General features: G+C 50.2%; 3 protein-coding genes and 1 long non-coding RNA gene across 6 annotated transcripts in view; 1 reads left to right on the forward strand and 3 right to left on the reverse strand.

Annotated features, from left to right (window-relative positions):
• Positions 1 to 1,761: 1,761 nt before the first annotated feature.
• On the reverse strand, positions 1,762 to 6,931 carry LOC138828936 (ly6/PLAUR domain-containing protein 5-like). The gene is made up of 6 exons (XM_070024968.1): positions 6,866 to 6,931; positions 6,362 to 6,509; positions 4,584 to 4,712; positions 3,584 to 3,760; positions 3,163 to 3,309; positions 1,762 to 3,041 (listed from the first exon to the last, which is right to left on the reverse strand). The coding sequence occupies exons 1-6, from the start codon at positions 6,929 to 6,931 to the stop codon at positions 2,791 to 2,793; spliced, it is 918 nt and encodes a 305-aa protein (XP_069881069.1). The 3' UTR covers positions 1,762 to 2,790.
• Positions 6,932 to 11,960: 5,029 nt separating this feature from the next.
• Positions 11,961 to 13,365, reverse strand: LOC138828939 (uncharacterized). Its single transcript, XR_011372430.1, has 3 exons — positions 13,022 to 13,365; positions 12,457 to 12,624; positions 11,961 to 12,236 (listed from the first exon to the last, which is right to left on the reverse strand). It is a non-coding gene; the product is annotated as an uncharacterized lncRNA (long non-coding RNA).
• An 11,660-nt stretch (positions 13,366 to 25,025) lies between these two features.
• LOC138828938 (zinc finger protein 112-like) lies at positions 25,026 to 39,685 on the reverse strand. Its single transcript, XM_070024973.1, has 6 exons — positions 39,635 to 39,685; positions 35,470 to 35,558; positions 32,572 to 32,610; positions 31,838 to 31,979; positions 31,603 to 31,701; positions 25,026 to 29,533 (listed from the first exon to the last, which is right to left on the reverse strand). The coding sequence occupies exons 3-6, from the start codon at positions 32,584 to 32,586 to the stop codon at positions 27,717 to 27,719; spliced, it is 2,073 nt and encodes a 690-aa protein (XP_069881074.1). The 5' UTR covers positions 32,587 to 32,610; positions 35,470 to 35,558; positions 39,635 to 39,685; the 3' UTR covers positions 25,026 to 27,716.
• A 20,498-nt stretch (positions 39,686 to 60,183) lies between these two features.
• The window catches only part of LOC138828937 (poliovirus receptor homolog), an 11,257-nt gene continuing 2,726 nt past the window's right edge, over positions 60,184 to 68,714 (forward strand). The window contains exons 1-6 of one of the 3 annotated variants that reach the window (XM_070024969.1): positions 60,184 to 60,440; positions 62,439 to 62,792; positions 64,493 to 64,801; positions 65,188 to 65,305; positions 66,944 to 67,092; positions 68,653 to 68,714. The exon at positions 68,653 to 68,714 is cut by the window's right edge and continues 46 nt beyond it. In XM_070024969.1, coding sequence (XP_069881070.1) covers positions 60,242 to 60,440; positions 62,439 to 62,792; positions 64,493 to 64,801; positions 65,188 to 65,305; positions 66,944 to 67,092; positions 68,653 to 68,714 — 1,191 coding nt within the window. In that variant the 5' untranslated portion in view covers positions 60,184 to 60,241. Of the gene's footprint in view, positions 60,441 to 62,438; positions 62,793 to 64,492; positions 64,802 to 65,187; positions 65,306 to 66,943; positions 67,139 to 68,652 lie in introns of all 3 variants that reach the window. The other 2 variants (XM_070024971.1, XM_070024970.1) reach the window with 2 other exon arrangements.

The following is a 68,714-nucleotide window of genomic DNA, read 5'->3' on the forward strand; positions in this document are numbered from 1 at the left end:
AGTCATGGGGCTTGAACTCTGGGCCTGGGCGCTGTCCCTCAGCTCTTCAGCTCAAGGCTAGTGCTCTACCACTTGAGCCACAGCACCACTTCGGTCTTTTTCTGCTTATGTGGTGCTGAGGAATCGAACCCAGGGCCTCATGCATGCAAGGCAAGTGCTCTACCACTGAGCCACCTTCCCAGCTCCCAGTTTTTATTTATTTATTTATTTGGAGACAGGGGTCTCACAGATTTTTCTGCCTGGGCTGGCTTTGAACAGTGATCCTCAGATCTCAGCCTTCTGAGTAGCTAGGATGACAGGTGTGAGCCATTGGCACCTGGCTAATCATTTCTATTTTAAAGTTGCCTTCTAAATGTATTCTTCACATCTCCCTTCTTTTTCCTTTTTCTTCTTTTTGGCACCAAGAAAGATTTTTTTTTTTTTTTTTTGCCATGGGGTTTGAACTCTGGGCCTGAGCACTGTCCTTCAGCTCTTCAGCTCTAGGTGAGTGCTCTATTACTTGAGCCACAGCATGACTTCTGTGGTTTTGAGTGGTTTATTGGAGATAAGAGTCTCATGGACCGGGGCTGGGAAGTTGGCTCAGTGGTAGAGTGCTTGCCTTGCATGCATGAGGCCCTGGGTTCGATTCCCTAGCACCACATAAGCAAAAAGAAAAAAAGCCAGAAGTGGCGCTGTGGCTCAAGTGGTAGAGAGCTAGCCTTGAGCTAAAGAGCTGAGGGACAGCGCCCAGGCCCAGAGTTCAGGCTCCACGACCGGACCCCCCCCCCCCAGAAAAAAAGAGTCTCATGGACTTTCCTACCTGGGCTGGCTTTGAACAACGAATCTCAGATCTCAGCCTCCTGAGTAGCTATGATTATAGGCGTGAGCCACTGGTGCCCGATGGCACCAAGAAAACTTAAAAAAATCTCTTTGATTGAAAACACTGAACGTGTGTGTGAAAAAGGGCCAGTCATAAGTAAACATCACCAAGTTCTCAGACCAAGTAACTGTGTGTGAACCCCTAGAACCCCCTTCCCGCTTCTAGCCATCAGTCCCCAAGGATCATTTTTTTTTTTTTTTGGTCGGTCATGGGGCTTGAACTCTGGGCCTGGGCGCTGTCCCTCAGCTCTTCAGCTCAAGACGAGAGCTCTACCACTTGAGCTACAGTGCCACTTCCGGTTTTCTGGTGGTTTATTGGAGATAGGAGTCTCACGGTCTCTCTTGCCCAGGCTGGCTTTGAACCACGATCCTCAGATCTCAGCCTCCTGAGTAGCTAGGATTACAGGCGTGAGCCACCAGCGCCCGGCTTCCAAGGATCATTTTTATGGAGATGACCCATGCCTCCTCCCACAGACCAGGCCTCCATGCCTCTTCTCTCAGACTAGAGTCATCTCCTTTTCCTTCCTCCCTCCCTCCCTTCTTCATACTTTAGTTGTAAAGAGGGGGTTCACTGTGACACTTCCACACACATACACATGCATTCCCCATCTCCTCTTTTTTTTTTTGTTTTTTTTTGGGTCCGGTCGTGGGGCCTGAACTCTGGGCCTGGGCGCTGTCCCTCAGCTCTTCAGCTCAAGGCTAGTGCTCTACCACTTGAGCCACAGCGCCACTTCCGGCTTTTTTCTTTTTGCTTATGTGGTGCTGAGGAATCGAACCCAGGGCCTCAGGCATGCAAGGCAAGCACTCTACCACCGAGCCACCTTCCCAGCCCTGACATTATTTTTTTTTTTGTGGTACTAGGACTTGAACTCAGATCTTTCCCACCAGCCAGGTGGTCGTTCTACCATTTGAGCCATGTCACCAGTCCTTTTTGCTTTAGTTTATTTTTCATACTTTTTTTTTTTTCAAACAGGGACCAGCCTCAGACCTCAGTCTTCCTACTTCCACCCACCAGGTAATTGTGCCAACCCAACCTAGCTTATTCTTTGAGTTAGGGTCTCACTATCCTTTTCTTTCTTTCTTTCTTTCTTTCTTTCTTTCTTTCTTTCTTTCTTTCTTTCTTTCTTTCTTTCTTTCTTTCTTTCTTTCTTTCTTTCTTTCTTTCTTTCTTTCTGTGCTGGCTTTGGCCCATTGTCCACCTATGTTTCTGCCTTCTGAATAGCTGGGATTATAGGTGTGCACCACCTCACCTGGCCCCACATTTCTGTCATTTTTGTACAAAAAACCTTTCATGCTTTGCTCAAGTGGATTAGTGTAACATGTTCTCCTGGGTGCCTGTTATTATCCTCAACCCTCTGTGCTGAGATTTGTCTGTGCTGTTGCATGTTGCTGTGGACGGCTCATTTTTGGTCGCTGTATACTATTCCATCAGGTGCGTGGGCCACAATCACTTTGCGTGTTTGATTGCTCATGGGGATAGATATAGGGTTGTTTCTACTTGGTGACTGTTATAGACGGTGGTCCTGCTAGGGACCCTGTATAGTCCATGTGTTTTGGGGGAATGGTGAGTTAGTTCCGGTAGGGTGTGGAATTGTTGGCTCCTAGGATGGGTGCAGGCTCTGCTGCAGGCTGATCCTGAAACTGAGGTGTTCACTGTGGCTGTTGTGGTTTGGATAAGAAAGAAGCGTCCCCACCCTGAAGCTCTTTTCTCTTGCTCCCCAGCTGGGGAGCTGGGGAGGGGGGGGCAGGGTGTGGCCCTTTCTCCCTCTCCCCGGCTTAAGCAGGGGACAGTGGGGAAGGAGGGGGAGGGGTGGGGGTCATGGCCACTCCTGGACCATTGCCCCCCCCCAGTGAGCAGATGATCGCAGCGAGGAGAAAGGGGGTGCGGGGGACTCTGCCCCCAGCACCCTGGTGTGTGTGTGGGGGAGCCGTCTAAACCATGAGCCGCAGGGGTCCCGCCATAGCGAGGGCCAGCAGGGGGGCGGCGAGGAGCAGGGCCAGGCCGTGGGGCGCCCGCGGCGGGGCGGCCGAGTGGAAGGGCTGGGCCACGGAGCCCGCGTTGCACAGACGCCCCTGGCAGCAGGAGCCCTGGAGGTCGATGGACGTCCAGGGGCTGGTGGTGCCCATGGTGGTGCAGGCGGGCCGGTGGCACGTCCGGATGTACACGGGCACCGAGAAGTTGCCTGCGGTGGGCAGGGCCGGGAGGGGTCAGGCCAGGACCAGGGCCCGGCCTCCCCCCGCCCGCACGCGGTGCTCCGCCCTCCGCCTGCCCTGCCCGCCCCGTCCACCCTTCCAGGCCCTCACCGATGTTCATCCGGCCGCTGCCCTGGAAGCAGGCGCTCTGGTCCTGGTGACACTGGACTCGTCGGGACTTTTCGGGGGAGCAGTCCTCGGGGTTCACCCCCACGCAGGCGTAGCACTCGGTGCCGCTGAGCCGGGGCGGGTCCGGCGCTGGCCAGAGGGCAGAGGCCCGTCAGGCCCGGGAGGCGCGCACTGAACGCCCCCGCCCGGAGCGGGAGGAAGGTGCTGGCGAGGCTCCGCCCACCGCGAGACCACGCCCACACAACGTGGGCACGCTCCGCCCACAACGGGCCCCGCCCATCACTCGCTCTCCGCGGGCCAATTCAGCTATCTCTAGGCCGCGCCTCTGCCGCCCCGCCCCGCCCCTCCTGCCCAGCCGGCCCCGCCCCCGCCCGCCGGCCACGCCCCCGCCGGCCACGCCCACCGTGGCTCAGGTTGGGGAGGCTGTCGTGGGTCCTGAGGTCCACGTTGCAGAAGTCGGTGGCGCAGCCGCGAACCACCGCGTAGTCCGGCGGCAGCGCGTTCTGGTTGGTCTGCATGGCGCCTGTGATGGGGCCCGTCCAGCAGCCTTTCCTCACCATGGTCACCGTTGCCCGGTACCCTGCGGTGGTAAGAAGGGAGGAGTGGAGGGGAGGAGGAGGAGGAGGTGGGAGGAAGAGGAGGACAGGCAGAGGGGAGGGAAGAGAGGACGAGGGGAGGAGGGGCAGAGGGGAGAGGAGGGAAGGAGAGGAAGAGGGGAGGGGGAGAGGAGAGGAGGGGGAGGATGGGAGAAGAGGAGGAGGGAAGGGGGAGGAGAGGAAGAGAGGAGGAGAGAAAGAGGGCAGGAAGAGAAGAGGGGAGGGGGGGAGCCTCTGTTGTCACCTCTCTTTTCTCCTCCCCTCTGCTGTCACCCACCTCTTCTCCCTCCCTCCTCCTCCAGCCCTCCACTCCAGGCCTGTCTCCCTCCCATCGGCTTTTCTGTCTTTCCTCCTCTTCCTCTTTCCCTCTCTCCTCTTTCCTTTCTCTTCCCCCTTCCCTCTCTCCTCCCTTATCCCTTCTGTCCTCCCATTCTCTCTATCCTTCCCTACCCTTCCTCTTATCCCCAATTTCTTTTCTTTTCTTTTCTTTTTTGTCAGGCATGGGGCTTGAACTCTGGGCCTGGGTGCTATCCCTCAGCTCTTCAGCTCAAGGTGAGCGCTCTACCACTTGAGCCACAGCGCCACTTCTGGTTTTCTGGTGGTTCATTGGAGGTAAGAGTCTCACAGACTTTCCTTGCTTGGGCTGGCTTGGAACCACGATTCTCAGATCTCAGTCTCCTGAGTAGCTAGGATTACAGGCATGAGCCACCAGTGCCCAACTCCTCCCCAGTTTCTCAGCCCTGGCTCTCTCCTCCCCTTCCCTTCCCCTCCCCTCCCCTCCCTCTTCTCACCCTCCCAACTCCTCACCAGTGTCCAGCGACAGCAGCACCTCGGAGCAGCCCTGGGCACAGGACACGTTGGGAAGACGCTTGGCGCTGAGGTCGAAGGGCCCAAAGTAGGTGTGCTCAAAGCTGTAGCATTGCAAAGCTTGGGACCCTAGGAAGGAGAAGGGCTGGGTCAGGGGAGCAGGGGAGAGCCTGGCCTAGGACTTCAGGGTGCCACGTGACCGGATCCTCTGCCCAGGGCCCGTGACTGTGGCCCATCCCAGCTGAGCCAGGGGCTGTGTCATGGTGGGGCTGCTTGTCCAGTTTTTCCCTCCTGACTGTTCCCAAACTCCTCCTCGTCCAGGTGATTTAGATAAAGAAGTGACTCACACATGTGCTTCCCACCCCTCCCCAGCTCCACGGAGGAGGCACACCTTTGGGAGACAGACACCCACCACAGCCTGCACACACAGCCGGGCCGGCCACACATGCGCACCACGCTTGAACACAGGGCCATGCACATCCCATCGGGAAAGACACAACTGAGCCTTGTGAACCCACATGGCTGTCCTGTGGACACCCAAGTGTGTGGCTACCACTGCGATTTGACATGGGTGACAGCAGTGACACACAGAGGGATCTGAAACACAGGAAACCCAGAGAAACGACACACATGAACCACTCGTGAACCACACACATCACAGTTTAGCGAGAACACATCATTGTTACAAAATCACCAAAATCCAAGCCATGATAGTTCAGTTTCAAATCATAGAGGACAGCCAGGCATGGGTGGCTCACGCCTGTCATCCTCGCTACTCGGGAGGCTGAGATGTGAAGATTGAGGTTCAAAGCCAGTCTGGGTAGGAAAGTCCATGAGACTGATTTCCAATGAACCACTGAAAAACCAGAAGTGGAGGTAATGCTCAAGTGGTAGAGCACCAACATTGAGAGAAAGAAAAAACAACAAAAACTATGGGACAGTGCCCAGGCCCTGAGTTCGAACCCCAGTACTGGTACACACACACACACACACACACACACACACACACACACACACACACACACACACACACACACACACCACACCATGAAAACACACACAAACTTAAATACAGGTCTCCATCTCATGAAACATAGACCAGTGGAACTGTGGACCCATCCATTTAGAGTTTCAAGATGAACAGACCCTCAAATTCACTTTTGAACTGGCCCTGATATGGAAACATGGCCCAGGGGCCCACAGAGCCCAAGCTGGCCACAGGTGAGCGCATGCACACAGTTCTCGCTCAGGAGCAGCCGCCTTGCCACTGCTCCAGGGCCCAGAGGCCTCTTCCACTGAGACCATGGAGGGGCTTGGGGGAGAGTGCGGGGGGGGGGGGGGGGGAGAGCTGGGAAGAAGGCAAACCCTGCCAGCTTGGAAAATGGCCCCTGATGGCTCCCAGAAATATCCTCAGGCAAGAGGAAGGAGGAGGCGGTGGCCAGAAAGAGTGACTGATGATAGAAGAATGGAGCAGGGGAAGAGAAAGGAGGTGGACTGTCTCCACAACCTCCTCCCTCAGACCCAGAACTCCAGGCCCCAGACCTCCTCCCTCAGACCCAGAACTCCAGACCCCAGCCTCCTCCCTCAGACTCAGGGGTCCAGACAACAGCCTCCTCCCTCAGACCCAGAACTCCAGACCCCAGCCTCCTCCCTCAGACCCAGGAGTCCAGACCCCAGCCTCCTCCCTCAGACCCAGGGGTCCAGACACCAGCCTCCTCCCTCAGACCCAGGGGTCTAGGCCCTTCATCCTCTTCCTGTCAGACTAGAAGGTCAGGTACCTGGCAGGCAGAGGACAGTTCCTAAAAGGAAGAGCAGGATGTGTCCGGGGAGCCCCATGGCGATGAGTAGCACTGAGCTGCAACTCCCTCTCTGTCGGCAGCCCCTGAAGCTCTGGCTTGCTGTCTGGCTGGTTCTCCCTGAAGATCCCTAGGCATCCGGATTCCTCCGCCCCGCCCTGGCCCGGGTGGGTTGGTCCCCTCCTAGGTAATTGGGATGAGGCCCCGTGAGTTTTGGGCCTGGAAGGAGGAGGGCGTGGGGGCCTGCCCTCCCGGGGTGCAGACCTGTAACCCTTCATCTTGGTGACATTGTGTTTCCTGGCCTCTGTCCTTCACCCCACCTTCTGTTCTGGTGTCAAGTGGGCTTGTCTGTGTCTCTTCACCTTCTTCACCCCAACATACAGCACCCACATTAACACACACACACACAGAGCTCCCAATCTTGGGGCCATATCTCTAGACTGAGCCACCCATCAACCCCCTCCCATCCCCCCAGCCTTCCAGGACCAAGGACTCCTCATTCTGCAACTCATCTACAGCCTCAGAGACCTGCCTGTGTCCTCTTGGGGACATCCTAGAATGTCCCCAATGAATGGATGAACAAATGAGCCATGAGTAAATGGATAAATGGATGGGTGGTGGATGGATATATGAATGGGTAGATGGATGAATGAATGGGTAGATGAATAGATGAATGGATGGGTAGATGGGTGGATGAATGAATGCCTGAATAGATAGATGAATGAATAAGTTAACAGAGAGAGAGAAGGATGGATGCTGGTGGCTCACACCTGTAATCTTAACTACTTGGGAAGCCGAGATCTGAGGATCATGGTTCAAAGCCAGCCTTGGCAGAATAGTCCATGAGACTATCTCCAATAAACTACTCAGAAAAATCCAGAAGTGGTGCTGTGGCTCAAGTGGTAAGAGCGCTAGCCTTGAGCACAGAGAGGCTTAGGGACAGTGCCTAGGCCCTAAGTTCAAGCTCAGGACCAGCAAGAAGAGAGAGAGAGAGAGAGAGAGAGAGAGAGAGAGAGAGAGAGAGAGAGAGAGAGAGAGAGAGAGAGAGAGAGAGAGAGGACTACACATGATTGGATTTGTACAAACCAAGAGGGGAAGGGGGTCCTATGGTGGACAGGGATGCCCACACATCTTGTGAAAGTTCCTAAGTATTTATTAAGTAAACAAACTATTGCTTGCTGGATCTGTGCATAGATTTAACACTGATAAAGACTTGATAAAGTAAAGGCCCTGTGGTTGCTGTCTGAGGCAGAGAAGGATAGCTGACAGCTACAGTGGGGTTTCTAGGCGCTCCCAGCCCTTCACCGGTGCTTGAGACAGAGCCAAGGGTGGTAGGGTGCGCAGCGCTGCCATTTCTGGTTCTGCTCTGACAAGGTTGAGATGGCGGCTTGGGATGAGTTTGGAGCCATGCTTACTTATACAAAAGATCTTTCATTCATTTATTTATCAATGTATTTTGTTGGTTGTTGTGGGCTTGAACTCTGGGCCTGGGCGCTATCCCTCAGCTCTTCAGCTCAAGGCTAGCGCTCTACCACTTGAGCCACAGCGCCACTTCCGGTTTTCTGGTGGTTCATAGGAGATGAGTCTCATGCCCTTTCCTGCCAGGGCTGGCTTTGACCGGTGATACTCAGATCTCAGCCTCTTTTTTTTTTTTTTTTTTTTTTGCTGGTCATGGGGTCTGAACTCTGGGCCTGGGCACTGTCACTCAGCTAGCTAGCGCTCTACCAATTGAGCCACAGCGCCACTTCCAGCTTTTTCTGCTTATGTGGTGCTGAGGAATTGAACCCAGAGCCTCATGCATGCAAGGCAAGCACTCTACCACTGAGCTACCTGCCCAGCCCAGATCTCAGCCTCTTGAGTAGCTAGGATGACTGCTGTGAGCCATAAGCACCCAGCTCACACACAAAGAAAATCTTTAAAACGTTTTATAGACTGCTTACATGTAGGCAAACAGTCATATGTGAAATTATTATTATCATTATTTTGTGGTAGTAGGGATGGAATGCCGGGAACCCTCTGCTCTACCACCGAGCCACCCCACTCCACCCCTGTGTGCAATAGAATAAACAAAACATTGTGTTGTACACACGGGATGCAAAGAGGATGGCAGCAAATGTGGAGGAGAGGTAGGAGACAGGACAGACAGCTGGAGGAATCCCCCTGACCCTCCCTGACACATGCAGGTAGATCGGGGAGGCTCAGACTCTTGAGCTGGGTCATCTGCTGCTTGGAGTCAGACTCTCTCTCCTATTACAGGGCAGGAAGAGCCCTAAGCACGTGCCGAGATCTGGGGGTCATGACCCACACACCTGGGCAGGATGTAGTCATCATACCAGCCGAGACTAAGGGTCCTCTGAATTGGAATGTGTTTTGCACAGTTTTCTCCTTGATTGTAGGCCTCTTGGCCTCCAATTTCTCAGAGGACTGCTAGGGTTTGAACATGTCTCCCTCTCCCCCCAAAGTTCTTAATTTGGAAACATGACCTCCCCCCCCCATCAATATGTGGCTGGTCTTTAGAAGGTGACACCTTGGGAGGGTAATTAGGATGAGATGAGGTCCTCAGGATGGGGCCCACAGCATGGCTTTAGGAGAAGAAAGCTGAGCTAGAATACTTGCTTTGCCTCACCCCTGATGAACTCCACCATCTTTTTTTTTTTTTTGGTCAGTCGTGGGGCTGACTCTGGGCCTGGGCGCTGTCCCTGGTCCCTGAGCTCTTCAGCTCAAGGCTAGCACTCTACCATTTGAGCCATAGCGCCACTTCTGGTTTTCTGGTGGTTCATTGGAGATAAAGAGTCTCACAGACTTTCCTGCCCTGGCTGGCTTTGAACTGCAATCCTCAGATCGCAGCTTCCTGAGTAGCTAGGATGAGAGGAGTGAGCCACTGGCGCCTGGCTACACTCTGTCATCTTAAAGTGCCGCAGGAAGCTAGGCACAGTGGTACATGCCTGTGATCTGCGCACTTGGTATTACTTTCTTTTTTGGGGGGTCCGGTTGTGGGGCCTGAACTCTGGGCCTGGGCGCTGTCCCTCAGCTCTTCAGCTCAAGGCTAGTGCTCTACCACTTGAGCCACAGTGCCACTTCTGGCTTTTTTCTTCCGGATTTTATTCTTTTTGCTTATGTGGTGCTGAGGAATTGAACCCAGGGCCTCAGGCATGCAAGGCAAGCACTCTACCACTAAGCCAACTTCCCAGCCCCTGGCTTTTTTCTTATGTGGTGCTGAGGAATCGAACCCAGGGCCTCGAGCATGCAAGGCAAGTGCTGTACCACTGAACCACCTTCCCAGCCCCGATCCGTGCACTTGGGAGACTGAGGCAGGATGAACACAGAAAAGGTACAGCAAAGTCAGTGCCAGTGGCTCACACCAGTAATCTTCACTACTTGGGAGGCTGAGATTGGTGGAATCGTGGTTTGAGGCCAGCCTGAGCTTACATGTGAGTGCCATTCCCCTCTCCCCACTCTGCCCCCAACCCTCAGCTGGGTATAATAGTGCATGCCTGCCATCTTAGCTAAAAAAAAGAAAGCCTAAAATATAGGTGGATCACAGTCTATGCATGCACTAGGAAGTGAGAGCCTATCTCAAAATTAACCAGTCAAAGGAAGGCTAGAGCTCAGCACCAGTGTCTCACACCTAGCTACTCAGGAGGCTGAGTTCTGAGGACTGAAGTTTGAAGCCAGCCCAAGCAGAAAAGTCCGTGAGACTTTTTTTCCCCCCAGTGGTGGGAGCTTGAACTCAGGGCCTGGGCACTGTCTCTGAATCTCTCTGTGCTCAAGGTTAATGCTCTACCACTTGAACCATAGTACCACTTCGTGTTTTTTGTTTTTGTTGGTTGTGGGGCTTGAACCCTGGGCCTGGGCACTGTCCCTGAGTTCTTCAGCTCAAGGCTAGCGCTCTACCACTTGAGCCACAGCACCACTTCTGGTTTTGTGGTGGTTCATTGGAGATAAAGAGTCTCACGGACTTTCCTGCCCGGGCTGGCTTTGAACCATGATCCTCAGATCTCAGCCTCCTGAGTAGCTAGGATGACAGGCATGAGCCACTGGCACCCGGCTACATTTATTCTTTATAAATGATCTATATAATGACTATAGATTCAGTCACCATAACAGAACACAGACCCCTACAACCCTCATTTGAGAAAACTTGACTTTGTCCTTTCTTTCTCCACCCCTTGGAAATGGAGAGACTTATCTGAAGTCCTCTAGCTAGCTTTCTTTTCAACCTTTCTCCAGGACCAGGGAGCCAAGTCTTTGGTGATAGAATCGCCAGACATGGTGGGAGGTAACAGCTTAACTTGGATAAGCAAGCAGGAACTGACACAGTGGCCTTATCAGAGAGATAAACTTTAGCCTCTCAGGATACGTTTTGTGGGCCACCCTTTCCTATTACCCACCCCCTACCCCGTACTTTTCCACTAGTGAAAGACCCTCCTAAGGGTGGTTCCCAGGGAGTTGAGTTTAGTCTCCCTGTCTTATGACAATAATCTTGAATAGAATCTTCCTTACTTGTTTAACCTCGTCTGGTGCAATGGTTCTTAGACAAGAGGCATCCTCACCCTCTACTCTATCATCTGGCCCAAATCTCTGCCCCTCCCATCAGCTCTTACTTCCTGGAATAATCCCAGAACATGTTATGATCCAAATTACTCTTCCTGCTTCCATAGTTTCAGCTCAGGGCCTCTGAAGAATGGAGGTTTAGTTGTCATCTTTTCTTTCTTTCTCTCTTTCTTTCTATTTCTCTCTTTCTTTCTTTCTTTTTGTGAAAATACTATACAGAGGGGCTACAATTATATGGGCAAGATAATGAGTACATTTCTTTCTTTCTTTTTTTTTTTTGGGTCCGGTCGTGGGGCCTGAACTCTGGGCCTGGGCGCTGTCCCTCAGCTCTTCAGCTCAAGGCTAACGCTCTACCACTTGAGCCACAGCACCACTTCTGGCTTTTTTCTTTTTGCTTATGTGGTGCTGAGGAATCGAACCCAGGGCCTCAGGCATGCAAGGCAAGCGCTCTACCACTGAGCCACCTTCCCAGCCCTAATGAGTACATTGTCAAGCATTGTAGCCTCCTCCTTTGTTTCCCCTTCCCATCCTTTCCCATCCCCCTCCCCACCCTCTTTCTTTCTTTTCTTTTCTTTTTTTTTTTTGGTCTGGTTGTGGGGCCTGAACTCTGGGCCTGAGTGCTGTCCCTCAGCTCTTCATCTCAAGGCTAGCGCTCTACCACTTGAGCCACAGCGCCACTTCCGGCTTTTTTTCTTTTTGCTTATTGGTGCTGAGGATTGAACCCAGGGCCTCATGCATGCAAGGCAAGCGCTCTACCACTGAGCCACCTTCCCAGCCCCTCTTTCTTTCCTTCCTTCCTTCCTTCCATTCCTCTTCCTCCTGCTCCTCTTTCTCATTCTTCCTTCCTCTTCTTCTTCTTCCTCCTCCTCCTCCTCCTCCTCCTCCTCCTCCACATTGGGGGTTGAACTCAGGGCCTCATGCTTGCTAGGCATGCACTCTGTCATCTGAATCACACTTCCAGCCCCTGTTTTTCCTACTTGATAGATGTCTAATAGGGTTAGTACTTTATTTTATTATTTTAGCATCTTAACACATGTAGGTCACAAAGCCATTAGATCTTAATAACAGTTTTTCTTTTCAGTACTAAGAATTAAACCTATAGCCTTGTGCATGCTAGGCAAGCACTGTACCATGTGAGCCACACCTCCAGCCCTAGAAGTTTATTTTTACACTGATAAAATTTCTAAAGCAAGAACAAACAACCATGATAATATTATAACAAACTGATGATTGCATAATACTCCTTAACTTCTGCCCACTCAAATTCCATGGGCATTATTCATGGTCACTGGTGTTAGTTAACCTGTAATGAAAAGAGGTGTAGATGATTTAGATTTGGAATGCAGCAAACCCAGTCTGACACAGTAAACTACCATCTGAAAGGGTGAACCAAAATATGAAATATCAAAAGCAGCCAATGGGAAGATACTAACAGAGATATTTGTGTATGTACCAATACTAAGGTTTGAATTTAGGGTTTGGGTGCTGTCCCTCAGCATTTTTGCTGAAGACTAATACTCTACCACTAAGCCACAGCTCCACTTCCAGCTTTTTGGTAGTTCACTGAAGATAAGCATCTCATAGATTTTCCTGCCAGGGCTGGAAACCTTGAATCTTCCAACCTTGATCCTCAGATCTCAGCCTCCTGAGTAGCTAGAAGCACAATTGTGATCCACCAGTGTCCAGCACACCTGAAAAAAAAAAAAAAAAAAAAAGAAATGAGGATGGGCTGGGAAGGTGGCTCAGTGGTAGAGTGCTTGCCTTGCATACATGAGGCCCTGTGTTCAATTCCTCAGCACCACATAAACAGAAAAAGCCGGGAATGGTGCTATGGCTCAAGTGGTAGAGTGCTAGCCTTGAGCTGAAGAGCTGAGGGACAGCGCCCAAGCCCAGAGTTCAGACCCCACGACTGACAACAACAACAACAACAACAAAGAACCAAGACAAGCCAAAAAAAAAGAAAAGAAATGAGAATTTTGCTGTTTGTTTCACATTCTGCTGGGGTTGCATCTCCTTTTCACTTGTTCTTAGCCATAGGCAAATCTAGGCCCACATACTAAACCCACAATTTAGGCTGTCCTTCATTACTTTAGCGAATGTGACGTTCTTTCATACTCTCTCTTCATAAGTCTTTTACTTCCATATTTCCAACTTCTGACATGTGTAAAAATAAACAATAAAAAAAAAAGCAAAGTGAGAAAACAAGCATTTAGATTGCACCTGCTAATGCTACAGAGAAGAGCAGGCTGGAGGGAAGGCCTTACAGAGGGTCCTGGGAACCGTAGTCCCGCCTCTTCCGGTGGCTTGGAGCACTTCCGCCCCCGGAAAAGCTCGATTTGGGTACTTGCTACACTGGAAGAATTAATATAATGTATTTATATATAATATATTATAATTATACAATATAGTTATTATATTATATTAATAAAAGATACTGGCATCAGCAGTGTGAGGACAAGAATCCAAAGCCTGCTCTCCTAGGGGCTTCTGGGAAACCTGCCGTTGTCTGCCCTTCCGCCTGAAGGGGGGCGGAACAACGGGGGGTGGCGTGTGGAATTCTGGGAACTGTAGTTCCTTCCTCCCCTCGCCGCCCAGGCACTTCCTGGGATCCTTTCTGAGGGGTGAGCAGCCTCGGGGAACTCGCAGTTTCTTTGAATATTTAGGACCCGGTCGCGGGGTCAGCAAGGCTCTCGCAGTCGGGGTCACCGGTAGGCGATGACCTGGCCAGCGGTGGTGTGTGGGGTAGAAGGGCAGGGGCAGTCCCCAGCCCTCACACAGAAGGAACCTCTTTTTTGGGGGGTGGGGTGGGGAGGTGTGTGGTAAGGTCGGTGATCCAAGGAGCGAGGCTTTTATTTCGCGCCAAGCATCGAGAATCAAACTGACCAGTCAGGGCCATCTCTATGGAGAGAGCCACCCCGCCTAGTCTTACAGGCTAGTTTTTATAGGGCAAAACCACCAATCATAAACTAACTGTAAGCATGTAGCTAATCTTACTCTTATTGGTTAAAACAGAAGGGTTACATATGTGCTTTCTCCTGATTGGATGCCTCTGTTGTGCCCAGGTCGCAGGATCCCCACCAAGAAGACCATCCAGAGTCAGACTCTACAGCTGTTTTAAGGTTTTATTTAAACGGGCTGCAGCTCGGGCCTCGTCCTACACTCCGACACAGAGGAGCCTAGGAGGAGAGCCCCGAGCTAAACATTTTCAGGGTTTATAAAGGCACACAACCAACCAGGTGTTTGGATTACCACCACGTGTTGCTCTGCTACAAACAAGCAACAAAACCTTAACCCTTCACCTCCACCTGGCCTGTCCCGATCTTGCTTTTTGGCTTTATCTCTGGGAACTAGCCATTTTTTGGAATTCCACCCCCTTTTCTTTCTTACAGACAGGGTTTGCTTGCCCTTACTGCACAAACAACAGATGCAGGCAGGTCAGCTCATACTTATGCTTTACAAACTAAATGGCTGCTTGTACAAAATGGAGTTACTTTGACTAAACTGGTCCTAACTTTCCACCCTTATCTTTGAAACTGAGTCAATGCCTTGACTCTTCAGCCAATTTTTATGTCCTCCTGTTGTAAGGGGTTATACTGGGCCTGTAGGACTAACATTTTTACCGCTCCAAGTTTCTTTTGTACAAATGACATTAAGGTATTTATAATACAGAGGGCAAAAAGCAATATTAGTATTAATATGACCAGGAGTCCTGCTATTGCTGATATTAGGGATGTCATCCATGGGGACCAGCTGAATAAGCTTTTATACCATTCTTGAGAGTTTTTGCGCCATTGTTTGCATTTATCTAGTCTCTTTTTCATAGCTGCCAAACTGTTTTTGATGACCTCCATGTAACCCCCCCAAATTTCCCCCCAGGCCTACACAGAGCCCCCCTTTTTCTTTCTTTTTCTCTTTATTCTTTCTTTCTTTCTTTTTTTTTTTTTTTGTCAGTCATGGGGCTTGAACTCTGGGCCTGGGCACTGTCCCTCAGCTCTTCAGCTCAAGGCTAGCGCTCTACCACTTGAGCACCACTTCTGGTTTTCTGAGTGGTTTATTGGAGATAAGAGTCTCATGGAGTTGCTTTCCCCGGGCTGGCTTTGAACCACGATTCTCAGATCTCAGCCTCCTGAGTAGTTAGGATTACAGGCGTGAGCCACCAAGGCCCTGCAAGTCCCCCCTTTTCTAGAAACAATATATCAAGTCCTCTTCTGAATTGTAATACTACTCCAGCTAAAGAGCTCAAAGAATCAGTTACCTTATCTAAATTTTCATGCCTGTGGCGTAAGTCAGCATCTACCTGAGATCCAAGGACCTCAAAATCTTTTTCCTTTATTAAAGCTGCTGTTGGGGCTGGGAAGGTGGCTCAGTGGTAGAGCGCTTACTTTGCATGCTTGAGGCCCTGGGTTCAATTCCTCAGCACCACATAAGCAAAAAGAAAAAAAGCCGGAAGTGGCGCTGTGGCTCAAGTGGTAGAGCACTAGTCTTGAGCTGAAGAGCTGAGGGACAGCGCCCAGACCCAGAGTTCAGGCCCCACGACTGGACAAAAAAAAAGAAAAAAAAGCTGCTGTACCTACTGCTGTGAACCCTGCTATCCCCGCCACAACTAGCGCGGGGCTCAGGATGTGAATTGCAAGTTTTGTCCTTCCCATCCCAGCAGTAAGATGTTGGAATCCCTTGGGTCCTCCCTAATAATCTACTTGGGGAAGAATGTGGGCAGTTATACAGAGCTCATTCCAGGAAGAGTTTTTAAACAAAGCAAGGTTAAGGCATGGTGTAATTCCCGAGTTGCAAGCAAACCAAGTCCCTGTGTGGGCCTTAAGGAAGTGAGTTGGAACAGTAGGGACTATTATGGTGTGACATAGGTCTCGCTATGGGGAAGCTCATTTCCCGTCTGTGTTGTCAGGCAGAGCCCCTTTTCTTTTAGATCCCCTAAGGTTAGCCTGGGCACCTTTTCCCATTTACATGAGTCATAAGAACTCTCATTTTTAATTTGGCCTTTTTGAGTCTCTATGGTCAGGTTAGTTTCTATTTTAATATAATATAGAGGCTGAGGATTTAAGCATAACCACAGTCTCGAGTTATGTTGGGGTCTGAAACATTTAAAAAGCTAACATTGACTTTACCAATGGAAGTAGAACTTCAGTGGTGTGATTATCGCTGATACTGGACTTATCTGGGGCGAAGGTGGTGGGAGCCTGTGTTGGTTCTGATGACCTTGGGGAATTTTGGGCCGGATTTGGCCCTATAGGTCGGGGTGGTTTTGTAGTTTCAACGTTTGGATCGTGAACATCCCACCATTGTCTTTGCCACCTTTATAGTATCTGAGACCCCAAATTTTTGCCATATTTCCAAAGCAGGTCTCTGGGATTTGTTATTACAATGTTTAGTTTAGTACAAGAAGTGTCCGGCCTTACCCTCCAAGCAGAAGTTCGGCATGGCCCTTGGGGTACCCAAATATGGAGGTCAATGTGGGATGAGGTCCCGCCAGTAGCCATTGTTTTACAACCCTATTCCCGAGGCTAAATTTAAAGTCCTCTCAGTTGTCCATTGATGTCTTTCTGTGCCATTTGCCTCTCATACTCAGATCTTTTCTCCAGATAGTTTTGTTATAGGCTTTAGTAACGATGAAAATTGGACTCCCGTGTCCACTAAAAAGTCAATTGATTTTCCCTCCACCTCAATCTTTTTTTTGGGGGGGGGGTCCGGTCGTGGGCCTGAACTCTGGGCCTGGGCGCTGTCCCTTGGCTCTTCACTTCAAGGCTAGTGCTCTACCACTCGAGCCACAGCACCACTTCTGGCTTTTTTTCCCCTGCTTATGTGGTGCTGAGGAGTCGAACCTAGGGCCTCATGCATGCAAGGGAAGCACTCTACCACTGAGCCACCTTCCCAGCCCCTCTCCACCTCAATCTTAACCTGAGGTTCGGGGAGGGGCTCCGAACCATGGCCCCCTCAGTCTCTGTTGGCCAGTATTGTCATTTCCTTTTTAGGGCACTCCTTGGCCCAGGGTCCCTTTTCCTTGCAGAAAGCACACTGATCTGAATCTAAGTCCTCCCGCTTGTTCTTTCTGCCCTTAGGCTTTTCCCTCCACTATCCACCTTCTATCTGCCTTTTTCCTTTAGACTGACCTCTTTTTCCCTGATTCTTTCCCACCTCATGTAATGCCAGAGCCTTTCAATCCTTTTATTCTGTCTCTTATCCTCTTGTACATTCCTGTTGTTGAACACCTTTTTTGCTATGCCCACTGACTCAGTTTTTTTTTTTTCCTTCAAACCCCTCAATCTTCTGAAGATTCCTCCTTATGTCTGGGGCCGACTGGCTAGTTAAGGCAAGGTTAATAGTTCTCAGATTTTCGGGGGCCTCAGGGTTGATCGGGCTGTACATTTTATAGGCCTCCAGGAGCCTCTCCAGAAAAGCTCCCTTCCCCCGGGGGACTCATCCTTACCTTGAGTCACCGTGCTAATCTTAGATTTATGGGCCTCCTTGCAGCCTCACGGAGTCCCACCAACAGAGTCTGGCAGTAGACATGGAGGCTCTCCTTACCTTCATTGGTGTTTGGGCCCCAGTCAGGGGGTTCTTTGGGGCAGTAGACTTCCATTCTCTGGGGCACTTGTCCTAACCTCTCAGCTATCACCTTATGTGTTTCCCTCATAATGCGATCCCTCTTCTCCGTGTTAAAGAGGGCCATAAGAAGCTGTTGGATGTCCACCCAGGTGGGCTGGTGGGTAAGGAAGACAGTTTCCAAGAGACCAATCAAGTCCTGGGGGTGGGCAGAGAAAGACTTAATGCTAGGCTTTCCAATTATAGATGTCAGAAAAAGAGAAAAGAATATGATTAGGTGAGGGTGCCCCCTGCTGTCCGGTGGAGCAACCTAGCAAAGAGGCAGCAATAAGCGCTGTTGGAAACGAAGGGGGAGAAGGTGGCAGAGGAGGATAGAGGGAAGAAGGGGAAGGAGAGGGACCGGGGTGTGGGGTAGGAAAAGGAGAGGGTGAGAGACCGGGGCAAGGGGAATCCTCGCGATTGGCAGCCCCATGTGCAAATCCTGAGCGAGTATGGGGTGAGCTAGTAAGAGGAGTACAGGGTTGGGGGCTGAGTCTAGAGGAAGAGTAAGGTGGGGGGTCCAGATCCTCTATGTTGATAGGGGTAGAACAGTCTTTTAGATTTTTCTTCTTGTTCTGATTTTCTTTTCTTTTCTTTTCTTTTTTTTTTTTGTTGGTCATGGGGCCTGAATTCTGGGCCTAGGTGCTGTCCCTCAGCTATTCAGAATAAGGCTAGCACTTTACCACTTGAGAGACAATGCCACTTGCAGCTTTTTCTGCTTATGTGGTGCTGAGGAATCGAACCCAGGGCCTCATGCATGCAAGGCAAGCACTCTACCACTGAGCCACCTTCCCAGCCCGTTTTGTTCTGATTTTGGAGATCTGACCTGCTTCAGAGGGAGAGAAACAGTCTCGTTAGCAGGAGGAAGGTGAGGCTTTAACCATGATGGTGGCTCTTCCACAAGGTATCGCCAGGCCACGATGTATGGTATCTGGTCCCAATGGAAGTCAAAGACTTCCAGAGTAAACTTTGGGTAGAGTAGATTTGGGCCAAGACAAATGTTCCTTCTGGTGGTCATCCTGTAAAGAAAGTGGGCCACTCCAACTGGCTCAGTCCTCCTCATTTGATCCCGGACGAGCCCCCATCTGATAAAGTCTGTGATCAAAGGAACGAGGCTGACACAAAGCAAAAGTTAAGCAAAGCTTTTATTTTGAGCCAAGCATCAAGAATCAAACTGACCAGTCAGGGCCATCTCTATGGAGAGAGCCACCCCGCCTAGTCTTACAGGCTAGCTTTTATAGGGCAAAACCACAAATCATAAACTAACTGTAAGCATGTAGCTAATCTTACTCTTATTGGTTAAAACAGAAGGGTTACATATGTGCTTTCTCCTGATTGGACGCCTCCATCTGGCCTGTCCCGACCTTGATTTTTGGCTTGGTCTCTGGGAACTGGCTGATTTTTGGAAATTTTTTCTTCCTTTTTTTCTTACAGACAGGGTTGGCTTGCCCTTACTGCACAAACAACAGATGCAGGCAAGGTCAGCTCATAAGCATAAGGCTTTACAAAATAAATGACTGCTTGTACCAAATGGAGTTACTTTGGCTAAACTGGTCCTAACATGGGGGAGCTTGTCTGGTGAGTCCCCAAGGGGACCTCACAGGCTCCCTGCTACCCAGCCTGTTGCCCCCCCCCATCTTTCTCATGCCCTGTCAACTCTCCATTTTTGTGGTTGAAAGTATTGAGTCTTGGGGGGGCACTGAGGCAAGTGAGTCCTGAGTTCGAGGCTGGCCTGGACTACATAGTGCCTTTAAAAAGAAGAGGAGTGAGAGAGAAGGAAAGAAGGAGGGGGAAAGAGGAAGGAAGAAAGTAAAAGAGGGAATGAATGAGGGAAGGGTTGGAAGGAAGGAGGGGGAAAGAAGTGAAGCTGGGTAGGCTAGGCTAGGCTAGGGAAAAATGAGGAATGGTAAGCTTACAGCAAATACAGGAGGTATTCATTGCCTTAAGATGACCAGAGGCGCCAGGCGCTGGTGGCTCATGCCTGTAATCCTAGCTACTCAGGAGGCTGAGATCTGAGGATCGTGGTTCAAAGCCACCCCGGGCAGGAGAGACCGTGAGACTCCTATCTCCAATAAACCACCAGAAAACCGGAAGTGGCACTGTAGCTCAAGTGGTAGAGCGCTCGCCTTGAGCTGAAGAGCTGAGGGACAGCACCCAGGCCCAGAGTTCAAGCCCCACGACCGACAAAAAAAAAAAAAAAAAAAAAAAAAAAGATGACCAGAGGCTGGGAAGGTGGCTTAGTGGTAGAGTGCTTGCCTAACATGCCTAACCTGCAAGTCTTGGGTTTGATTCCTCAGTACTACAGAAAAAACTGGAAGTGGCACTGTGGCTCAAGTGGTAGAGTGCTAGACTTGAACAAAAGAAGCACAGGGACAGTGCCCAGGCCCTGAATTTAAGCCCCAAGACTGGCAAAAGAAAAAAGAAAGAAAGAAAAAAAGATTAAGGGACCGAAGTCATTTAGGGGGAAATAAGGCAGTATAATTTGAGGAAAATGAGGCCTGGTGAAGGCAACTCAAGAACATGGTATTTAGAAACATAGAAGTGCCATCTTTGCTTCTAAGAGAGACAACAGGATACATTGTTTCCTAACAGGATGTATGTCACCCTGAGAAAACTGCTTCCCCCAAACTTAAGCCATCTCCCACTTGAAATGCAGGGTGCCTTATCTCAAGGATAGGATCTGTTTTATAAGATGCATTCTTACCTGGAAGAGATGCCCCAACCATCCAGAAACTCAGAAAGTAGCACCAGGAGTGATCAGAGCAAAGCTGAAACCCCTGTCAGACCTCCTACCCTTTCCATATGAATACCCTAACAGCCAAAGAGCTGTGGGTCTATCTCCCTGTGAGAGTACCCACACTCTTTTTTTTTTTTTTTGGTCCGGTTGTGGGGACTGAACTCTGGCCCTGAGCACTGTTCCTCAGCTTTTCAGCTCAAGGCTAGTGCCCTACCACTTGAGCCACAGTGCCACTTCCGGCTTTTTTCTTTTTGCTTATATGGTGCTGAGGAATCGAACCCAGGGCCTCAGGCATGCAAGGCAAGTGCTCTACCACTGAGCCAACTTCCCAGCCCACTCACACTCTTTAAGAGTGTGCCCCTGCCCTTCTGCTTATCTGTCTGCTTGCCTCCTTGCATATTTGCTCAATAAAGCACTGCCAAATTGTCTTATCCATCGCGACTAGTCTAGAAATTCTTATTCTGCAGTCAAAGTCAAGGACCCTAAGCGAAGAGTTCCTACACTTAAAGGGAAACTTCACAAACCCTTACCTGCATCAGGTGATACAAGGAAGTAGTGGAGGGCCAGGTAACAGTGTCTCATGCCTATCATCCTAGTTACTCAGGAGGCTGAGATCTGAGGATGACGGTTTGAAGCCAGGCTAAGCAGGAAAGTCTGTGAGAATCTTATCGCCAATAAACTACTCAGAAAAAAGCTGGAAGTGGCGCTGTGGCTCAAGTGGTAGAGCACTAGCCTTGAGCTGAAGAGCTGAGGGACAGTGCCCAGGCCCAGAGTTCAGGTCCCACGACTGACAAAAAAAAATAAAAACACATAAGAAGAAAGTCTCGAGTTCTGCCATTTCTCCTATGAAAACCTGTTTTCTTTTGTCCCCTTGTCATATGCCATCCCAATGATCTATTTGTAGCCATTGTGGGGAAGATAGCCTGGATTATAGGTATGTGCCACCATGCCTATCTTACACCATACATCTCTTTTTATTCTTTTTTCTTTGTGCTGCTACATGGGTTTGAACTCAGGGCCTGAGTCCTGACCCTTAGCTTTTTCTGCTCAAGGCTGGTTCTCTACCACTTGAACTACACCTCCAATTCCTGCTTTTTTGGTGGTTATTTGAAGAGTCTCCTGGACTTTCCTGCCCGAGCTGGCTATGCACTGTGATTCTCAGAGATCAGCCTTCTGAGTAGCTAGGATTACAGGTGTGAGCCACTGGAGCCCGGCTAATGTGCATCATCTTGAGGTTGCATACTCATTACCATTGCAATTTTCATTGTCTACGTGGACAGTTGTTAGATAAGTGGAGTCACCTGTGTAGCAGGTGACAGGAAAGTTGAGTGTCCTCTCTCAGCACCAGGAAGGGCTGACCACACATTCTTTCCCAGTGGCCATTGCATGTGACCCAGGCATGTGTTTGCGGTAGCAGGAGGTGATGACATCAGGGACATAGATGTGGTCTTCAGCAAAGAGGAGCTGTGGTGGCTGGCTGCTGCCTGGATAAAGTCCTTGAGTTTCATCCCCAGCACTGGGGTTAAAAAATAAAACTAAGGGCTGGGAAGGTGGCTCAGTGGTAGAATGCTTGCCTTGCATGCATGAGGCCCTGGGTTCAATTCCTCAGCACCACATAAGCAAAAAGGAAAAAGCCGGAAGTGGTGCGTGGCTTAAGTGGTAGAGCGCTAGCCTTGAGCTGAAGAGCTGAGGGACAGCGCCCAGGCCCAGAATTCAGGCCCCAGACTGGCCCCCCTCCCCCGAAAAAAAAGTAAAAGACAGGCGCCGGTGGCTCACGCCTGTCATCCTAGCTACTCAGGAGGCTGAGATCTGAGGATCACGGTTCAAAGCCAGCCTGCGCAGGAAAGACCGTGAAACTCCTATCTCCAATAAACCACTAGAAAACTGGAAGTGGTGCTGTGGCTCAAGTGGTAGAGCGCTCACCTTGAGCTAAAGAGCTGAGGGACAGCGCCCAGGCCCAGAGTTCAAGCCCCATGACCGACAAAAAATAAAAAAATAAAAAATAAAAACCACACCATACTGAATCAAAAGATTTTATTAGTGATGTGGCTCTGTGGCAGAGGGCTTTTCTTGGGTTTGAAACTCAGGACTAACCCCCTCCCCCCCACAATTCATTATGAGATGATCTAACTGACATTTCTCTGACCTTTCTCTCCAGGCTAACAATGCCTATTTTGTAAATGAACTGAAGATAGTAGTTGCCTTCCCTCCCCTTAGTGGGCATTTTCTGGGTCTTCATGTAAAACCCCTTTTGTCTGCTGGGTCTGGATTAGAAGTTAGGGTTTGACATGGTGGAGGTGTGTGTGGGGGGGGATGGCGGCTGGTGGTGCTCTGCATTGATCTGTTGGCTTTCTCAGGGCATCCGGCCACTGGCCAGGGTGGTTTTCCTGTGTAAGAGGGGAGCCTGGCTGTGGGTGGGGAAGATGGCCACCTAGGGCTTCTCAGGGGAGAATTGGGAGGCTGAGGCTGTCCTGCTTCTGGTCACCACACGGTTTTGGCTTTGGTCCCCACCCCACGGTGTTATTTTATTTTTCCAGTCCTGGGGCTCGAACTCAGGGCCTAGGCACTGTCCCTGAGCTTCTTTTTGCTTAAGGCTAGCACTCTCCCACTTTGAACCACAGAGCCACTTCTGGCATTTTCTGTGTATGTGGTACTGAGGACTTGAACCCAGATCTTCATGCGTGCTAGGTAAGCACTCTACCACATTCCCAGCCCCAAGATGCTCTTTTAATGGTGCATGGATTTGAACTCAGAGCCTCCTGCTTGCAAGGCAGGCTCTCCACACATCTACATTTGTTATTTTTTAAATAAGTTCTCAGTTTCTGCCCAAACTGGACTGTGATCATACTATTTGTGTATTTCATTGTGGCTGGAATGGCTGGTGTATGCCACTGTGCCTTGTCATTGGTCAAGAGGACATCTTGTGGGCTAGTCTTAAACTTTGACCTTCTGATCTCCCCCTCCTTCCATCCCTTCTTTTCCTTTCGTTTAAGAATTTTTTTTTTTTTTTGGTACCAGTCGTAGGGCTTGAACTCAGGGCTTAAGTTCTGTCCCTAAGCTTCTTGACCCAAGGCTAGCACTCTACCATTTTAGCCACAGCTCCACTTCTGGCTTTTTGATGGTTAATTAGAATTAAAAGTCTCACACGGGGGCTGGGAAGGTGGCTCAGTGGTAGAGCACTTGCCTTGCATGCATGAGGCCCTGGGTTTGATTCCTCAGCACCACATAAGCAAAAAGAAAAAAGCTGGAAGTGGTGCTGTGGCTCAAGTGGTAGAGCGCTAGCCTTGAGCTGAAGAGCTGAGGGACAGCGCTCAGGCCCAGAGTTCAGGCCCCACGACCGGACCCAAAAATAAATAGATAAATAAAAGTCTCACAAGTTATCCTTTTCCAGCTGGCTTTCAGCAGGGATCTCTGGCTCAGCCTCCTGAGGTGCTAGGATGACAGGTGTGAGCCACCAGTGCCCAGCTTGAGAGATTTGGTTTGAAATGAGTTTTTTCCTGTGTACTGGACCTGGTATTTGAACTCAGGGCCTGGATGTTGTCCCTGAGCTTTTTGGGCCTCACGGCTAGAGTGCTACCACTTGAGCCCCAGCTCTGCTGCAATCTCCAAATTCTCCTTATTTTAGGAGACGAGGACCTCAGGGAGATGGAGGTTGTCCAGGAGGTGGGATGAAGGCCCCTACCACATGAAGATCTTTTCTGCTCCCCAGGCTGGGCAGCAGGTGATGCGGGAGCTAGCTGGGTTCTGCAGTTCTGTGGGAAAGACTCGCGTGGCTGGCTTTCCACTGAGAAACGGCAATGGCGCCCCCCAGCCTCCAGGTCACATGTGGTAGGAGACCCCACGGAGCTGGGCAGTGTGCGCCACATGGGCCCCTCGTGTTCAGCTAGGTTCCCCGGGGGGAGCCCCAGTAGGAGAGGAAGCCCACAGACGTGAGAGATGCTACAATCAATTCTGTGGCTTCTCTAGTCATCACGTCCACTAGCGGGTCCACGGCGATGGGGTCCCACAGACCCCATGATGTGAGTGGGCTCTGGTGGCCTTCAGCGAGTCCCCACTATAGAGAATGCACGAGCATGACTGGGGGGCACAGGGACACCCCAGGAGAGACGGTATACATCTCAGCTGCATCTCCTCTGCTAGACTCATGCTTCCACGCCCACCTGAGGGATCCACAGCAAAAAGCAGCCTCACACGTGCCCCGGGTGGGCAGGGTCCCCGCGTGGGGTCTCACCCGCAGGCTTATCAGATGAGCCACAGCGGGGCATGCGGAGTGCAGGAAAGGCTTCAACCAGAGCTCCAGTCTCACCACCTGCCCGCACATCCACGCCCACAGTGAGGCCCAGGCCTGCATTCCATATCGCAGGAGTCACACAGCAAATAAACACAGGAGCCCCACGCCGGCGGCCTCTGTCTGCCATCCTAGCAGCTCAGGCTGAGATCTGAGGATCGCAGTTGGAAGCTAGTATGGGCAGGAAGGTCCATGAGTGTCTTATCTCTAATTAGCCAGCAAAAAGGCAGAACTGGAACCGTGGCTCGAGTGGTACAGTGCCAGCCTTGAGTGCAAAAGCTCAGGGATGCCAGATGGACACCATGTCCATCCGTGCAGTGTGCGCATGCGCTCCCTCCGGGCCCTGGGATGGTCCTGGATGTCACATTGTTGGCCAGGAGACAAGTCATAAATAATTCCCCGGGTGCTATCAGGGCCCAATGGAAAAAAGTGGAACAAGAGTAAAAGAAACCAGAGAAATCACACAGACACACGGCTTCCGAACAGCTTTCAATCAGTTAGCCAGGGAGGAAAATTTGAAGTTTAAATGAGAACACAACACAACGGGACCTGTCAGGTAGGGCTGGGCTGCAGCTGAGATAGTTCTAAGAGGGAAGTTTCTAGCTGAGAGAGCCCACACTGGAAGAAAAAACAAAAAAAAGACAGTGCAGGTGGCTCATACCTGTAATCCTAGTTACTCAGGAGGCTGAGATCTGAAGATCATGGTTCAAAGCCAGCCCAGGCAAAGTCCATGAGACTTTTTCCTTTCTTTTTCTTCTTCTTCTTCTTCTTTTTTTTTTTTTGTTGGTAGTGGGGCCTGAACTCTGGGCCTGGGCACTGTCCCTCAGCTCTTCAGCTCAAGGCGAGCGCTCTACCACTTGAGCCACAGCACCACTTCCGGCTTTTTCTGCTTAGATGGTGCTGAGGAATCAAACCCAGGGCCTCATGCATGCAAGGCAAGCGCTCTACCACTGAGCCTCCTTCCCAGCCCCTCGTGAGAACATGAGAATGGAAATAGACCAACCCACAATGAGCAGTCACAGCTAAACAGAAATGCTCTCCCCCGACCTGACCCATGACCCCGCCATTCCACATCCAAGAGTCGACAGTGGGGCGTGGGGGGAAGGGCATAGCTGCACAGACACCACTTTGTTCATATACGAGTGCCGTGGACTGTCACACAGCTATACAAAGTGCAATCGTGCATGGACTCTGAACATATTGAGACAAGCTGAGCTCCGAAAAGAAAATGCCTGCTTCTGCTCATATGTGGAAGCTAGATGAATAGACAAATTCATGGATAAGTACGTACCTATATATGTCTCTATATGTATCAATTTGTATATACACATTTGCATATATAATATATATTTTTTACAAAACTTGGTTTTTTTGGGTCAGTCATGGGGCTTGAACTCTGGACCTGGGTGCTGTCCCTCAGCTCTTCAGCTCAAGACTAGTACTCTACCACTTGAGCCACAGCATCACTTCCGGTTTTCTGGTGGTTTATTGGAGATAAAGAGTCTTAAGGACTTTTCTGCCCGGACTGGCTTTGAACCTCAATCCTCAGATCTCAACCTCCTGAGTAGCTAGAATTACAGGCGTGAGCCACCGGCACCTGACTTACAGAACATGATTCTAACTATGGAATTATATCCAGAAAGATAAAGGAAAGGAGAAGAAAAGGAAGATGGTGAATAATTTGAAATTCATTGCAACTATAGGATACAGCATAAAGGGTGTTCATGAAAGCTGGTGAAATGAAGGAAAGCAGCAATGAAAAATGTTGCAAGTAAAACATAACATATGCAGTGAAACCCTGTGGTGCAATGAACACACACACACACACACACACACACACACACACACACACACACACACACACACAGAACCAGGTACTGGTGGCTCACACCTGTAACCCCAGCTACTCAAGAGGCTGAGCTATGAGGATCCCAGTTTGAAATGGGCCTGGGCAGGAAAGTCTGTGAGGCTCTTTTCTCCAGTTAGCCAGCAAAAGGAAGTGGAGCTGTGGCTCAAAGTGGTAGAGTGCTTAGGGCTGGGAATGTGGCTCAGTGGTAAAGTGCTCGCCCAGAATGCATGAAGCCCTGGGTTCGATTCCTCAGTACCACATACACAGAAAAAGCTGAAAGTGGCACTGTGGTTCAAGTGGTAGAGCGCTAGCTTTGAGCACAGAGAGGCTCAGGGACAGTGCCCAGGCCCTGAGTTCAAACCCCAGAACTGGCAAAAAAAAGTGATAGGGCGCTAGCCTTGAGCAGAAAACTCATGGACACTACTCAGGCCCTAGGTTCAAGCCTCAGCTCTTTCTCTCTTACACACACGGGCGCGCGCGCGCACACACACACACACACACGTTTTGCTGAGTGTGGCTCATGCCTATAATCTTAGCTACTCAGGAGGCTGAGATCTAAGGATTGTGGTTCAAAGCCAGCCTGGGCAGGAAAGTCCGTGACCAATGAACCACCAGAAAACCGGAAGTGGCGCTGTGGCTCAAGTGGTAGAGCTCTAGCTTTGAGGTGAAGATGAGGGACAGTGCCCAGGCCGAGTTCAAGCCAGGACTGGTATCAACACACACACACACACACACACACACACACACACACACACACACACACACACACACACACACCCAAAAACCCTATTTTTGCTCCAGAAAGTTTTCCACTGTCCCCTTACACACCTTCGTTCACGTAGCAGGAAGTACAGGACAGGGCAGCTGCTGTGAGCAGGGGAAGCCCGTGGAGCTCGGGCGTGGCCATGCGCCCAGGCCCAGCCCCAGCCGTAGGCAGAGCGCGTCCTTCCTGCTGGGGTTTTGCATCCTGGCTCGCTGCCCTGGCTTTGCGGCCTCTGTCCGGGCACCCTCTCCTGGCGTCCCGCTGTTGAAACGTTGGATGAGAACACCCCGTTTGCTTGTTTCTTGGCTATGTTGAGAGTGAACTCGGGGCCAGGCAGGCGCTGCGCCTCCCCAGCCACGCTCTCAGTCCCCCCTTTTTTGCTTTTTTCCTTTTTCAAATACAGTCTCCTGTGTTCGCATGGGCCGGCCTTTGACTATGATCCTCACGTTAATGCGTGCCTCCACGGCCGGCTCGTTGAGATGGGGTCTCCATGGCATTGTGCCTGGGCTGGCCCTGCGGACACGCGTGGATTTTTGAGAAAAATCTTTCTTATTTTGGCTCTGCTGGTGATGGACGAACTTCAGTTGGCACCTGAGGACCGTGGCTTGGGGGCCGGCTGTCCGGGGCTGGCAGCGGGCGGGGGTCCCCGCCGGCCTGGTCCCCGCGGTGGGCCCGCTGGTGGATGAGGAGCCCGGAGCCCCAGCGGAAGCCCTTTCCGCACGCGTCGCAGGTGTAGGGCGTCTCGCCGGTGTGCAGCCGCTGGTGCGCGCGCAGGTTGGACCTCTGGCTGAAGCCCCGGCCGCACACCGGGCAGGTGAACGGCCGCTCGCCCGTGTGCACGCGCAGGTGCGCGCGCAGCCCCGAGCCGCCGGCGAAGGCCTTGCCGCACTGCGCACACCTGTGGTCGCGGCCGTGCGCGGGGCCGCGCAGGTGGGCCTGCAGGCGCGCGCGCTCGGCGAAGGCCTTGGCGCAGAGCGGGCAGCGGTGCGGGGCCCCCGCGTGCGCCCGGCGGTGCGCCTCCAGCCGCGCGCCCTGGCTGAAGCCGCGCCCGCACAGCTCGCACGCGTACGGCCGCGCCCGCGCGTGCACGCGCTGGTGGCCCCGCAGGTGCGCGCGCTGGCCGAAGCCCTTCCCGCACAGCGCGCACACGTACGGCCGCGGCGCCGCGTGCACGCTCAGGTGGCTGCGCAGGTGCGCGCGCTGGCCGAAGCGCCGCCCGCACTGGCCGCACTGGTGCGGGCGCTCCCCGCTGTGCACGCGCGCGTGCGCCCGCAGCGCCGCCGCCTTGCTGAAGGCCTTCCCGCACTCCCCGCACGCGAACGGCCGCTCGCCGGTGTGCACGCGCCGGTGGATCTGCAGGTTGAAGCTCCAGCCGAAGCCCTTCCCGCACTCCCCGCACGTGAACGGCCGCTCCCCGGTGTGCACGCGCCGGTGGCCCTGCAGGTGCGCGCTCCGCCGGAAGCCCTTCCCGCACTCCCCGCACCGGAACGGCCGCTCGGCCGAGTGCACGCGCTGGTGGCCCTTCAGGTAGGAGCTGCGGCTGAAGGCCTTCCCGCACTCCCCGCACGCGAACGGCCGCTCCCCGGTGTGCACGCGCCGGTGGGCCCGGAGGTCGGAGCCGCGCGCGAAGCCCTTCCCGCACTCCGGGCAGCGGTGCGGCTTCTCCCCGGCGTGCGCACGCGCGTGCGCGCTCAGGGCCGAGCGGTGGCGGAAGCCTCGCCCGCACTCGGCGCAGCGGAGCGGCGCCTGGCCCACGTGCAGGCGCGGGGCCTCGGCCAGCTCCGAGCTGGGGTCCAGGCCACGCCCGCGCTCCGGGTGCGGGTTTTCCGCGGCGTGGGCCGTGGGCCGGTGGCCTGGGCTGCAGGCGTTCCCGCCGGGGCTGGTGCTGCAGGGGTCGGGCGTGGGCGGCTGCGCCCCCGGGGGGCCGCGCGGGGATTCCGATGCCGGCACCCGGCAGTCACCACCGGGACGGCCGCCGCCGTGGGCCGGGGCTGGCGCGGGGGGCCGCACGCCCGGGCTCGGGGGGCAGCGCCGGCCGCAGCCCTGGCGCGAACAAGGGTCCTGGTCCGCGCGCGGCGGGGACCCCTGCGCCCCGCCGTCCTCGTCCCTCCCAACCCCGGGGCCCGAGTGGGGCGTAGAGTTGTCCCCCGGTGCGGGGTGCGGCCGGGAGAGGCGCCGTGGAGCCGCGCCCTGGGGCTGCCGGGGCTCCTGCGTCTCCCCCAAGCTCTCCCGGGCACCGAGACCCGCGGTAACCGCGCGCGCGCCCGGGCCCCGTCGCCAGGCTTGGTAGAAGGAAATCTCTCCAGGAGAAAGAGGACGGAATCCCCGGCCCTCGGGCCTCGCCAGGCCACCTTCACTCCGGCTTCCTGGGGGGACAAAGACAAGCAGACAAGTCCGCAGTGAGGGCTTCGCAGAGACTACAGGATCCCGCCCGGGGCCTCCTTGCAAGTCTGTGAGCTGAGGCCCAGCCTCGCAGTAGGCACACCGCTTCCTAGGGCCAAATTCACCATTCGCCAGCTGCCAGGGATGTAAGAGAGTTTCTGACGGGTGGGTGTTTTAGTGCTGAAGAGTTAAAGGACAATCCCACCATATCATTTTATTTATTTTTTTGGAAAAAATGTTCTTTAAAAATAGTGACAATTGGGGCTGGGAAGGTGGCTCGGTGGCAGAGCGCTTGCCTTGCATGCCTGAGGCCCTGGGTTCGATTCCTCAGCACCACATAAGCAGAAAAAAGCCGGGAGTGGCACTGTGGCTCAAATGGTAGAGCGCTAGCCTTAAGCTGAAGAGCTGAGGGACAGCGCCCAGGCCCAGAGTTCAGGCCCCTCGACCAACAAAAAAGAAAGAAAGAAAAAGAATAGTGATGACTTTCTTTTTCTTTCTTTCTTCCCATCATTGGAAAAAAAGTTTGAGACAAAAAAGAATGCTAACATTTATAAACAAACATTTAATATTAGTTGAAGAAAAGCTGGAAAATATACTGAAATATGGTGATTCCAGAAAAATGGTCTTCTTTCTCTCTCTCTCTTTCTTTCTTTTCCTTTTCTTTCCTTCCTTCCTTGCTTCCTTCTTCCCTCCTTCCCTCCCTCCCTCTCTTCCTCCCCCCTGCCAGTCCTGGTACTTGAACTCTGGGCCTGGGCCTGAGCCTGGGCGCTGTCCCTCAGCTCTTCAGCTTAAGGCTAGAGCTCTACCTCTTGCGCCACAGAGTCACTTCCAGCTTTTTCTGTGATTAACTGGAGATAAGAGTCTCACAGACTTTCCTGTCTGGGCTGGCTTTGAACTGTGATCTTCAGATCTCAGCTTCCTAAGTAGCTAGGATGGGGGGGGGTGAGCCAGGTGCCCAGCTTTTAGTCTTTGTTCTTTCACCTGTCATGCGATTTTAGCATTTCCTATTTAATTTGCTTTGATGGAGCAATGGTGCTCCACCCTGTGCAGAATCCGGCCAGGTTCCTCAGGCCTCCCTTGCAGCCCGTCTCTGAGATTTCTGCTTTCTCTCTCACATAGGAAGAATGGTCACTTAGGCCAAGGAATCATCTATCATTCTGGAATATTCTCCAATTGCACTGATTTATCCTGTGCCTCTTAGCTGCCCCAAAGTGGACTGAAGACAGAGAAGGCCACACATGTATCAAGCACTTCATTCAGGCAGAGAAGAGCAAGGGATAGAACTGAGACAGAGCCCGCTGCTAGTGGAGAGGGGCAGCAGTACGGAGGGGCACCCAGGGAAAGAGACATGGAGAAAGGGAACACAGAGGCACAGCGGAAGCCTTGTTTTGTCTTTTTTTTTGTCCGGTTGTGGGGCCTGAACTCTGGGCCTGGGCGCTGTCCCTCAGCTCTTCAGCTCAAGGCAAGCGCTCTACCACTGAGCCACCTTCCCAGCCCCGGAAGCCTTGTTTTGCTGCCTGTGAATGGGGAACCTCTGTACAGCTCAAAGGAGAACTGGCACATTCTGTCTTGTGTTCTAGCAATGGTTCTCCAATGAGAGGCAGACAGAGGAAGACTGCAGTCTGGACAAAAAATGAGAATCCTAATTTAAAAAAAAAAAAAAAAACAACTAAAGCCAAAAAAGGACTAGGGGTGTGGCTCGGGTGGAAGAGCACCTACCTCAAAAGCTCAAGGCAATGAGTTCAAAACTCTGTACTAGCAAAAAGAAAAAGAAGCCAGGCACCGATGGCTCACACCTGTCATCCTAGCTACTCGGGAGGCTGAGATCAGAGGATTGCGGTTCAAAGCCAGCCTGGGCAAGAAAGTCTGTGAGACTCTCACTTCCAATAAACCAGCAGAAAAACTGGAAGTGGTGCTGTGGCTCAAGTGGTAGAGTGCTTGCCTTGAGCTGAAGAGCTGAAAGACAGCGCCCAGGCCCAGAGTTCAAGACCCATGACTGATAAAAAGAAAAAAGCCCCCACTCTGCGCTGTTGTGTCCCAGTGTGGCTGTCACCTGAGCACGTGTGGCTGTGGACTTGCGTGGCTGTTTTGGTCACGAGCGCATCTTCCCTCTCTAGCTGGGTAATCAGGTCAGGTTTGAAGGGCTGGTGTGCTGTCAGAAAGGCGAGGAGAGCAAAAATCTTTTATGTTTGATGGTGTCTACTTTGTGAAGAGTTGAGAGGTGGTACCTGGGCCACAGATGCAGCAGGGGAATGGGGGGCAGTTGGGCAACACAGGCCCATCCTCACCCACGGCCACAAGGTTCTGGAAGGTCTCCAGCATCACATGGCGGTGCAACAGCCTCTGGGCCTGGTCCAGCAGCTGCAGCTCCTCCTCGCTGAAGACCACAGCCACATCTGTGAACGTCACCTCCTCCTGCAACTGCGCAGACTACCCAGGAAGAGGGGGCACTGAGAATGTGGGGCCATGGAACTACCCCATTTCCCAGTGCCTTAGGGCACATGGAGTTTCACCATATTGATGCAGAATGTAATTCGAACACCTAACTGTAGTGTCACAGACCAGATCTCCTGCACTCCTGCCTCAACCTCTCCAGCAGAGCAGAGGGGACCGTGGGGAGTGAGGCCCAGCTCATTGAACAGAAAACTGCAGCCAGGCACGGGTCGCTCATGCTTGTCATCTTAGCCTCTCAGGTGGCTGAGATCTGAGGATCATAGTTCAAAGCCAGCCTGGGCAGGAAAGTCCATGACTCTTTACCTCCAATGAACCAGCAAAAAGCCAGAAGTGGAGCTGTGGGCCCAAATGATAAGAGTGCTAGCCTTGAGCCCAAAAAAGCTCAGAAACAGTACAAAGGCCCTGATGTCAAGCCCCAGGATTGGTACAAAACAAAAGAAAACAAAATACCAGTATCGAAGGTGTGGTGCTATTCTTTACATTCAGGAGGGAAAAAAAAATGTGTCTACAGGGGGTGGCCTCTGAGAAATGGGATAACAGATTAGAGGCAGAAGTGAGAATAACTCACCTGGAATTTGGTCATCTTCTTCCTGGGACAGGCAGAGGCCTGAGGGCAAAACAGAAAGAAGCCCTGACAAAGGCCTTCCAGAGGCTGAGCCCCACAGGCCCCACCCACTCAATGACGCACCACTTCTGACCACGCCCACCCACAACCCCGCCCATTCACAGCCCCTCCCACCCATTCCTCCCATCCTGGGTGATAGTCGATAGGGAGCTGGCATGGAGAAGCAGTGCAATGCACTTGTTTACTGTGGGCTTTGGGGACAAAATCCCCGTGTCCAGAACTGGCTTTGTTGTGCAGCTGCTGAGGGGCTGTGGCTGAGCTGCTTAACCTTTCTAGTGTTTCGATTCTGTCACCTGCAGGCCTGCAACAGAAGCTCTGACAGCAGTGCTGTTGGGTGGTATGGGGGGAGTATGTGTGTGTCAGGTGGTGTATGTGTGTGTCTGGAATATGTTCAGGTTGTGTGTGTGGTGTGTGTTTTGGGTTGTGTGGGTGGTGTGGGGGGGGTGGTAAGTGTTGGGTGGTATGTGTGTGTGGTGTATGTTTCAGGTTGTATGTCGGGTGGTGTGTGTGTCTGGTGTATGTTTTGGGTTGTATGGGTGGTGTGTTTGTGGGGTGGGGCATGTATTGGGTGGTGGTGGGGTGGTATGTGTGTTGGGTGGTATATGTGTGTGTCTGGTGTATGTTTCGGGTTGTGTGTGGGTGATGGTATGTGTGTTGGATCGTATGTGGGGAGGAATGTGTGTCTGGTATATGTTTCGGGTGGTGTGTGTGTTGGGTGGTATGGGGGTGGTATGTGTGTCGGGTGTCGGGTAGTGTATGTGTCTGTCTGGTGTATGTTTTGGGTTGTGGGGGTGGTGTGGGGGTGGGGGTGCATGTGTCAGGTGGTGTGTGTGTCTGGTGTATGTTTCAGGTTGTGTGGGTAGTAGGTGTGTGAGGGGGTGGTATGTGTGTCGGGTGGTGTATGTGTGTGTCTGGTGTATGTTTTGGGTGGTGTGGGGTGGTGTGTGTGTTGGGTGGTGTGTATGTGGTGGTGTATGTGTCTGGTGTATGTTTCGGATTGTGGGGGTGATGTAGGGGTGGTGGTGCATGTGTCGGGTGGTGTATGTGTCTGGTGTATGTTTTGGGTGGTGTGAGGTTGGGTTGTGTGTGTGTCAGGTGGTATGTGTGTCGGGTGATGTATGTGGGGGTTGGTATGTGTGGCAGGTGGTGTATATGTGTCTGGTGTATGTTTCAGGTTGTGTGGGGGTGGTATGTGTGTGGGGTGGTGCATGTGTCAGGTGGTGTGGGGGGTGGTATGTGTGTCAGATGGTGTGTGTGTCTGGTGAATGTTTCAGGTTGTGTAGGTGGTGTGTGTGGTGGTGTGTGAGGGGGTGGTATGTGTGTCGGGTGGTATATATGTGTGTCTAGTGTATGTTTTGGGTGGTGTGGTGTGGGGGTGGTGGTGCGTATGTCGGGTGGTGTATGTGGGTGTGTGGTGAATGTTTCAGGTTGTGTGGGTGGTGTGTGTGGTGGTGTGTGAGGGGGTGGTATGTGTGTCGAGTGGTATATATGTGTGTCTAGTGTTTGTTTTGGGTGGTGTGTGTGTCGGGTGGTATATGTGTGTGTCTGGTGTATGTTTTGGGTGGGGTGGTGTGGGGGTGGTGGTGCGTATGTCGGGTGGTGTATGTGGGTGTCTGGGGGTGTATGTGTCAGGTGTGATGTATGTGGGGGTTGGTATGTGTATCGGGTGGTGTGTGTGTATGTGTGTGTCTGGTGTATGTTTCAGGTTGTGTTGGGTGGTGTGTGTGTGTCTGGTGTATGTTTCAGGTTGTGTTGGGTGGTGTGTGTGTGTGTGTGTGTGTGTGTGTGAGGTGGGGGGGTGGTATGTGTGTTGGGTGGTGTATGTGTGTGTCTGGTGTGTGTGTCAGGTGGTATGTGTGTTAGGTGTGATGTATGTGGGGGGTGGTATGTGTATCGGGTGGTGTGTGTGTATGTGTGTGTCTGGTGTATGTTTCAGGTTGTGTTGGGTGGTGTGTGTGTGTCTGGTGTATGTTTCAGGTTGTGTTGGGTGGTGTGTGTGTGTGTCAGGTGGGGGGGTGGTATGTGTGTTGGGTGGTGTATGTGTGTGTCTGGTGTATGTTTTGGGTGGTGTGGGATGGTGTGTGTGTCGGGTGTGATGTATGTGGGGGGTGGTATGTGTATCGGGTGGTGTGTGTGTGTGTGTGTGTATGTGTGTGTGTGTCAGGTGGGGGGGTGGTATGTGTGTTGGGTGGTGTATGTGTGTGTCTGGTGTATGTTTTGGGTGGGGTGATGTGGTGTGTGTGTGTCTCGCTATCACAGGCCCTGGCCCCTGTGGCTGTGGGGAGTGGACACAACTCTGTGTCCCTACCGGGCCAAGCTCTGGCCAGGAAAAGCCACCCCAGGGTCTGGAAGGTCCACAAGGGTGAATACATGTCTTGAGACCGGAGGAGAATCCACAGGGCCTCCCTGGCCCCTTCAGTCCAACAACAACAACCCCACAAATGGTGAAACCTGTGAGGCTGTTGGTTTTTCACACTAAAAACCTGAGCCCCTTGGCCTCCATTTGACCAGACTGCTGAGAAAGGAACAGGTAAGTGCCCAGTTGTCTTGGGGGTTCGGCAAGCTAGTTGTGAATGAACAGAGGCCTTTTAGCTCCCCCTGAGGTCTGCTCCACCCCTTGCCACACCCTACTCATGCCAACCATCACTATGGAGTCTACAGACTTCATGCAACTCCAGAAACAGGCATTAACCCCACAGCACAGCCGGCAGTGACACATTTACCAATTACCCAGGGGACCCGTGTCCTCTGGGGGCATGGGTGGAGGCTTCAAACCCAGCCTTGAGGAAGGATGAGGGTGGATGGGCTCAGGGGAGAGTATTCTATTCTGCTCCATCTTACCCTTGGAGGACGGCTGAGTTCTATTTATCACTCCCAGGAAGGGACTCATCGGAACACCAAAACAGAATGCCACATGGTGTGGTTTTTGCCTGGAGCAAAAGAAGTAGAAAAGATGATGAGAACCAAGTCAAATCCTGTGTGGTAGAGGGTCTGTCTCTTTAACCCTCACAGGAACCCAGAAAGGGGGACAACGTGGACCTCCCTTCAGAGCTGAGAAGACTGAGACATCAAAATTTTTGTTGTTGTTGGTGGTGGGTATGGGTCTTGAACTCTGGGCCTGGCCACTGTCCCTCAGCTCTTCAGCTCAAGGCTAGTGCTCTACCACTTTGAGCCACAGCGCCACTTCTGGTTTTCTAGTGAGATTAGTTTTCTAGGAGATAAGAGTCTCATGACTTTCCTGCCCAGGCTGGCTTTCAACCACAATCCTTGGATCTCAGCCTCCTGAATAGCTAGGATTACAGGCGTGAGCCACCAGCATCCAGCTAACATCAAGATTTCTAAGAGGGATCAATGTGATACCCCTGAAATCCCAGCCACTCAGGAGGCTGGGGGAGGAGGATTGTGGTCTAAGGCCAACTCAGGCAAAAGCTTGAAAAAAATAAAAGCAAAATGACTGCATATGGTTTAGCAAGCTCAAGGCCCTAAATTCAATCTCCAGTACCGACAGAAAGGATTTCAAGGTTACTTGCTCCTAATTATTTAGCCAGGAGAACAGCCAGGATTATTAGCTCAGAGTTTCTCCAAAATTACCAGCAAAAAAAAAACCCCAAAACAAAGCAAGGTATGGCTCAAGTGGTAGAGTGCTAACTGAGTAAGCAAACTGAGCAAGTGTGAGGTCCTGAGTTAAGAATCTTAGTACTTGGCAAAAAAAAAAAAAAAAAAAAGTGGGCTGGGAATGTGGCTTAGTGGTAGAGTGCTTGCCTAGCTCACATGAAGCCCTGGGTTCGATTCCCCAGTACCACATACACAGAAAAAGCCAGAAATGATGCTGTTGCTCAAGTGGTAGAGTGCTTGCCTTGAGCAAAAGAAGCTCATGGACAGTGCCCAGGCCCTGAGTACAAACCCCAGGACTGGCAAAAAAAAAAAAAAAAAAAAAGTGCTAACTAAACAGCATTTCAAGTCTAAAAGCATCTTAATCTTTTCTTAACCAGTACATGGCAATCATGTGGAACTTAGGCAAGAAAAGAAAAGCAGGCTGCCATGCTCTGAGGCATGGGGAGGTGATGTGTGCCTCACTGACTGGCGGCAGGCAGTGACGTCATAGCTGTGCTAAAACAACAGCACCAAGGTCACACTGACAGAGTAAGTGTGATGCGCATCAAAGCCATCAGAGAAAAAGAGAAAAAGTAAAATAAATGAAATGTCTCATCAGAGTGAGGTTTGTTCACAGAAACAGAATCACATGCATTAAGCCACAATGAGATATTTCATTTCTATTTCTGACCCAAACCATTGCTGATTAACAGATTAAATCAGGTTGGCTCAAGGATGGCAGGAAATGTGAGCAGAGAGAATCAGTGTGCGGACGAGTAGTAAGACTGTGCAGAAGAACCAATGCCCTCCGAGTCGAGGACAATGGGACTATTTTCTTTTTTTTTTTGGTCCGGTCATGGGGCCTGAACTCTGGGCCTGGGCGCTGTCCCTCAGCTCTTCAGCTCAAGGCTAGCGCTCTACCACTTGAGCCACAGCGCCACTTCCAGCTTTTTTCTTTTTGCTTATGTGGTGCTGAGGAATCAAACCCAGGGCCTCATTCATGCAAGGCAAGCACTCTACCACTGAGTCACCTTCCCAGCCCGACAATGGGACTATTACACTGAGTAAAATACAAGGGAAATGAAAATGATTTTGACCCACATTGGTCTTGTGATGTACCCAAGATGTTACTGAGGTTACTTGGTGGCTGTTTATGCCAGGAATCCAGGCCAGACTCCAGTGAGCCCAGGCGGATGCTCCACATGACAACAAGGAAGTGGAGAAGACACTGAGATTCAGAATCTGCTCAAGTGGGATAAACTGGTACTGGATCAAATATGCCTGGATAGTAAATATTGTTTTAAGGCCCCCAATTTCTGAGTGCTCTACTTTGTCATTTGCATCATGTGCTCCAACACACTCCTTAGCTTTCCAAGAAGTCCAGGGGATGGGGGGGAGGGGAGAGGGTATCAGTTCTGTGGCTGTGGACAGTGAGAGGGGAGGGGACAGCCCTAGATGCTAGGATGAACACAGGAGCTGCTTTCTGGCAGGAGTTGTGTGTTTGTTGGGATGTCTGTCCTTTCCTTTTAAGTACTAGAGACTAAACTCAGAGTCTCCACCTTACTAGGCAGGTTGTTCTACCACTTGAGCCACACCTCCAGTCATATCTATATTTATCTCTATTTGGATGTATTGCCAGTACTTTATAGACAGACACAAAGACAGACATATAGATAGATAGATTTTTTTTTTTTTTGCCAGTCCTTGGGTTGAACTCAGGACCTAGATACTGTCCTTGAATATCTTTTGCTCAAAGCTAGCACTTTATCACTTGAGCCACAGGTACCATTTCCAGCTTTTTTGCTTATGTGGTACTGAGGAATTGAACCTATAGCTTCATGAATGCTAGGCAAGCACTCTACCACTAAGCCACATTCCCAGTCCAGTACTTTATATATTTTCTTAATCCTTTACAATTGCATTTCAAGTAAAGTACAATTAAACTACAGATGAGAGAAAGTGTATCATAAAAGAAGAAACCCAAGCTCATTTACATAGCTTTCCTAACCATCTAATTTTGGGCCTTGATCAGATACGGAATTTTAAAAACTGAGACATGAGACAATGGACTGAAACTACCCAGGTCCAAATCTCAGCTCAGCCTCCTCCTCTGTGATTTCAGTTCCCTCATCTTTTTTTTTTTTTTTTGGTTGGTCATGGGCTTGAACTCTGGGTTCGGGCTTGCTCAAGGGGAACACTCTACCGCTTGAGTCACAGCGCCATTTCCACCCTCATCTTTTAAATAGAACACAAAACTGGGCGTCTGTGGCTCATACCTGTAATCCTAGCTACCCAGGGGGCTGAGATCTGAGGATCACAGTTCAAAGCCAGTCCAGACAGGAAAGTCCATAAGACTCTTATCTCTAATAAACTATTCAGAAAAAGCCAAAAGTGGCACTATGGCTCAAGTAGTAGGGTGCTAGCCTTGAGCACAGAGGGGCTCAGGGTCAGAGTCCAGGCCCTGAGTTCAAGCCCCAGGCCCCAAATGGAACACAAATTTCTCATCCTATGGGCTCCATAAGAATTAAATATGTTTATTCACACAAAACTCCTACAGTCATAGATAACACATATTCTATACTGCCTTTATTGCTTATGCCCAAGTACTCCCCGGCCCTTTGTTAATTCATTCAACAAACATGAGTACATTAGCTTAGTAGCAGAATTTGTCAATGGGCAAAGGAATCATGTTGGCCCCTGAACAGGCCAATTCTACTCAGGTAGTGGACTCTGTAAGTGGTATCCAAGAATCATTGCTTCCTCCTCCCTGCTCAGGAAAGGAAGGCGGCTGGGAGAAATCAGGTCATGGAACTTGCCCATCAATACAGCAGTCGTGCCAGGCTGGATCGGCCCTCTTAATCATTATGATGTTGATAAATAATTAGCAATTTGGGTATAGGGGAGGGCCCAACGCCCAGCAGCACCTGGGGTTCTGAGCCCATCCCAGGATCGCTAAGGCCTCTACTGCTTCTCAAAAAAAACAAGTACTAGTAATAAGTGCTTTCTTTTCATCCCGGCCAGGCTGGGTGCAGAGCCTTTATTTAATTCAAAGACCTTCTTAAGGTGGGTACAGACAAAGGAGATATTAAAGACAAAGTGGGGAGAGATTAAAATACTGCCTGATTATGACAGTGCTGGGCAGTGGTGGAGCGAGCTGTGGGGTTAAAGAGGATCCAGGAGCAAAGAGTTGGGGTACAGGAGGCCCCCCCAATGCAGGGAGGCCTCAACCCAGGTGAGGAAAGGTTCAGGCCAGGGACCCGAAACGCGCCAGCGCACCCGGAGAGGGCTCATTCACAGGAACACGAGCCCCACCATTCGTCCGAGGCAGATTCTCGGGGTCCCCGTGGTCCCCCGCCTCCTGGCGGCAGCGCCGGGACTCGGTGCCGGGCACCGGCCGAGGGAGAGGGCTCACCTTTCTGAAAGAACCAAGGCCGCGGCCGCCCAGTCCAGCGCCGGAAGTGACGTCATCCACGCGCCGCCCTGCTGGACTACACGTCCCAGAATTCCCGGCGGGAGCCGAGAACGGATTGTCTCGTGAACCGAAGGGAGCCGAGCAAGTCCCCAGCGTTCACGAACTACATTTCCCGAAATTCCACAAGACAGCCCCCTCCCCCCCGCATCCTGGCTAGCCCGGAAATGCCGGAAGACCTGAATGAAGTTGAACTTTCCCACCACTTCGGCTGCACTTTTCTAATCGCTTTCTCTTTCTTGGAGTTTGCAGTGACTGCAAAAACAGTAGCAGATATGTCTGCGGTAGATCCTGAAAGGCTTCTCCGAGAAAGTCACTCGGACACTTGTTCCCATACGAAGGAAAAAGAGTTTTTAATGTCAGGTTACACAGAATAGCAGCTGGGCGGGGCTCTAAGCAGGTTTATAGGGCTGGGTGCCTGTGGCACTGCGTCGTGGAAGGGGTTAAACATGTGCAGTTCTATCTGCACACACAAGGGAGAGGGAAATTGCATTAGGAGAGGAGCTGCTATTTGAGATTGCACCTGCCTGCGTCACCTGTTTACAGGTGGTCACCTGATTTCAGGGAAAGGCAGATTTGTTTTTGCCTAAGGTCTAAGGTGGCAGACTGCGGGAGAAGATGGAGAAGGAAGGTTAGGGTGTGTGGGTGAAGGTCTGTCTCCTGTAACCGAAGTTACATGGATGTTTGTGGGTGAGAAGCAGCGTGGTATTGTCCCAGGAGCATTTGATTGACCATCCGGTTGGTGAAGGCTCTTGCTCTTTCTGTGAGGATGTTTTGCAGGCACCTAAAAATGCAAGGTAAGATTAAAAAGTAAAGCAAAGATAGCTGTAAGAGAACCCAGCAGGGATTATATATCTGTCCTGACATGTTTACATAGCAGCATCACTTTTCCCTTATAAAGATGCATGTCTCACTTTTTTTTTCTTCTCCCAGTGAGTAGGCTTAGAGCTTTCTTATTTTGGAGTGTGACATCAATCAAAGAATTAAGCTGAGTTTGTAAGAGGTGTAGGGCCTCGGAAGAATCCTTAACAGAGGAAAGTAGACGATCACCGAGTTCTTGGTTAGATGTTACGGAATGGTAGACTCCCACCAGATAGCCCTATGGAGACAATAGAGGACACCAAGCTCACCCCCACCAGAATTGGGAGGAAAACAGCTCATCTCCATCTGGCTAAATGTGGGTTTGAGGCAAGGGTTCTTAAGGTTTGGAGCTCGGTGTTGGAGTACAAAGTATACTATGGAATTGGAGAGACCAGCATGCAGGGGGAGAGAGAGCCTGGACCAATACATCTGGTCAAGGAGTGGTTGCACCAAATGGTCGTGCCATTGGGGCTGGCCAGGGACTTGGTGATGCAGATGTTTGTTTGACACATGTTGGGATTTGACAGGACACCCGAGGAGTTATAAGTCATATAGCATAGCACAGGGGAATTAGTATACTATAAGGAGAGATTTGAGGATCACGGTGTGATGATGGGTAGGGAGCAGGTTTTTCTTTTTTTTTGTATATACATATGCCAGTCCTGGAGCTTGAACTCAGGGCCTGTGCACTATCCCTGAGCTTCTTCTTCTTCTTCTTCTTTTTTGGTCAATTGTGAAGCCTGAACTCTGGGCCTGGGCACTGTCTCTGAGCTCTTCAGCTCAAGGCTAGCACTCTACCTCTTGAGCCATAGTGCCATTCTGGCTTTTTCTGCGTATGTGATGGTGAGGAACCAAACCCAGGGCTGCTTATGTGATGGTGAGGAATTGAACCCAGAGCCTCATGCATGCAAGGCAAGCACTCTACCACTGAGCCACCTTCCCAGCCCTGTCCCTGAGCTTCTTTTGCTCAAGGCTAGCACTCTACCACTGGAGCCAGAGCACCACTTTTGGCTTTTTCTGTCTATGTGGTAATGAGGAACTGAACCCAGGGCTTCATGCATGCTAGGCAAACACTCTACCACTAAGCCACATTCCCAGCCCAAGGGAGCAGGTTTTATTTTTAGCAGAAATGTTAAGTTGTACTGATGACACAAGGGATTGTTGCAGCTGTGGAGAAAGAAAACAATTTGTTGTAATTAAAAGCTTGGAGGCCTGGGAAGGTGGCTCAGTGGTAGAGTGCTTGCCTTGCATGCCTGAGGCCCTGGGTTCGATTCCTCAGCACCACATAAGCAAAAAGAAAAAAGCTGGAAGTGGCACTGTGGCTCAAGAGGTAGAGCGCTAGCCTTGAGCTGAAGAGCTGAGGGACAGCGCCCAGGCCCAGAGTTCAGGCCCCACGACCGGACCCAATAAAATAAAATAAAATAAAAAATAAAAGCTTGGGGAAGAAGAGACTGGTTTAACAGGTTTCTCCAGGGAGGATGGAGAATTTTTTTATTTTTTATTTATTTATTTTTGTCGGTTGTGGGGCTTGACCTCTGGGCCTGGGTGCTGTCCCTCAGCTCTTCAGCTCAAGGCGAGCGCTCTACCACTTGAGCTACAGCGCCACTTCCGGTTTTCTGGTGGTTTATTGGAGATAGGAGTCTCACGGTCTTTCCTGCCCGGGCTGGCTTTGAGCCACAATCCTCAGATCTCAGCCTCCTGAGTAGCTAGGATTACAGGCGTGAGCCACCAGCGCCGGGCTTGTTAGAAGAGTTTTTAAAAATGATATGGACCACCATTTTGAGGGCTGTTTTAGTGTTGATGAGCTCATACATCCATAAATCTTAATTGTTTTCTGAGCTATCTTGGCGTTAATTGAACCCATTACTACTAACTTTCCACTTTGGTCCCATGCATTGTTTATTGCAAAGGTAATATCATGGGTATGATTTATTTAAAAACTTATTTTCCAGATTTATAACTAGCCTATAGTGGGGGTGGGAGTGTACGGGGGCACAAGCATGTTATTTGCTGCTGCAGGAAGGGCAGCCATAGTAAGTGGTACTTGCAATAGTCCTGATCTGAAGTGAGGCACAGGTATTTGGAGACATAGTGGTAATTGTTATTTTTTAAGTGATTACGTCCTGAAGCACAGGCCTGTTTTAGATCAAAAGTGAAGATTATGGGTTCATTGCATCCTGTAGAGGAGCACCAGGCTAAGGCGTGTACCCACTGGGAGTTGTAAAAGTGCCAGGTGTATGGGTTATGTGCCTGGGGCTCCCCTCAAGTACGGACCACGAGCTGTTCCCAGAATGCCAAGAGCAAAGAGGAATATTATGCAGAATAGAAGAAGGTAAGACAGTGAAAAAGGAAGTAGGGGCTGGGAAGGTGGCTCAGTAGTAAAGCGCTTGCCTTGCATGCATGAGGCCCTGGGTTCCATGCCTCAGCACCACATCAGCTGAAAAAGCCGGAAGTGGCGCTGTGGCTCAAGTGGTAGACCACAGCGCCCAGGCCCAGAGTCCAGGTCCCACAACCGACAAAAAAAAAAAAAAAAGAAAGAAAAAGAAAAGAAAAAGGGCTGGGCGCTGGTGGCTCACGCCTGTAATCCTAGCTACTCAGGAGGCTGAGATCTGAGGATCGCGGTTCAAAGCCAGCCCGGGCAAGAGAGACCGTGAGACTCCTATCTCCAATAAAACCACCAGAAAACCGGAAGTGGCGCTGTAGCTCAAGTGGTAGAGCGCTCGCCTGTGAGCTGAAGAGCTGAGGGACAGCGCCCAGGCCCAGAGTCCAGGTCCCACAACCGACAAAAAAAAAAAAAGAAAAAAGAAAAAGAAACTGAAGATGTATCTCTATCTATCTATCTATCTATCTATCTATCTATCTATCTATCTATCTATCTATCTATCTATCTATCTGTCTATCTATTTATCTATCTATCTATGTCTTCTGGGGGTAAAGTCAGATAACATGCCTTGCAAGTGTAGATCCTAAACTAAATCTAGGAGAATAGGAAGGGTAGAGGGTCTGGGGTAGAAACTGAGTTTGGTCCATAAAATATAGAGAAATTGATAATAGCAGGATGGGGAGAAAAGGGGAGGTTACTCATCCGTGAAGACCAGGCTCTTGGGATGTTTTGATGTTGTTGAGTCATTTGGAATGCTGGGCAGGTCGTGGGGCTTGAACTCTGGGCCTGGGCACTGTCTCTCAGCAATTCAGCTCAAGGCTAATGCTCAACCATTTGAGCCACAGCGCCACTTCCTATTTTCTGGTGGCTCACTGGAGCTAAGAGTCTCACCGACTTTCATTCCTGGGCTGATTTTGAACTGTGATCCTCAGATCTCAGCCTCCTGAGTAGCTAAGATTATAGGCGTGAGCCACTGGCCCCCAGCTCAGCTCGGCTCTACTTTCTTTGTGATCCGCAGAGACAGAGGTTGTGTGGGAACTGCCGTAGGTGAGGGCCCTGGAGGCTGATGAGTTTCATGTTACACTTGTGAATTCAATCTGGGCAGCCCTGGCCATTGGAGGCCGTTGGGGTGGGAAGTCTCACGGGGTAGAGACCATCCCTAGTTAGAAGGGAGGATGAAGGAGTGAGTGGAAGACTGAGATTGATGGGTAAACTACGTCTCCAACCTGAGGCTGGTAGAGAACAGCGTGGGAGGGCACAGGAGCTTGTTGGTTGGCATAGTTCCAAAGATGGGCCCAAAAGTGTTGAAGAAGTGGCAGAAACAGATGAGGAAGTAAGGGTAGCCTGGCAAAGAGGAAGCAGGAGGGGTTGTTGACATCAGGGGAGTTGTTAGCCGAGCTGTTGTCTGGCCAGGAGAAGACGGCGAGTGGCAACTGTTCCTTGGATAAAATCTAAAAGAGATCTTACAAGGCAGGGGATGAGCAATAAGAAAAAATATTAGAGGGCACACAAAATGGGTGAAGGAAGGGCTCAGGGCAGAAAATTAAAAGTTGAATGACTTGGCTAGTTTGGCTAGTTTGGCTAGTTTTTATCTCCTGCATTTTAAGTGATCTTGGAGTTGGTGGAAAATGTTCCTCTCTGCTTCTGACATCTGATGACCCAATAGGGGAGTGTACGGTAGACTGGTTAAGAATAAGCAGTCAGGGCTGGGAATGTGGCTTAGTGGCAGAGTGATTGCTTAGCATGCATGAAGCCCTGGGGTTGATTCTTCAGTACCACACACACAGAAAAAGCCAGAAATGGTGCTGTGGCTCAAGTGGTAGAGTACTAGCCTTGAGCAAAAAAATCTCAGGGACAGTGCCTAGGCCCTGATTTCAAGCCCCGGGATTGGCCTGTCATCCTAGCTATTCAGGAGGCTGAGATCTGAGGATCAAGGTTCAAAGCCAACCTGGGCAGGAAAGTCCATGAATCTCTAATCTCCAATTAAACACCAGAAAACTGGAAGTGGTGCTGTGGCTCAAGAGTAGAGCATTTTCCTTGAGCTGAAGAGCTCAGGGACAGTGCCCAGGCCCAGAGTTCAAGCCCCATGACTGACAACAACAACAACAACAAAAAAAAGAATAAGCAATCAAAAGAGGGGGCTGGTTACGGTCCTGATGGGAGGCCGTGGTAGATGTCAGGGTTATAGAGTATGTATGGGAGAACTAGGAAGCCACCTAGGCTAACTGTCCTGAGTATAAGACTCACTATAAGTTGCTATTCAGTTAAAGACAAGTGTGAACATTAGACAAGCTACTTATAAGTATTTTCTTTTGATCTTCCAGTTCTGAAAGTGCAGGCACAGAGTGACTCAATCTAGGGTGTGATATCATCTCCACGGTCTCTTATTGTCAGGATTGGCTTTTTTGTTGTTGTTGTTGCTGTTTTTGTTGGTTGTGAGGCCTGAACTCTGGGCCTGGACGCTGTCCCTCAGCTCTTCAGCTCAAGGTGAGCACTCTAACCACTTGAGCCACAGCACCACTTCCGGCTTTTTCTTCTTATGTGGTGCTGAGGAATGGAACCCAGGGCCTCATGCATGCAAGGCAAGCACTCTACCACTGAGCCACCTTCCCAGCCCCCATGATAAGGGTTTTAAAATAGCAACTGCTTACCTGAATATCAGCTCTGTATCCAAAGTGGCTTACGTACATGGGAAACACATATTAAAAACTTGACCAAAAAAAAAAAAAAAACTTGACCAACAATTTTAGTGCACAAACAAGTGCTTTTAGAGATGGACATAATGAGATGCTAATCTTATATCAATGTATTAATCTTGACCTTATTTAAATCACAGTCAACTTAAATTACATACCAAATTTACTAACTTTACTCATAAGCTCTTTTTTTAATTGCCATCTAGTTATTTATTTATTTATATTATTTATTTATTTATTTTGGCCTGCAGAGACAATAACCAGAAAACCTTTAAAACAATTTTGAGATAAATTAACCTTTAAACACTTTAAACACTTGGGAGGGAGAACATGAAAACTTACCACGTCGCCAAGATAGCAATAAACAAATTAGAATGGTAAGGAAACTTGATGAAGCTTTATCAAGTAAGTAAGCAAGCAAGCTAACAAGCAGCAAACAGACAGGCAGAAAGACAGAGTCACACAGTGACAGAGTGTGGGTGTACTTAAGGAGAGACACAGAGAGAGAGACAAACAGTGTTAGCTAAGAGCATTTAAGTCAGGATCGATAGCCTTGAAAGGGAGCCCAGAGAGGTCCCCAGGACCCCAGCTACATCTCTCAACTCTCCAGGGAACAAGCAGAGTGTGTGTGTGTGGGGGGGGGGGTGGAGTGTATTTAACTACAAGATTAAGAATGTAAGCCTGTCATCCTAGCTACTCAGGGGGCTGAGATCTGAGGATTGTGGTTCAAAGCCAGCCTGGGCAGGAAAGTCCATGAAACTCTTATCTCCAATAAACCACCAGAAAGCCAGAAGTGGTGCTGTGGCTCAAGTGGTAAGGCCCTTGCCTTGAGCTGAAGAGCTCAGGGACAGCGCCCAGGCCCTGAGTTCAAGTCCCACAACTGACCATAAAAAGAAATGTTGGGGGGCTGGGAAGGTGGCTCAGTGGTAGAGTGCTTGCCTTGCATGCATGATGCCCTGGTTGGATTCCTCAGCACCACATAAGCAGAAAAATCTGGAAGTGGTGCTGTGGCTCAAGGGGTAGAGTGCTAGCCTTGAGTTGAATTGCTGAGGGACAGCACCCAGGCCCAGAGTTCAGGCCCCATGACCACCACCACCACCACCACCAACAATAACAACAACAACGAAATGTTGGGCGGCGAACTGGTGGCTGAGCCTCAGAGTTCAAAGCTGGCTCAGGCAAAGAAATCCAGGGATTTACCTCTCCAATTAACCAGGAAAAAAATCCCAATGTGGAGTGTGACTCAAATGGTAGAGCACCAGACTTGAGCAAAAACCAAGGGACAGTCCTCATCCCCTGAGTTCAAGCTCCAGTACTGGCACAAAAAACGTTTTATCCATTTTTATCAATGAATATGCCACACACAATATCATACAAATTTCCGGTTTGGATGAAAGATCCACAGCTGGGCACTTGGATAGTTGCACAAAATGTGGACAAGTAGGTCAGTGGGTGCCAAATTTCTTTCTTTCTTTCTTTCTTTTGGTTGGTTGTGGGGCTTGAACTCTGGGCTTGGGCACTGTCCCTCAGCTGTTCAGCTCAAGGCAAGCGCTCTACCACTTGAGTCACAGCACCATTCAATTTTCTAGTGGTTTATTGGAGATAAGAGTCTCACGGCCGGGCGCTGGTGGCTCATGCCTGTAATCCTAGCTACACAGGAGGCTGAGATCTGAGGATTGCGGTTGAAAGCCAGCCTGGGCAGGAGAGACCATGAGACTCCTATCTCCAATAAACCACCAGAAAGCCGGAAGTGGTGCTGTAGCTCAAGTGGTAGAGCACTCGCCTTGAGCTGAAGAGCAGAGGGACAGCGCCCAGGCCCAGAGTTCAAGTCCCACGACCGAGAAAAAAAAAAAAGAGTCTCACGGACTTTCCTGCCTGGGCTGGCTTTGAACCTCGATCCTCAGATCTCAGCCTCTCGAGTAGCTAGGATGATAGGCGTGAGCCACCGGTGCCTGGCTTGTGTTCCAAATTTCTTAAGGACACATGTGACACACTCACACACATACATGCATATATATATTGCATATATATATATAAATACATATATATGCATATACACATGTACCTATACACACTAATACATATATATATATGTATATATACACCTATACGATCAACTCTATCAGTGACAACTGAAGTATCAAGTTACAAAAAATCTCTGGTGATTGCCTCACATAGGAACACGATTTAAGTTCTGCTTTGAGTTGAAACATTTAGAACTACGATGATGGAAATATTAGATGGGCTACTTCCCCGCTATTGTCCTTAACTTATAGTACTTCATCCTTCTGACAATCCTTTGTATAATTCCCAAGCACTGCTTAAATAAACTTGCCTCTTCATAGCTTTACTCTGGTTACAGAAAAGCACACACCTATGCTTTCTTTTTCTTCTTTTATTGTAAAGATGTACATGAGTACTTTTCTTGTCGAGCATTGTTACCCCTTCCCTTGTGGTTCTCCCACTATACTGTCTTGTGGGGATCATTGTTGCAAAGGGTGTCTGTGTCCATGTTTCAGCATTCTGTTATTCCCCTTCCCTCTCCAAATTAGACAAATATATATACAAGATGCAGGGTATCAAAATTAAGTACAGTGACAACAGTGGATATACCATAGGGGGTAAACATACAAAGGAAACAAAATCACACAGTACATTAAAAACCACTACAACGAAGAGAAACCTCTTGTGTCCATATCTTGGGGTTCACTTCACTTAGCATTATCTTTTTTACTTTTTAATTAAATAATTTATTTTTTCTCTAGTCCTGTTTACTTTGTCGTATCTCCTTACGTATTGTATTTAACATCCACACCTCAGGGAGACCATGTGCTGTCTGCCTCTTTGCTCTTGGCTTACCTTACTCAAAATGTTTTCTAGTTCCATCCATTTCCCTGAGAATGCCATTATTTTTTCCTTTCTAATAGCTGCATAATATTCCATTATATATAAGTACCACAGTTTTTGGATCCATTCATCTGTAGTGGGGCATCTGGGTTGTTTCCATATCCTGGCTATTGTGAACAGTGCTGCGATGAACGTGGAGGTGCATGTGTTCTGTATCCTGGTTTCTGTTGTTCAGGGTAGAAGCCTAGGAGTGGTATGGCTTGGTTGTAGGGGTGGTCTATATTTAGCTTTCTGAGGACCCTCCAGACTGCTTTCCAAAGTGGCTGTTTAAGTGTACATTCCCACCAGCAGTGTAATAGGGTTCCTCTTTCTCCACATCCCCTCCAGCATTTGTCGTTGGCTGACTTTAGGATGTGGGCCGTTCTGACTGGGGTAAGGTGGTATCTCAGGGTTGCTTTTATTTGCATTTCCATCACAACCAGGGATGGTGATCATTTCCTCATGTGTTTCTTTGCCTTCTATCTCTTCTTCTGAGAAGTCTCTCTTTAGTTCCCTTGCCCATTTAGGAATTGGTTTGTGGGGTTTGGGAGGGATTAGTTTCTTGAGTTCCCTGTATATACTGGATATTAACCCCTTGTCTGCTATATTGCTGGTAAATACTTTTCCCAATATGTCTTTATAATTTGGTTGCTATGTCTTTAGCTGTGCAGAAACTTTTTATTTTAAGGTAGTCCCATTTGTCCAATCTCTCTCCAATTTGTTATGTCCCTGGAACTCTGTTCAGGAAGTTCCTTCCTGTGCCTATAAGTTCAAGTGTCTCTCCTACTCTGTCCTGCAGTAGTTTCAGAGATTCAGGTTTGATGTTAAGGTCTTTAATCCATTTTGAGTTGATGTTGGTGCATGGTGATAGGCTGGGGTCCACTTTTAGTTTTCTGCATGTGTCTGCCCAGTTTTTCCAGCGCCAGCGGTTGAAGAGGCTGTGCTTCTTCCACTGTATGTCTTTGGCTCCTTTGTCAAATATCAGCTGGCTGTAGGCATGTGGTTTTATTTCTGGATCTTTTATTCTATTCCACTGGTTTTTGGGTCTGTTTTTGTGCCAGTACCAAGCTGTCTTTGTTATTATGGCTTTATAGTAGAGTTTGAAGTCTGGGATCGAGATCCCTCCTGTGTTGTCTTTATCCCCTAGAATTGCTTTGGCTATTCTAGGTCTTTTGTTGTTCCATATGAACTTTTGGACTGTTTTCTCTAACTCAGTAAAGTATGTCATTGGGATTTTAATGGGAATTACATTGAATTTGTATATCAATTTTGGCAGTTTGGCCATTTTCACTCTATTAAGTCTGCTTATCCAAGAGCATGGAAGGTCTTTCTGTTTCCTGGTGTCCTCTATTATTTCTTTCCTTAAGTTTTTATAGTTTACATTAAATAGATTCTTTACATCTTTGGTTTTGCTGATACCTAGAAATTTTAATTTTTTTGAGGTAATTGTGAATGGGGTTGTTTCCTTGATTTCCCTTTCTGCTTGCACATTGTTGATTTACAGAAAGGCGACTGATTTTTGTGAGTTAATTTTGTATCTTGCTACTTTGCCAAAGTGGTTTATAAGTTCTGAGAGTTTGGGGGTAGAGTTTTTGGGATCACTGAGGTATAATATCATGTCATTTGCAAAAAGGGATAGTTTAATTTCTTCCTTCCCTATACAGATCCTTTGATATCTTTTTCTTACCTTATGGCTCTGGCTAAGGTTTCCAGAACTATATTGAAGAGGAGTGGTGAGAGTGGGCATCCTTGCCTTGCTCCTGATTTTAGCAGAATCGGTTGTAGTTTTTCCCCATTAAGTACAATATTGGCTATTGGTTTGCTTTTTATGGCTTTTATTGTTTTAAGGAATGTTCCTTCTATTCCTATTTTCTCCAGAGCTTTAAACATGAATGAATGTTGTATTTTATCAAAAGCTTTTTCTGTGTCAGTGGAGATGATGGTGTGGTTCTTTTTTGTTGTTATTGTTGTTGGGGGCTTAAACTCTGGGCTTGAGTGCTGTTCCTGTGCTCTTCAGTTCAAGGAGAGCGCTCTACCGCTTGAGCCACAGCACTACTTCCAGTTTCCTAGTGGTTTATTGGAGATAAGAGTCTCACAGACTTTCCTGCCTGGGCTGGCTTTGAACCGTGATCCTCAGATCTCAGCCTCCTGAGTAGCTAGGATTACAGGCGTGAGCCACTGGCACCTGGCTAATCATGTGGTTCTTGGCCTTGGATCTGTTGATGTGATGGATTACATTTATTGATTTATGTATGTTAAATAATCTCTGCATCTCTGGGATGAAGCCTACTTGATTGTAATGTATGTTTTTTTTGACATGTTTCTGATTCTGTTGGCTAAAATCTTATTGAGGAGCTTTGCATCTGTGTTCATCAAGGAGATTGGTCTGTAGTGTGGGGAAATCTGTGGGGAACACAGGTAGCAAAGATGGCCCTGAGAGGAAGTTGAGTGGGCAGAGCTGGATTTGTTCAGGTTCAGTGTGTAAACAACTCATGGAAGTTTAGGTGCATGATAAGGTATGGCCTTTCAGTGATTGGTTGGTTCCATTTCCTCCCCTCCCACGCAGTCTTTTGCTTTAAAAAGGGGATGCTCCCTGTTAATAAACGAGTTCCTGCTTGACTTGACTCCCCACTGCCTCTGATTGTCTCCTGGGCTAAGGGAGGCTGGGGAACAGGCGAGCGAGCGGCCGCACTTACCTCTCCTCCACTAAGACCCAACTCTGTAGTTCTCTTTTTTTTGTTGGGTTTTGCCTGGTTTGAGGATAAGTGTGATATTGGCCTCATAGAATGAGATTGGGATAGCTCCCTCTGTTTCTATTCCTTGGAAGAGTTTGAGGAGTAGGAGTATGAGTTCCTCTTTAAAGGTTTTGTAGAATTCCGTAGTGAATCCATCTGGTCCTGGGCTTTTCTTTGTTGGAAGACTTCTGATTGCTTTCTCTATCTCATTGTAAGATATTGGCTTATTTAATTGTTTAATTTCTTCTTGGGCAATTTCTTCAGCTTGGGCGATTTGTATCTCTCTAAAAAGTCATCCATTTCTGCTAGGTTTTCCTTCCTTAATGAGTATAGATTCTGGAAATAGTTCTTTATAATTGTTTGGATGTCTTGGATATTAGTTGTAATTTTCCCCGTAGCATCCCTGATATTATTGATTTGGGTTTCCTCTCTTCTTTTTTAAGTTAATCTTGCCAGAGGTCCATCAATTTTATTGATTTTTTTCCAAAAAACCCAACTTTTTGTTTTACTAATTTTATTTATAGTTTTTTAGTCTCTATCTCATTGATTTCAGCTCTTTTTTTTTTTTTTTTGCCAGTCATGGGGCCTGAGCTCTGGGCCTGGGTGCTGTCCCTCAGCTCTTCAGCTCAAGGCTAGCACTCTACCACTTGAGCCACAGTGCCACTTCTGGCTTTTTCTGCTTATGTGGTGCTGAGGAATTGAACCCAGGGCCTCTTGCATGCAAGGCAAGCACTCTACCACTGAGCCACCTTCCCAGCCCTTGATTTCAGCTCTTATTTTGGTTATCTCATTCCATCTAGTAACTTTAGGTTCAATGTTGTCAAGCTTTTCTAGCTGCTTTAGTTGCAGCATGAGATTATTTACTTGGTCTGTCTCTATCTTTTTTGATGTGGGCACCGAGAATAATGAATTTGCTCCTCAGAACTGCTTTGGCCATGTCCCCCTGGTTTCTTTGTGATGTGTATTCATTTTCATTTTCATTGAATTGTAGGAGCTTTTTAATTTCTTCTATGACCCAGGTGTTGATCAGAAGTGTACTGTTCAATTTCCTGTATTTGAGTAATTTCTACGGTATGCTTTGTTATTGAGAACTAGCTTGATTCTACTGTGATCAGATAGAATACAGGGGATTATTTGCTTAAATTCCTTGTATGAATTTTTTGCTTAAATTCCTTGTATGAACTAAGATATGATCTATTCTGGAGAAAGATCCATGGGCTGCTGAGGAGAATGTGTACTGGGATTTAATTCAGAGGCTTCTTTGCCAATCCTCTGGTTGGTAGACCTGTCCTTTGGTGAGAGTGCAGTATTAAAGTCTCCTAGTATTATTGTGTTTGGATCTATTTTATTCTGTAAGTCTGAGAGCATTTGTTTAACATATTTGGGTGCACCAGTGTTTGGAGAGTATAAATTGGTGAGGGTGATATCCGCTTCTTGGATAGTTCCCTGTATTAATATGTAGTGTCCTTTATCTTTTTGTATTGATTTTAATGAAATGTTTATTTTGTCAGATATCAGGATGGCAACTCCTGCCTTCTTGCTGGGAGCATTTACATGGTAGATCTTCCTCCATCCCTTCACTCAGAGTTTGTTTTTATGTTTGGTTGTGAGATGGGCCTCTTGAAGGCAACAAATGGATGTACTTTTTTTTTCTTTTTTGTCAGTCGTGGGGCTTGAACTCTGGGCTTGGGCGCTGTCCCTGAGCTCTTCAGCTCAAGGCGAGGACTCTACCGCTTGAGCCACAGCACCACTTCTGGTTTTCCAGAGGGTTTACTGGAGATAAGAGTCTCACGAACTTTCCTGCCTGGGCTGGCTTTGAACTGCAATCCTCAGATCTCAGCCTCCTGAGTAGCTAAGATTACAGGCGTGAGCCACCAGCGCCCAGCTTGGATGGATCTTATTTTCTGATCCAACCTGCAATTCTTTTTCTTTTGATTGGTAAATTGAGCCCATTAATCTTTATGGTTATTATAGAGAGCTGCATTGCGTTTCCTGTCATTTTCCTGCTTTCCTAAGTTTTTCTTCCTTTCCTCCTGTGTTTACTAAATTGGACTTCTAGTGGTGTCTGTCTGATGTGGATCCCTGATCTTGATTGTTGTCTTCAGGTTGTATTCTCCCTCTTAATATTCTTTGTAGTGCTGTTTATTGTTTATGAATTAATTTAGTTTTTCTTTCTTTTTTTGTCAGCCGTGGGGCTTGAACTCTGGGCCTGGGTGCTGTCCCTCAGCTCTTCAGCTCAAGGCAATCGCTCTACCACTTGAGCTACAGCGCCACTTCCGTTTTTTCTGGTGGTTATTGGAGATAGGAGTCTCATGGTCTCTCCTGCCCGGGCTGGCTTTGAACCGCGATCCTCAGATCTCAGCCTCCTGAGTAGCTAGGATTACAGGCATGAGCCACCAGCACCCGGCTTTAGTTTTTCTTTACTATTAAATTTTTTAGTTTCTCCTTTGAATGTGAATGCTAGCTTCGCTGGGTAAACCAGTCTGGGTTGGCAGTTATTGGTTCTCAGGGCTCGGATCGTACTTTCCCAGGCTTTCCTTGCATTCAGTGTTTGTGTGGAGAGATCTGCAGTGATTCTGATTTTTTTCCCATTGTAGTATGGCTCCTTCTTTGTTTTTGCTGTGTGCAGGATTGTTTCTTTATTATTCAGATATATCATTTTTACTATAATGTGCCTAGAAGTTTTCCTCCTGGGATCCTACTTGTCAGGTGTCCTGTATGCTTCTGTTAAATAGGTAAGGTTTTTCTTTTTTCTTTTTGTCGGTTGTGGGGCTTGAACTCGGCTTGGGTGCTGTCCATGTGCTCTTCAGCTCAAGGTGAGCACTCTACTGCTTGAGCCACAGTGCCACTTCTGGTTTTCTGGTGGTTTATTGGAGATAGGAGTCTCAAGGACTTTCTTGCCTGGGCTGGCTTTGAACCCTGGTCCTCAGATCTTAACTTCCTGACTAGCTAGGATTACAGGTGTGAGCCACCACCACCTAGTTTAGGTTTTCTCTTTTAAGAATGGGAAAACTAAGCCGGGCACTGGTGGCTCACGCCTGTAATCCTAGCTACTCAGGAGGCTGAGATCTGAGGATCACGGTTCAAAGCCAGCCCGGGCAGGAAAGACCCTGAGACTCCTATCTCCAATAAACCACCAGAAAACCGGAAGTGGCGCTGTAGCTCAAGTGGTAGAGCGCTCACCTTGAGCTGAAGAGCTGAGGGACCACTGTAGCTCAAGTGGTAGAGCGCTCGCCTTGAGCTGAAGAGCTGAGGGACAGCGCCCAGGCCCCGAGTTCAAGCCCCACAACCGACCAAAAAAAAAAAGAATGGGGAAACTTTCAGCAATAGTTGTGTTGAATAAGTATTGCATTCCTTTATTCTGTGTTGGGAGCCAAAAGTTAAGTCTCTCAACATAATAGGCTTAATTATCTCACTGGAACATCTTGAGGCTGAGTTTACAGAATCCCACCTTTTCACCACGCCCTAAGTAAACACCCTGCAGCTACTAACCTTTTCACCACGCCCTAAGTCCAAGCATATAAATACCCTTGTGTGAAAAATAAAAATTGGCAGCTTGATCAGAATCCTTGTCTTGTTCTCCTTCTTCGTGTCTCTTGTCCCTTCATTCTTTCTAGCTTAGGTTCACCGCCCTCGTTGAAGTCCCGCGGGTCGGGACAATTCTGGTATTCCTCACCTTCATCCACCCCAATTATATGAAGGTAAAATTTCTTAGCACTGTCTGCTTGTTCTTGGATTTCCCTTTAGCATTATTGAAGTGCTTTTTTTTTTCTTCAAATCTGTGACTTTTTTTTTTTTTTTTGCAATTGCTGCATTTTGTCTTCTGTATCTGATATTCTAGATTCCATTTCAGCACACGCCTTTTCTTAGGATGTAGTCAGCAAGCACAAATACTGATTTTCTTGAGCTACTTGTAACTTGGGCTTAAGAGTATACGTAGAATGCAAACAGAAACAGAAAGCAGAGAAAAACAACTAAGAGAAAAGTTAAGACTGATGGGACCACACACCTTACAAGACTTCCTGTTCTCAAACTGGAGATCACAGCTCTACTTTTTGTCTTTTATGTATGTATTCTATATCAGTTCGTCTGTTTGGAGGAGTGAAAGGGGTGGCACAGAAATATTGGGACAGGGTGAACCAGTGCAGTGGTGGCTGGTATTCACTAGACACTATGTTGAAAACGAACTATATAACTTGCAGGGGGAGGGAGCTGGAGGGGGGGAGATACTGGGAGAAAATGAGGGAAGAGGTTACACTGTTCAAAAAGAAATGTACTCATTATCTGACTGTAACCTAACTGTAACCCCTCTACATCACCTTTACAATAAAAATAAAATCTAGAAAAGATTCCATCCTAGTTTCCAAGAAATGGAAACCAAGAGGTAAAAACAAAAACAAAACAAATCAAAAACACCCTCTGGTGAAAATTCTAGTTGCCAAACTCATTGCGATACAACAATTTATTTCCTATATCTAATCACTAAGAAGCAATGTGCTCCTTGTAAGCCCAATGGCAGGGGCTGGGAATGTGGCTCAGTGGTAGAGTGCTTGCCTAGCACGCATGAAGCCCTGGGTTTGATTCCTCAGTACCACAGAAAGAGCTGGAAATGGTGCTGTACCTTAAGTGGTAGAGTGCTAGCCTTGAGCAAAAGAAGCTCAGGGACAGTGCCCAGGTGATGAGTTAAAGCCCCAGGATTGGGAAGTGGGGGTGGGGAGGGGGGAAGGCAAATTCAGAAGCATGCAAGTTCTGTGGATAATCTAAATGGTCAAAATGGAAATCTTTGTGTCTCTTTTTCTTTGCCCACCAGTTTTAATTCCTCGTATCATTCATTATAGCAAAATAGCCTACATCCACTAAAAGGAAGACAACCAGACATACATATCAAATAAAAAAACACTTTTAATCCCTTCAAATCCCTACCCAAACACAAGCCTTTGATGAAAATGGTTCTAGAAATGATTACTTTACTTCTTGTCCTCCATTTTCCATTTTCTATCATACCCACCTTCCTAATCTTTAGGAAATCCTCACTTGTAACAAAAAGTGCTGTCCAGAACAGATTTCAGATCCCCTCATATGGAAATCTGCAAAATGGCATGCTGAAATATTGTTTTCAAGCCCAAGTAATAAAAATAACCATCTTCAGTCCTTCTCCCCTACAGCAAGCTCCTCATGTGAAGACCTCTCTTAATTTATTGGGAAAAGCAGATTTATCTCATTAGCTGAGATTTAAGGTTTGTTCTTTGTTTGTTTGTTTCTTTTTTTTTTTTTTTTTGCCAGTTGTGGAGCCTGAACTCTGGGCCTGGGCGCTGTCCCTCAGCTCTTCAGCTCAAGGCTAGTGCTCTACCACTTGAGTCACAGCGCCACTTTTGGCTTTTTTTTTTCTGCTAATGTGGTGCTGAGGAATCGAACCCAGGGCCTCATGAATGCAAGGCAAGCACTCTACCACTGAGCCACCTTCCCAGCCTCAAGGTGTGTTCTTTCCAAAAGGAAAAGTGCTAAGATGGTAGTACTAATAAATATTCTTTTACATGAGTACCTGTAAGAGCTAGATTTGATTTTGTGTGGGTCAGTTCTTGGGTTTAAACTCAGGACTAGGTGCTGTCCCTGAGCTATTTTGCTCAAGGCTAGCTCTCTACCATTTGAGTAATAGAGCCACCTCTAGCTCTTTTGGTAGTTCATTGAAAATAAGAGCCTCTTGGACTGTCCTGCTTGAGCTGGCATTGAACTGTGATCCTCAGATCTCAGCCTCTTGAGTGGATAGGATTATAGGAATGAGCCACTAGTGTCTTTTTTTTATTTTTTTGTGAACATACTGTACAGAGGGGTTACAATTACATGGGCAAGATAATGAGTACATTTCTTATCAAGCATTACAGCCTCCTCCTTTGTTTACCCTTCACATCCCTTCCCAGCCTCTCCCCCCCCCCAGCCACTAGTGTCTAGCTTGAATTGATTGTGTGTTTGTGTACATGAGAGAAAGAGAGAGAGAGAGAGAGAGAGAGAGAGAGAGAGAGAGAGAGAGAGAGAGAGAGAGAGAGAGAGAAAGAGAGAGAGGTTCAAACTGCCTTCTGAGTGCTGGGACTACAGAAAGGCACCAAGATTCTGAACCAGAGTTAATTTTATGGCATAGGTGCTGAGTTCAAATATGTAGTTTCTAGATTTTTCCCCTTTATTCTTCAGAACAGTGTTCCAGGTATACACTTAAGGGGATAACCCAACATACATTACATTCACATTAGTTCTTCTCATTAAACGACCTTTTTAAACACACACACACACACACACACACACACGCACGCGCGCGCGCGCACACACACACACACACACACACACACATTGGGGGTTGGTGTCGGTCATGGGGCTTGAACTCTGGGCCTGGGCGCTGTCCCTGAGCTCCTTTGCTCAAGACTAGCACTCTACCACTTGAGCCACAGCACCACTACTGACTGGCTTTTTCTATGCATGTGGTACTGAGGAATAGAATCCAGGGCTTCATGTAAGCACTCTACCACGGAGCCACCTTCCCAGCTCTGTGGCTTATCTTCTGTAGTTGCTCTGTATCTGGTTTAACCCATTAAAAAATTATTTTCCACTTATTTTTGTGTCTGGTTATCTGATTGTGTTTGTATCCACATGTATCCATTCCTATACACTAAGAATATTATTTTTCATTTATTGCATTTGTTATTGTATAGATGATATACAGAGGAGTTATCATAAGTTACATCATAAGTTACATAAGGCAGGTAAAGAGTACATTTCTTGAGGCTGGGAAGGTGGCTCAGTGGTAGAGTGCTTGTCTTGCATGCTTGAGGCCCTGAGTTTGATTTCTTAAGTCCACATAAGCAGAAAAAGCCAGAAGTGGTGTTGTGGCTCAAGTGGTAGAGTGCTAGCCTTGAGCTGAAGAGCTGAGGGACAGTTCCCAGGCCCAGAGTTCAAACCCCATGACCAGATAAAAAGAAAAAAGAAAAGAGTACATTTTTTTTTGGTAGGTCATGGGGCTTGAACTCTGGGCCTGGGCACTGTTCCTCAACTCTTCAGCTAAGGCTAGTGCTCTACCACTTGAGCCACAATGCCACATGTGGGTTTTTCTGTTTATATGGTTCTGAGGAATCGAACCCAGGACCTCATGTATGCCAGGCAAGCACTCAAACACGGAGTCACCTTTCCAGCCCCTATAGTCACTTTCAATATAGTGTCCAGTGAGTACCACTGACTGCATTTGTTCACCCTTTGTCTCTCCATTTCAGGACTCACCCTCACTCTCCCAAAGACATGCACAAACCAGTCCAAAGGAAACGAAAGCTAAAGCAGCAACCAAGAAAAACACACAGACACATGCAGCTCCTTTCCACTTCCTGGACTTCATTTCAATAAATATTACCTTATATGAGCAGATGCACAGAGCTATTGCACCTTTGTGATCCTAAGATTATCCTCCTTTGATCTCGCTGTGTGAATGCCAGGAGACCTGTATAATTCATCCAGCATGTTTACTTGTAGCTTTATAGGCACATTCTAGGGAGACCATGCAACCTATATTTCTTTGGGTCTGGTTTACTAAGCTTAATATAATTTTTTTCTAAGTCTTTCCACATGCCTATGAGTGGTACAGTGTCATTCTTTCTGATGGATGTGTAGAATTCGCTGTGTATATAAACCACATTTATTTGATACATTCCTCCACTGCGGGGCATCTGGGTTCCATATCTTGGTTATGGCAAACAAATCTGTGAAGAATATGATTCGTTCTCTTTGTGTGTGTGTGGGGGGGGGAGACGGTTGCTGGAGCTTGAACTCAGGGCCTAGGCTCTCCTTGGCCTTTTTTCACTCAAGGCTGGTGCCACTTGAGCCACAGCACCACTTCCCACTTTTTTGTGTCTCACAGGAGGGAGATAGCTCCACAAAAACCCTGGGAGGTGAGGCAGTCCTGGGCAACCCCAGGTTGGGGGGGGGGAGGAGGAGGAGAGGAAGAACAGAGCTGTGGTCACAAGTTCTCACATTAGTCAGTAGGAGGAAGATGTTAGAAAAATCCAGGTTTCTGAGACTGACCTCTGATTTCATGCTGAAATCCACCTTCTCTCCCCTAGGATGAGAATCACCAATTCTCAGAATCTCCCCCAAATTTCCCTAGGCGGTGGTGTTGTTCCTCATCCTGGGCATCCATCCAGCTGGGGGGCGGGGGAGGAGGAGGGGGAGGGTCAGACAGCAGAGAGAGCGGGGCTCGTAGCTACTCAGGTGGCTGAGATCTGAGGATCACGGTTCGAAGCCAGCCGGGGGAAGAAAGTCTGTGAGATTCTGACCTCCAATAGAAAAAAAAAAGCCGGATATGGAACTGTGGCTCCAGTGGAAGAGCAACAGCCTTTAGTGGAAAAACCTCGGTGACAGCTCAGGAGGGGGGGCCACTCTCTCCGAGTCTCCCTTGAGGTCCGCGGGGCCTCAGTTTCCCCTCTGCTTGAAGTGGCCTGGGCGCCTTGGCAGGTCGGGCTGCACAGAGCGGCCGCCCCTCCCAGCCGCCTCCCCGTTCCTCCTCCCTCTCAAGGCGCCTCCTCCTCCTCCCTGGCCCCCTCGGGGCTCCCCCTCCTCACCCCATCTGGACCAGCCAAGGAGGGGCCTCCGCCCCGCCCTCCGCCCCGCCCTCCGCCCCGCCCCGCCCTCCGCCCCGCCCCGCCCCGCCCCTCCGCTCAGCCCCGCTCCTCCGCTCAGCCCCGCCCCTCCGCTCAGCCCCGCTCCTCCGCTCAGCCCCGCTCCTCCGCTCAGCCCCGCCCCGCCCCTCCGCTCAGCCCCGCCCCTCCGCTCAGCCCCGCTCCTCCGCTCAGCCCCGCCCCTCCGCTCAGCCCCGCCCCTCCACCCAGCCCCCGCCCCCTCAGCTCCGCCCCCATGACGTCACCAGCCCCGCCCCTCCCGCAGCCGCGTCTCCCTCCTGGAATCAGCCGGCCGGTGTTAGGCGAGCAGCGGACTGCGGCAGGCGATCTGATCGGGAATGGAGAAAAATGATTCTGAGAGAGAAAAATACTATTTCGAGAAGGAGAAATCGGATGTCGGGAGGAGATCGGAGCGGGGTTCCCGGGGTCGCCCTCGACGGCTGGGGGAACGTCTCCCGTCGGCGGGAGCTCCCGCGGACTGCGGACCCAGCCGGGCGCTGCTGCTGCTGCTCACGCTGCTGCTCATGCCCGCGGCCGGTGAGTGCCGCCCCGCGCCCGCGCCCCGCGCCCTGCCGCTCGGTCCTGTCCCGCGTCCCCTCTCCCCCGGCTCCCTCCCCGGCCACCCCCACGCCCCTCCCCGCGCCCTTTCCCCGTCTCTTGCGGCCCTGGCGGGATTCCAGGAAAGTCGGTGGTGACTCAGGCCGGGACGCACCCGGTGCCCAGGGCCGCCGGGCCAGGCACCTGCCGAGCCCGGGAGGTGGTGGCCTCCAGCCACCTCCCTCCCCTTGTACAAGGACCCCCCCCCCACCGCCACCCCTCCTGGGTGGCTTCCATTCATTCATTCATTGGCTCATTCATTCCCTCACTCACCTCCGTGCCCGCCCCGCACACACTCAGGACAGCTCGCTCCAGCGGCCTTTAGTAAACGCGGGGTGGGGCAAAGCCCTCAGGAGCCCGGGCTGAGGGAGCCGCGGTGCCGGGGAACTCGGGGTGCGTGTGCGTAGTTGCACATGAGCCCCCCCACCCACGCCCCATCCCCCGGGCATCGCCGAAGGCCACTGCACAGGGAGATCACCAAGACCACAGCCGGAGCCTGGCATCCCAGCCACTCAGGAGGCTGAGATCTGAGGATCCTGGTTCGAATCCAGCCGGAGATGGATTCCAGTGAGACTCTTACCTCCCGTGAACTGTCAAAAAGCCAGAAGTGGAGCTGTGGCCAGGCCCTGAATTCAAGCCCTAGGACTAAGCCTCTCTCTCTCTCTAGAATCCCCCCCCCTCCATCTCCCGCCCCCCCTTTCTTTCTGTCCTGGGGATTGAACTCAGCCTGGGTGCTGTCAGCTCTTCAGCTCAAGGCTAGCCCTCTACCACTTGAGCCACAGCGCCACTTCCAGTTTTCTGGTAGTTTTTGGAGATAAGAGTCTCATGGACTTTCCTGCCTGGGCTCATTTTGAGCAGCCATCCTCAGATCCCAGCCTCCTGAGTAGCTAGGATTACAGGCTTGAGACACTGGTGCCTGGCTCTGGCTCTGTCTCTGTCTCTGTCTGTCTCTGTCTCTGTCTCTCTCTCTCACACACACACACCACCTGGAAGAAGACTCCAGCCAGCTTTTTGTGGGGAGCAGGAAGAAGAACAAAAGCTGGAAATCGCTGGGCTGAATGCAAGGGGGGGTGGTGGTGAACTTTCCAACAGGAAACACAGGGTGCCCCAGATTTCACTGCCCTGTTCAGTTTCTTCATAGCCCTGTGCATGCAGCTAAATGGACCGGGGCGGGGGGAGGTTGCAGGTGGGACCATGCACCCACAGCAGCTTGCCCCCCACCCCAAGTCTCCTGGGCCCAATGGATGCCTCCTCTCTCCTAAGGCACAACTAAATCCTACCTGGCACTGTCATTTTCACTCCCTCTGTGTCACCCTGGGTTCCGTTCCCATGACAGACACCTGATATGAAACAACTTCTCTGGAGAAAAAGATTCCCATGGTGGGTGTGGCTGTGCATGCCTGTAATGTGAGCCACTGAGATCAAAAAATAAATTGAATATTGGGGTGGGGAGAGGGGGGTATGACTTTTGTGTAGGAAGCCTGAAGTGGGGAGGAGAGGGGAGAAGAGAGAAAGGGAGGAGAAAGATTTATTTATTGCTGGTTCTGGGGCTTGAACTCTTGGCCTGGGCCCTGTCCCAGAGTTCTTTTTGCTCAAGGCTAGCGCTTCTACCACTTGAGCCACAGCCCCACTTCCAGTTTTTTTCTGAGTAGTTTATTGGAGATAAGAGGCTCATGGACTTTTTCTGCCCTGGCTGACTTCACACCAGGATCCTCAGATCTCAGCCTCCTGAGTAGCTAGGATGACAACAGGTGTGAGCCACCAGCACCTGGCTACAGAGGGGAAATGATTTTGGCTCACAGTTTGGAGGAGGTAGTCCAACTGTCCCCATTGTCCTGGGCCTGTGGCCTGGGTCACAGGAGTGTGGGATGGAGTCCTGGGTCAAACCACTCTATGCCTCAGTTGCCCACTCGGTTCCCCCCTTCACGCACCCCACAGGGACCCTGATGGTTGGCGTAGAGGTGCCTACCCAAGTGGACGGTTTCTTGGATGAGTCTGTGAACCTGACCTGCCAGCTACAGACTTCTCCTGGTGTCAGCATCCAGATGAGCCAGATCACATGGATGAAGCAGGGTGAGGAGAAGAGCCTGGCCGTCTTCCATCCCACCAGGGGGCCCTACTACCAGGATCCCGGCAGGATGAAGTTCTTGGCTGTAGGGCAGGGCACAAAGCTGCCAGATGCCTCTCTGGAACTGTCTGCGTTGCAAATTGATGATGAAGCTAATTATACATGCCACTATGCGACCTACCCAACGGGCAGCAGCAAGGGGACCACCTGGCTGCGGGTGCTGGGTGAGCAACAGGGAATCAGGGTGAGGGGAGGTAGGAGGGGTGCAAGCAAGAGTGGGCCAGGCCTGAGCAGGGGACCTCCTTCCACTTAGCAGGTGCCACAGGGCGGTTGGAGAGATTAGAGCTCCTGGGGGCCAAGGTCTTGGGGAGACCAGGAATTGGACAGGTGGCTGGGAGAACCTGGAGGCTGGGGAGGACAGTGGATTTTCTTCCTCTAGGCCTCCGCTTTCTTCCTTGGATATAGCAGGGCCCTGATATCTCTGTTATGGGACTTTAAACACAGGTTCCTCCTAGGTTGGCCCTAATAACACCTTACAGGTGCCAGTGGCTGCTCCCTGCATTCAAGGTTGGTGACAAAGGAGAAGTTCAAAGGTGAAGATAGAAGGAGAGCCGGGTACTGGTGCTCATGCCTGTAATCCTAGCTACTCAAAGAGCCTCTGAAGATCAAGGCTAGAAGCTATACTGGGAAGGAAAATCATGGGATTCTTACCTCTAATTAGCCAAAAGGAAAAAAAAAAATCGCCAGAAACGGAGCTGTGAGCTCAAGTTGTAGAGTACTAGCCTTGAACAAAAAAACCCCTGGGACAGCACTCAGGACGTGGCTTCAAGCTTCAAAACCAGCATGCGGGAAAGGAGGGAGGGAGGGGACAGGCAGCTGATGCCCTGTTGAGGAGGCTGCCTCCAAATTCCATACCAATTAAGTTTGTTTTCTGAAGCAGCTATGGGGGTGGGGGGGCAATGACTAATGACTAAGGATGGGTGGTTTAGAACTGCACAGGATGTACTACTAATCTTCTGCCCCATTGTAATAACCCACGAGGGGAAAAAAAAATCCATCTTGGAGGCACTTCAAAGGTAACAAAGGAGTTGTCCTGCAACCCTATCCTGGGTTACGTTGGAACTAAGAGTAGCTGCAACCTCCAAGGTTTTTCTTTTTCTTTTTTCCTCCTTCCCACGGGCCACTCTGATCTCCAACTCTCCGCAGGCCTCTCCGATCTCCACAGGCCACTTGGCTCTTCACAGGCCTTTTCACCTCTCCGTGGGTTTTGCCTCTCCACTATCCACAGGCCTTTCCTCAGGCTTCTCCGCCGTGCCTGGGCCTCTCCGCCGCCTGGGACTTTCCTGGGCCTCTCACAGACTTTCCTGTCTGAACTGGCCTTGAACCTCAATCCTCAGATCTTAGCCTCCTGGGTTGCTAGGATGACCTGCCCCCGGCTTCTGTCTCCACTCTGGAGGAGAGCCCGGGCACTGCTTGGCTCCATGAAGTGCCTCTCTCCCATTAGGGCTCTCCCTGCCTTTCTCCTCACCGGAAGCCCCTCCTCTCCATATTCAGCGGCCCGCCCCGGAAGCGGCCCTTTGATGCCCCGCCCCCAGGGCCTGGCGTGCGTCGTGCGTGGCTTGTGCATCTCCCCGGCCTCCTCCCTTTCTCACACCATCCATGGCCCAGCCAGGTGGTCTGCAGTGATCTTCCTCTTTTCTAGGCCCCCAGCACCAGCCCACGAGGCATATTCACTGAGCACTTCCTACAGGCCAGGACCGTCCTAAAGAGCGTTGCCTGTGTCCCCATCCCTCCGGGGATCCCCAGGGCACAACGAAGGAAACTGAGGCACAGGCTTGCACCAAAGGCCCCCTTCCACTCCGCTGGCTGCTCAGAGACACCCACAGGATTTGAACTGTCCACTGTCTCCCTCTCAATCCTCCAGCCCAGCCCCAGAGCAGCGCCGTCGCCCTGAAGGCTGTGCAACCCCCGACCGCCCTCTCTGTGCCCGTGCCCTTGGCGCACTGCGAGGCCGCCGACGGACACCCGGCCGCGCGCCTCTCCTGGTCCGCTCACCTGCCCGGAGTCGCCAACACCACGCAGGGGCCGGGATCGCGGCCCGGCACCGTCTCCGTCGTCAGCGTCTTCTCCGCGGTGCCCTCCAGACAGGCGCACGGCCAGGTCGTCACCTGCGTGGTGCAGCACCAGACCTGGGCGGAGCCGCTACAGCTGCCCGTCCACCTGTCCGTGCTCTGTGAGTGCATCCGCGCATGCGCGAGAGAAAGATCGCCCCCCCCCAACACACAGTGGGCTACTATCACCCCAGGGTTACCCACACCCCACTTCCCCAAGCTGTGGCCTACATGGCCTCCAGCGTCCGCCTGGCTCCCCCTTCTCCCACCTTATAAGACCAACAACAACAAAAAAGTGAGTTTCAAGCCCCCCCCCCCCCCAGTACTGGCACCAAGACACAGAAGTACCTAGGGACAGATTAGGCCTGGTCTGCCCCACATGGCCGAGGATGCACAGGCCTCTGTTCTCAGAGGACATGTCTTGTCATTCAGGACCCACCCCGGGAGCCGAGGAGCCTCGTGCCCTGAGGGCCTGTGGCTCTGACCCCAGTGTGTCCCCACCCCTTAGACCCCCCTGAGGTCTCCATCGTTGGCTATGACCACAATTGGTATGTCGGTCGCCGTGATGTCACCCTGAGCTGCGACATCCAGAGCAATCCAGTGTACACTCACTTCAACTGGACCACGTGAGTCATGGGGACCCCAGCCTGCCCTGAAGAGGGAGGCTGGTGCCTGGCTCCTGGTCTGAGGGAGGAGGTTGGGGCCTGGATCCCTGGATCTAAGCAAATAAGCATCAATGACACAATCATTAATCAGCTATTAGAAGTGACTGCTTCAACGTTTGGCATCTTTATAGCCAGGAGTGAAGGCAGTGAGCAAGTGCTTGTTTGCCTTACACAGATTCACCCCTGGTATTTTTTTAAAAATTAAATTAAATTAAATTTTTTTTGTTGGTTGCGGATCTTGAACTCTGGGCCTGGACGCTGTCTCTGAGCTCTTCAGCTCAAGGCTAGCACTCTACCACTTAAGCCACAGAGCCGCTTGCAGCTTTTTCTGTTTATGTGGTACTCAGGAATTGGACCCAGGGCCTCATGCATTCAAGGCAATCACTCTACCACTGAGCCACCTTCCCAGCCCCTAATTTTAATTTCTTTATTGCATGTCCCAGGGTTTGTACTCAGGGCCTGGCACTAGTCCTCTACTACTTGAACCACAACACTACTTTGGCTTTTTCTGTTTATGTAGTACTGGGGAATCAAACCCAGGGCTACATGCGTGCTTCATGCACTCTACCACTAAGCCACATTCCCAGCCCAATTTCTCCCCCCCCTTTTTTTGGGGGGGGGTCCGGTCATGGGGCCTGAACTCTGGTACTGGACGCTGTCCCTCAGCTCTTCAGCTCAAGGCTAGCGCTCTACCACTTGAGCCACAGCGCCACTTCCAACTTTTTTTCTTTTAGCTTATATGGTGCTGAGGAATCGAACCCAGGGCCTCATGCATGCAAGGCAAGCGCTCTACCACTGAGCCACCTTCCCAGCCCTCTTTTTTCTTTTTTTAAATGTGTGTGATGGTGCACCTCTGTAATTCAAGCTACTCAAGAGGGGGAAGTGGGGAGAGTCTGAGTTCAAAGCCAGAAGAGGCAAAAGTGCCAGACTCTACCTAAGAATTAACCACAGCCAAAAGGCCTGGAGAGCAGGAGCAGAGTAAAGTTCAAGAGGAAGCCCTAACTTCCCCAGCAAGCACAATGTCCCTAGTTCAAGTCCCTGGGACACCAAAAACAGCAACAACAGAAGAGCCTGGTTCTCTTGACTTGTCCTTCCGCAAACTGCACAAATGAGGGCTCCCACAGGGCTGGCTCTGCTTCCTGCATGGCTGTTTCTTCCCTGTTCCACCTGCCATTAGCCAGCACACCTAGCTAGGACAGAGAGAGCCAGCTGAGGTAGTTGGGGGCAGCAGGTGCCAGGTCTGCTGGGGCGGGGCCAGCTCTGCCTGAGGGGTTTGAGATGACCTGGGCTCCTGCGCCCCCTGCTGGCTACAGAGCTAAATGGACCTGATGGCTGTATAGAGACTAGCACAGATAGGTCCAGTGAAAAACAGGAAGGGGAACAGGCTGAAAGGGCCAGGAAGAGGCTGGAAGGGCAGGGAAGAGGCTGGGAGGGTGGCAGTGTGGTGAAACCCACAGGGTTTTCAGCTGAGCAGGACCCGGGTGATAACAGAAGAGCCACACCCTGTGTCCCACAGGGCCTGAGGCTACCTGTGTCTTTGCTACCCCACCTGGAGCCTCCAGCAGAGGCCCCTTCCTTACCCATCTATCTCTGGGCCAGGACCTTGGGAACCTTGCCCAGCTCTGCTCAGGCCCAGGGCACCCAGCTCCAGATCGCCATGGTGGACGAGGCCATCAACACAACTTTCATCTGCAATGCCACCAACGCCATGGGGACCGGCCAGGGAGAAGTGACCATTGTCCTCAGAGGTGAGGGGCTGCCCCAGGATGCCCTCTGACTCCTGCTTCACACAAGGTATCTCAGGATGGGACCAGTGCAGTCAGCTCTGCTCCCTGACCTGCCCACCCCTTAAAAACCTGGGGTTCCTGGTGCCATTGGTCATCTGCTGCCTGAGCACAGACCCGCCACCAACCCAGGCTGAGGAAATTGTAATTTGCTTCTTTCCCAGCTAGGCAGAAGGGGAGAAGGACTCAGGAAAGCTCCTCTAAATACTCTGAATAGGACTTTGTTATAATTAACTAAAGCATGGCTAAAAATCTTTTCCAAAGACTTTATTGAAAATGCATTTTCAGCCAGATGCTGCTGGCTCACGACTGTAATCCCAGCTACTCAGAAGGTTGAGATCTGAGGATTTTCTTTTTTTTTTGGCATTGAGGTTGAAATAAAGCACAACACTATTTGAGCCACGCCCCTTTTGGCCCATTTTTGCTTTACTTATTGCGTAGAGTAGTCTCTCGTTTATGGCCACATTATCCTGCCCCATAATCCTCCTGTTTACATTTCCTGTTCTGCTTTGCCGTTGGATGGCAGCCACGTGCCACCAGGCCCACTTATTGCTGGAGATGGAGATCTCACTAATTGTTTCCCAGGCTGGCTTCCTCCCCATTTCCCTGGCAAGTAATTAGAATTATAGGTATGAACCACTATACCTATCTAGATCTGCTTTCTTTTCTATTTTGTGACAGTCCTGGGGCTTGAACTCAGGGCCCGGGCACTTTCCCTGAGGTTTTTCACTCAAGGCTGAAACTCCACCACTGAAGTCACAACTCCACTTCCAGCTTTTGGGTGACTCATTGAAGCTAAGAGTCTCATTGAAGCCGGGCGCTGGTGGCTCACGCCTGTAATCCTAGCTACTCAGGAGGCTGAGATCTGAGGATCACGGTTCAAAGCCAGCCCGGGCAGGAAAGACTGTCAGACTCCTATCTCCAATAAACCACCAGAAAACCAGAAGTGGCGCTGTAACTCAAGTGGTAGAGTGCTCGCCTTGAGCTGAAGAGCTGAGGGACAGCGCCCAAGCCCAGAGTTCAAGCCCCACAACTGACAAAAAAAAAAAAAAAGAGAGTCTCATTGAGTTTCCTGTCCAGGCTGACTTCAAACCATAATCCTCAGATCTCAGCCTTGTGAGTGGCTGGGATGACAGGAATGAGCCACCAGCTCTTAGCCCATTTCATGTTCTTAGCCACCTCCCTGGGGACAGAACATACTACTCACTGGAAATAGCTCTAATCAAAGTCTCAGGGCTGGCTCTGAGTGGCTCCATTTAAACCCCTGTCCACCTTTGAACCAATCACAGCAGCCAAGGAAAATGCGAGGTTCTCATTGGCCAGGCCTGAGCTCCCCCAACCCAATCCCATCCTAGGCGTCATTGGGTGCAGTGGAGTCCACCAGAACACAGAGAATGAGGGAGGTGATGTTTCTAAAGGAAATCTGGGGTGCTCATTCAAGGATGAGAGTGATACATGCCAGGCAGGTAAAAAAAAAAAAAAAAGCTCAACCTTTCTTCACCTGCCTGTTTCCTTCTTCTACAGAGAGACCCCCGGCCTCCATCTCACCTGGAGCCATAGTTGGTGTCGTGTTGGGGGTACTCTGG

This window comes from Dipodomys merriami, unplaced genomic scaffold (assembly GCF_024711535.1).
Source record: "Dipodomys merriami isolate MVZ:Mamm:240054 unplaced genomic scaffold, mDipMer1.0.p SCAF_1688, whole genome shotgun sequence".
NCBI classification, from domain to species: domain Eukaryota; kingdom Metazoa; phylum Chordata; class Mammalia; order Rodentia; family Heteromyidae; genus Dipodomys; species Dipodomys merriami.

Excerpts from the sequence above, each read along its gene's own strand:
- LOC138828936 (XM_070024968.1), bottom strand. The coding sequence starts at position 6,931 with ATGTCCCCAAGAGGACACAGGCAGGTCTCTGAGGCTGTAGATGAGTTG. Across the intron at positions 6,510-6,865 it reads TGCAGAATGAGGAGTCCTTG|GGATCTTCAGGGAGAACCAG; the intron begins GTCCTGGAAGGC and ends CCGGATGCCTAG. Across the intron at positions 4,713-6,361 it reads AACTGTCCTCTGCCTGCCAG|GGTCCCAAGCTTTGCAATGC; the intron begins GTACCTGACCTT and ends TCTCCTTCCTAG.
- LOC138828938 (XM_070024973.1), bottom strand. Across the intron at positions 31,702-31,837 it reads CCAGAACCTTGTGGCCGTGG|CACACCAGCCCTTCAAACCT; the intron begins GTGAGGATGGGC and ends CCTTTCTGACAG. Across the intron at positions 29,534-31,602 it reads CCACAGCCACACGTGCTCAG|GAAGCCGGAGTGAAGGTGGC; the intron begins GTGACAGCCACA and ends TTGTCCCCCCAG.